The 71,576-nt window shown below is 40.0% G+C and overlaps 4 protein-coding genes across 5 annotated transcripts in view; 3 read left to right on the plus strand and 1 right to left on the minus strand.

Moving 5' to 3' along the window:
• The first annotated feature begins 3,274 nt into the window (after positions 1 to 3,274).
• LOC126498755 (membrane-spanning 4-domains subfamily A member 4A-like) lies at positions 3,275 to 23,033 on the plus strand. 2 transcript variants are annotated; one of them, XM_050137655.1, is made up of 7 exons: positions 3,275 to 3,445; positions 8,926 to 9,088; positions 14,991 to 15,119; positions 16,940 to 16,996; positions 18,367 to 18,525; positions 20,809 to 20,910; positions 22,703 to 23,033. In XM_050137655.1, exons 2-7 carry the CDS (start codon positions 8,942 to 8,944, stop codon positions 22,763 to 22,765), a joined length of 657 nt encoding a protein of 218 aa, XP_049993612.1. In that variant the 5' UTR covers positions 3,275 to 3,445; positions 8,926 to 8,941; the 3' UTR covers positions 22,766 to 23,033. The 2 variants fall into 2 exon arrangements, with proteins under 2 accessions (XP_049993612.1, XP_049993613.1); XM_050137656.1 differs by lacking the exon at positions 3,275 to 3,445 and adding an exon at positions 6,838 to 6,905.
• Positions 23,034 to 26,561: 3,528 nt separating this feature from the next.
• LOC126498933 (membrane-spanning 4-domains subfamily A member 4D-like) lies at positions 26,562 to 39,729 on the plus strand. Its single transcript, XM_050137934.1, has 7 exons — positions 26,562 to 26,682; positions 28,852 to 29,011; positions 30,786 to 30,908; positions 32,894 to 32,950; positions 35,580 to 35,696; positions 37,633 to 37,734; positions 39,372 to 39,729. The coding sequence occupies exons 2-7, from the start codon at positions 28,868 to 28,870 to the stop codon at positions 39,498 to 39,500; spliced, it is 672 nt and encodes a 223-aa protein (XP_049993891.1). The 5' UTR covers positions 26,562 to 26,682; positions 28,852 to 28,867; the 3' UTR covers positions 39,501 to 39,729.
• A 6,604-nt stretch (positions 39,730 to 46,333) lies between these two features.
• On the plus strand, positions 46,334 to 56,767 carry LOC126498795 (membrane-spanning 4-domains subfamily A member 6B-like). Its single transcript, XM_050137694.1, has 7 exons — positions 46,334 to 46,514; positions 48,461 to 48,623; positions 49,778 to 49,912; positions 51,700 to 51,756; positions 54,113 to 54,313; positions 55,209 to 55,310; positions 56,127 to 56,767. Exons 2-7 carry the CDS (start codon positions 48,477 to 48,479, stop codon positions 56,220 to 56,222), a joined length of 738 nt encoding a protein of 245 aa, XP_049993651.1. The 5' UTR covers positions 46,334 to 46,514; positions 48,461 to 48,476; the 3' UTR covers positions 56,223 to 56,767.
• Positions 56,768 to 64,905: 8,138 nt separating this feature from the next.
• The window catches only part of LOC126498850 (membrane-spanning 4-domains subfamily A member 6B-like), an 11,131-nt gene continuing 4,460 nt past the window's right edge, over positions 64,906 to 71,576 (minus strand). Inside the window, exons 4-7 of the mRNA XM_050137783.1 lie at positions 71,063 to 71,119; positions 68,192 to 68,392; positions 66,300 to 66,401; positions 64,906 to 65,441 (exon numbers count right to left, since the gene is read on the minus strand). Coding sequence (XP_049993740.1) covers positions 65,358 to 65,441; positions 66,300 to 66,401; positions 68,192 to 68,392; positions 71,063 to 71,119 — 444 coding nt within the window. The 3' untranslated portion in view covers positions 64,906 to 65,357. The remainder of the gene's footprint in view (positions 65,442 to 66,299; positions 66,402 to 68,191; positions 68,393 to 71,062; positions 71,120 to 71,576) is intronic.

Below are 71,576 nucleotides of genomic sequence, written 5' to 3' on the forward strand. Positions count from 1 at the left end.
AGGCCATGAACCTTGTAGTGAATATAAAGTAATAGAAATGGGGTAATTTAATATGTAAGAGCTGTCTAGGAACATGTTATAGTGATTGGCCAAGTAGTGATTTAAGTAATATGGTTTTTTATGTGGTTATTTCAGGTGTCTGGGCAGCCAGGAAACAAACAGGCAGCCTCTTACAACAAATTGGTGTTCCAACATGTGCTAGCTAAATCTATAAAACACCTGAGAGAGCTTGGAAAAGAATTCTAGACACTAAAAAACAAAGTTTAGCCATGATTGATTGATTGATTTTTTGCGTGGGCTCTACTTGCTGGCGGCATGCTACAGCTCCTTTAAGAGAGGCCTTCCTGATTCAGCAGTAGCAGAAAAAAGAACCCACATGGTTCTTAAAATAATATTCTCCAACAGCAAACAGCCAGCACACCTTGCCTTGCTCTAACGGGAATAGCTCCACTTTGGCTGTAGTAGTAAGCAGACATATCGCTGAATCTCTTGTTTTCTTGAACAGTGCCATAATGGTGTCATACCTGTCTTAAAAATTGGATTCCTGTGTATCATAGGTCTTGGATCCTTGCCTTGCCCCACCTTAGCAGGACTGAGAATCACCACTGAATGCTGCAATATCCTAATATGTTGCTATTGAGCCTTCATGGCTCCAGATCCAAACTGCAATTGCATCTGGATGCGCTGAGCTCAACCTTCTACTTTTCCAGAGCTGTGTGAATATTTTGACCCAGCTTCCAGAGTCATAATTATAGTTAAACTGTTTCCTGAGATTCCCAGATGCTTCAGAACCACAGATCTTAACTTTGTGTGTGGTTGATGGCCACCATGATAAGAGACTGAACATATGCTCCAGTTTCAGGTGAAAGCACAACTATCCTGAAAGAAAGGAAAATGTTTTAAAGAGACACTTTGTGCTCTTTCCTCGTCAGTTGGACATTTGAAATAGTGGTCCTCAGAATTGAAAAATTTCCCATGAATTTTCTGCTGGTCAAAAGAAGAAGTGAAGTCCTGGCACAAGCAGAAGAGGAGTCTGTCTCCTGGAAAGAGGTATCTTTCATCTCGGGCAACTTGTCAAATCACCTTGCAGGAGAGAATGGAATCAAACAGCAAGGAGTCAGGGCAGGAACCACACACCTGGGCTGGGACTGCTTAAATATGTGTTTTCCTTTATTTCAACTTAAAACTCATGTGGAGACCCTGACAAAGCACTTAGTGGCAGGGGAGCTCATCGGACCTCTTGTTTTCTCAATGCAGCTACATGGAATAAATCTCCTTCCCCAAGTTTTTACTATTAGTTGTGTCTTTAATTGGCCCACTGAAAATCAATCGTGTGTCTAGCTTATTAAGACCACATGGGCTCTAACCCTAATGACTCTAGTACTAAACAGAGTTTTACATGTCACTAAGCCCAAGGTCCAGGACCCATAGGACTCTGAGAATATCTGCTTTGTATTCTACTCCTGCTGTGACTGCATCTGGGTTGGGTCAGATTCATCCCTTAGAGAGGCCATTACAGCTTATTCTCACCAGTGTGGAGAAAATGAGAATAGAATATCTGTCCAACCACTGCTTCTAAGGAAACCTTTGTTCCCCTGCCCCAAACCTTGCCAGTTGCAGCGGTCGGATTAATAAATCACCAGTAATAGATATTTGAACTAGTTTAATAACAAAACCAGACTCACGAAACCAAGGTTCCAGCGGAGTAGCCAGCGGAGACAGGAGAGGAAGGGGAAGGGGCGCGCAGCTTTTTCCCGCCCAATATATCAGTAAACAAACGCCTGAGGGCAGCCCGCCCCCAAGGGGAGGGCTTATCCCTACAGCCAGTAACTTCTAGAGCCTTAACTGTGGAGGTATTCTCAGCCATGGATGACATTCATCACAACTGAAGAAGCCACACCGAGCTTGCTCTCCAGCTCCAGTAGCCCTGGAACCAGAGAATCGCCACATTCTCTCCAGTCCATCTGTTAGAGTTTTGCTCAATTAAAGTTTGAAAGAACAGCTACTGAATCAGTACACAAGATTTCCCTCCATCCCCAACTCTCTTACATCTGGTTATCTCACTCAACACCTTCTGGATGTTGTTGCCTCTGGAAAGACTCCTCCGTATTTCCAAGGCTGGCGTCCTATGAGGACTCTGTTCTACATTACCTTGTGGAGACCTGATAAGCCAGGATTTTAACAAGCTTATCTGTGTGTTGATTTGTCTGAATTTTCTGGTAGCTTATAAACTCCCCAGCGGCAAAGTTTATTTATATCCTTCTACGCCATCTTATCCATGACACATTGCTAACACATGGAAAATGGTCTTTAAGAAATTTTTGAATGAGTGAATATTGGCAACCTCTTTCCTCTCCTTTCTGCTGTGATTTGGATGCATTTGCCTTTCAAAGGGTTCATGAGCTGAAACTGTGATCTTCAGTGGTGAAGTGTGGAGGGAGCGGAAGTTTTATGAGGTGTGGCCCAGAGGTGAGTCAACACATCATTATCTTTTTGGGCCATTGTCACCTCTGAGCCTTTTCCACCGTTTAACCCCATCTTTCTTGTTGTGTTGTACCCAGAGAGCCCGAACTAAAACCAGCAAGTGCCAAGCCCATGCTTCTGAGACTCCAAAACTATGAGAGAAGGAAATGCATCTGTTATATAAAGTATACAACACCAAATATTTTGTTTCAGTAATGGAAAACAGACTAATACTTCTTACATTAAGTTGAGGATTATTTTGTCAGTGGGCAATCCTAGATTCTGGAGGATGACAAGATCATGTAGCAAATTATTGCAACTGAATTTGTTGTAAACGTTTCTTTGGCTTAGAAAAGGGGTTATTTACTTAATAATTGCAAAGTGTTATTTATTTCTTCGCAACCAACATACTGCCACTTGACGGACATTTATAGTGAGTCCCAAACAGTGGAATTTCATTAAAAAAAAATCCCTCTTTCTAGGAAAAGAAAATGACATGAAAATATGCAACACTGTCATAAGCAGGCATTTGGTAGTTTTTGCTATTTTAAGAGAGGCTCTCTTTGTGGAGCTCAGGCTGGCTACAAGTCACAATCCTTCAGTCTCAGACTCCTGCGTAACAGGCATACCCCACCAGCCTTGTCTGAAATGGGTGATGACTGTGGCCTGTTTAGTACACACACTGCTGTGCTGTCGTTTTCATCCGAACGATTGTGACAGACACTTTTATTCCAGGGTATTTCAAAAAAACACCGCGCACATATCTAGGAAGCAGAGCCAGTGGCTACTTCTGCTAATAAAAGGGGAACTAGTTGAATTTTTTAGAGATCCTCCCCAGAAACCTTTAGGATTTAGAAAAAGGACTGAACTTATGGCACATGGGTTGCGGGCAAGTCATCACATCTGAACAGGGAACCCGAGTCACGAGCCTAGAGACTGCTCTTCGTCTGGCACACAGCAGACTTTGCAGCTGAGAAGAAAGGTAAGTGCACACTTGCCTTCCACAGCCATTTGTGAGGATGGTTTTCCATTTCATGTTCTAGGACACCTAGGAGTAGAATAAGGAAACAAACAGACCAAAAGGAGGTCGTGTTCTACGGCGGAAGCCGCTGTTCTGGATGAAAAGAGGAAAGAGTGCGCTTTGATATGTACTTTGGGGGCATTTGAGGAGCAATCTGTGCTGCAATGCTGGGGGGGGGCAAGAAAAAAATAAAGGCCTACTAAAAGCCAAGAGTGGGTTCTGTATGAGATTTTAGCTGCTTTTGTTCTTAAAAATAGAAAGCAGTTCCTTTGCCTCTGACCACTTCATGCATTCTGAATGTCCCTTCTTCTACCACGTTTGTTCTTTTCTCATATGAGTTATTTTTGCAGTTCATCAGTTAAGAAACTACCTGCCACATGCAGAATGTGGTGGGGATGGTGTAGGAGAAAGTCGAGACCCAAGTCGAACGTTCTTAGCCCAGTCTTGAGATAGACTGTGGCCTGATGTATGTCCCCACTAATCTCTGGCACAATTCATGCACGGGGCACTCATGGCCATAAACTTAAGCTTCCTATAAGAAATCTAGAACTGGAAGAGGCCTTGAGGATCGAGCATGTGGTTATTGGTGAAGGGTCAGAGGAAATTGAATGAAACTTTTTCTCAGATGAGATGGAGCATACCCAGAAGAAGATAATGACTAGGAACTTCCATGAGCTTGAACTACATCCCACACTTACTGAATCTTAGGCCAGGACTGTCCCAGCCCGGTCACCTTCCCACATTACCACCGCTGTCTTATACAAAGAACCATCTAGGTTCAGACATCCTGTTGAATCTCCACGCTATTGTATAATTTTATCCTAGGAGAGTCCTGGCCCTTTAGACCACATTCTTTACGATTCCTTCTAGATCATTCTGACTGATGAGAGAGATGTTCATTTAAAAGTGAGGAAGCATGACTAGTTTTGGTTCTTATCCACAAGGAGTTTGGTGTTATTAGGACTGGGGCTGCCTGTATTTCTTCATCTCTGCACCATGGATAAAATTATAAAGACACTATATTTACCAAAAATCTCATAAGTGTCATAGATAATGTAAAACATTGGCATAGCTCTCCCTGGCCTGGAGAACTACCCTTAAGTCCACGTAATATTCTTTGTTTTATATGAAAGTTGGAGCACTGAGCTCTAGGTCATAAGCATACATTTTTTGTCTTTGAGAAATGTATTTATCTTGTGTCAAAAGTATATTTTTGTGGTATGAATGTAGGGACCAGCGGCATGAATTTACTTAGACAGCTAACATCAGCCTCAAATATCCAGAACATGACCCGTTTTACCAGAGAATTATGGAAACACGATAGGGGGCACTGTTGATACAGAGTCTCTCCTGGAGAAGCTTCCAGTCTAACTAGAAAGGAAGCCAAAAACTCAGAAGACTCCCCAGGGCTGTTTGGTCCTGTTGCCATGCCTAAGTGCATTGCCAGACACTTGGAAAGGTCAGGGCTTGGAAGATCAGTTGTTAGAGCAAGAAGCAAAGACTGATTTTTGGCAGCTCAAGGAAGATGGTCACTGTTATCAACCAGGCCATCTTCTTATGGCTTGCTCACACAGACTTACACAGGGGATCTGTTTAGATATATAACATATGCGGGTGACTCTGGAGGGCTCTGCTTTGCTGATACACAGCAGCTCTTGCCTGAAGTTGTCCAACGTGCTGGGCTTTGGAAATGTAAGATATTATACTGAAGGTTAAGCGTCTATGGTCATGTCATTTTAGATTTCCCAAATAACTAGAATTATATGGTTTTGAATTATAATGAATTATTAGGGTTAAAAAAAAATCTCTCATCAAAAACTGGAAAGGTAGTAAAAGGCAGCATTACCCCAAAATCTGGGGAAGCAAAGAATTGGCAATATTCACCCGAGAGCAGCTGTTGGCTCCTTAGAGAACACCAGAAAGAGGTGGCAACTACTGCAAAGATCGTAGGAGACTAGTACTGCGCTGCTCAATGGCTTGGCCTCAAATACAGTGATTTCCAAAATCAACCTGAAGCAAATGGGCCCTACAGTATTTATTTAGTGTGTGTGGACATGTATGTGCATGCATGTGTGTATGATTGATGATGTGTATGCAGGTGAATGTGTGTATGCATAAATATGGAAGTCAGCAATCAACCTTGGGCATCATTTCTCTGGTAGGTATAATTGTTTTCTTGATACAGGGTTTTGAAAGTAGGCTAGTAGGTCAGCAAGCCCCATGATCCACCTGTCTCTGCCTTCCAAACACAGAGATTACAAACCCATGTCACATGACTTTTTAACTTTTGAGTGTGGGTGCTGGGGATCAAGTGAAGGTTCTCCTGCTTGCCAGGCAAGCATGTTATGGACGGAGCTCTCTCCCTAGACCTGCTTAGGCTTTACTGGTTACAGTTGGATAGAATCTTCATTATTTTATAACCTCCGAACATATGTCTGGAAAAATAAGCACAAAAATAATTACCAAAAGCAAATAAACCAAAGTACACATTAAATTGGGCTGAAAATAAATATCTGTTGCTTTCACAGCACCTTTGCCTTCTGTTGTTTATGAAGAAAGTCACACAGAGTTTTCAAACATGTCCATGCTCTTGTCTGAGTAACTCATGTGTGGCGGGACGTTGTCCCTGAAGGAAAGCAGGACACACGTGATACTATCAGTGCATAAGAAGAAATGAGAAGGGACTTTTGTTGTGGCAGAGCAGAAAGGGGATGTGGGAGAAAAATACTGCAAGGTGGCTGACTGTGCAGGCATAAAATTGTTGATGTAGGAAAACTGAAATATATCCAGTATATTTGAGCCTCCAAAAATCAAAAAGGGCAAAAGTAAAAATAATGTTAGAAATACAGATTGGGGTTAAAATGTGGCACACACCTTTAATCCCATCACTTGGGAGGCAGAGGCAGACAAATCTCTGAGGTTGAGGCCAGCCTGGTCTACAGAGTGAGTTCTAGGGCAACCAAAGCTGCTACACAGAGAAACTCTATCTTGAAAAAGAAAAAAAAAGGAAGGGGGATAAAATATGAGTTTCTCTTTATAAGAAATTAAATTTAATTTTCGTATTTTAGAATGACCAATGTGGTTATTAAGTGGGGTGAGATTAAATTTACAAGGGTCAAATTGACTCAAGGGAATGCTTACAAGTTATCATATAGGATGACAAATTTCTCTGCTAAAGTAGAAGAAATGTAAATTTGGGAACAATGATTTATTGAACATAAAAAAAATCAGTTTTCTAACATGGTTGACTGAGTTAATTGTTGGGCATTCCATGAAGGAAGGACATGTATATAGATTGCCACAGCACTTTTAGGGTTCTTGATACCTCTGTCTCTTGTTACTTTATTTTTGAGGACACTGCAAATACAGTGGTTTCCAAAATCAACCTGAAGCAAGTGAAACTAGCAGATTTATTTAAAGTGTGAGTATGCAAATTGTGTGCATGTGCATGAATGATTGCATGCATATGAGTGAAGTTGTCTGAGTTTTATTAGGATTTAAATTAATGCCACAGATGTTAAATTTTCACAAGCAAAAAACCCCCAATGCTGTATGTTAGATTTTAGACTATTCAAACTTTTATAATTTAGAATTTATGTTCTGCTCAGGGGATGATAAAGTTTATAGATAGGCTGAAATATCCCTATTCAATAATATATAATAAGACACCACTTCACAACCCCACAGTTCCAACAGCCTCCACCAGATACACAGACACAAATGTAAGGATGTTAGAGAAACTGAGAATCAAGAAAATATGAGTCCACCAAGAGCGTACATTTATTCTTCAATAACAGACTCTACAGGACTAGAAATACATGAATTGCTTAACAATGAATTCATACCATGTTGAGGTTCACCAATCAGCCCCACATTGGGCGTCACTATGTTATGGTCCTGGGCCAGCCCAGACCTAAATTATTTATGAAACCAGAGGGGAGGTGTGGGAATAAAGACACAACTCACATGACTTTATCGAGAGGGAGTTTTCAGGGATCCCTCATGAAATCCTGAAAATTCCTCACATTTATTCTCCACACAGCTTTTATACCAAAACATAAGCTGAAAGAGAAATTCATTAGCATTCTGTTTCCTAGGTAGTGGGGAGAATGACTGTGGTCATGTCCACACCTTTCTATGTTCATTTTGTCACATCTTCCTATCTATCTTCCTGCTCTGTACACATGCTCTGTCATGTAGACTGAATCAATGCCTCTTTCCCAGGTGATCTCCCAAATTACAAAGAAGAAGCAGAACAACACTAGCATATCCTGACTCTTTGTTTTGGATGGTATCAGTTTGTTTGTAAAGGCTAGGTGACCATCTTCTGTGTGGCAGGTGAAAATTGTGGCTTGAAATTCTGGCCACCATACAATGTAGAAATATGGGCCTATATTATATGGCCCTACAATACCATATTATCCCAATGAATTCAGTAAAATACAAAAGAGCACAGTTGTACAATTCAATGCAACAAGAAAATTCGTGATAAGAATAAAATGTTTGACAAAGATATATATCACAAAAAACAAAGTTTGAATACTTCATTAAATAGAACTAAGATACAATAGCTTCAACAGCAGACTACATCGAGGAGAAATTTTAAAAAAATCTGAGAACTTAAAAAATGATTCTTTTGAAATTTTCTATAGCAGAAAAAAAAAGTAAGAAAGGAATTTGAAAAGTGTGAAAAGACCCTAAGATGCTCGTAGCATGTCAATAACAAATAAATTTTCTTATTATAAAACTAGAGGGAGAAATGGTTTAAAAAGTAAGAATGGAAGGTTTATTTAGTAAAACAGTTGGTGAGAACCAGGAGGGAAGATGTGAAAATCTAGGTCTTATAAGCACAAGCGTTCCAAATGTATTTTCTCCTACTATAATGTAATTGTAGACAAAATCAGAGACAAGAGAACTCTCAAACCATCAAGAGAAAAACATCTCACATACAAGGGAATCACGATCAGTCACGATCAGTTTTGCAGTGGATTTTTGTTTTCTAGCAAATTACGCTGTGGTCCAGGAGACACTAAGTTGATATACTCAAAGTGCGGAAAGAAAGAGCACCTGACTATGTGTCTTTCAGAATATAGGAAAAGTAAAATGATTTCGCCAGACAAACACAACCTAAAAAAGGAAAAGGCCTATGACTATGGACTAACTTTACTGAAAATATTAGATGGAGATATCCTGGCATAAATTAAGTAATAATAATTATGAGGAATATAAATGCAAGAATTCACAAGTAGATGTAAGTATTCGTAACCAATATAGAAAACAGAGTGTACATTAATATGGCATTATAGAATGGTAGCATGGAATTTTGTTAATTTTTATGTCCTGGCATATTTGACCCATTTGGTAGATATGTGTCATATGGTAATTAGACTTGCTGTTTGTGGTTTCCAGGGAGTCACCCTAAGTTACATTTCTTCTTCTAGTACTGTTTCTGCCACCATGATAACCATACAAGGAATAGGACAGACTGCATCGGGAGCTGCCTATGATGCACAGCATCTGGGACAACAGTCTTTACATGTGAATTCACATGCGTGGAAAAGGATGACAGAGAAGTTCTTAAAGGGCGAACCCAAAATCCTTGGGGTATGTGATTTTGAGGGAACAGCTGTGCTATAAATCCTCAGATGATCAATGTGATACCAACCACTGTGTCCTGCTAGCCTTTTAATGCATCAGATGGAGTTATTGGTGTTTAATTTGTAGAACTTAGCTTCTCAAAAAATAACATTATATTTCATTAACTTATATTCTCATTGTAAATCTGTCCAAAAGTCAGCAAGCAATATCCATGTCATATTCTGAATGTATGTTGTCTTTTCTATGCCAAGTTAATTGCCCTATTGCTTTTGTATCTAGCCTCATTCAAAATCTTAGAACATAGAGAAATTGTAGATACATTTCCCCCCAACATATAGCACACGTGGCTTCTATGTTCCTATCAGAACCATCAGTTAGGTTTGCTGTACATAGTGCTTTAGGCTTTCAAAACTTTTCCAAATTTCTCCTATAAGCCAGTTCCATGGGAAAGTACTACCATGGCCAGGTTTAATCACTTCTCTGGTATCAATTTTGTGCATGACTTTTGCATCACGATGGCATGTGTCACTAGAAAAAGCAACGTCAAGGGTAAAAGATTTGCTTTGATCATGGTTCCTGAGCCTCAGTCCATGATTGTGACACTCCACCTGCTTGACTCAAACATCATGGCAGCAGGAGCATATGACAGAAGAGCTGGTTTGCCTAATGGTGTACAAGAATATTACAGACACAGGTAAGTGCAAAGGAGGATTTCTACCCTCAACCAATTAGACCACCCATCAGTGAGTGAGCCACTTTCCCAAGTAAGCCTCCCCTATAAAAATTCCAGAACTTCCCACAACAGTACACTCCCAATCTGGGGAATTCAACACACAAGCTTGTGGGAAACATTTCATTTCCAATCCATAGTTCCAGCACTAATATCCTCGTTGCTGTCCTAGCCAGGGTTTCTATTGCTGCAGCAAAGCACCATGACCAAAAAGCAAGTTGGGGAGGTTTATTTGGCTTTACACTTCCACAATGTAGTCTGTCACTAAAGGAAGCCAGGACAGGAACACAAACAGGGCAGGAACCCAAAGGTAGGAGCTGATGCAGAGGCCATGGAGGAGTGCTACTTACTGGCTTGTTCCCCATGGCTAGCTTAGCCTGCTTTCTTATAGAACCCAGTATATCCATCTCAGGGATGATACTACCACAATGATCTGGGACCTCCCCCATCAATCACTAATTAAGAAAATGCTCTGCATGTTTGTCTACAATCCAATTTTATGGAGGTATTTCCTCAGTTGAGTTTTCCTTCCTTCCTTCCTTCCTTCCTTCCTTCCTTCCTTCCTTCCTTCCTTCCTTCCTTCCTTCTTTGATGGAGGAAGATCATTGGTTAATTATAATAAAGAAACTGCTTGGCCCTCATAGGTTAAAACATAGGTGGGAGGAGTAAACAGAACAGAATGCTGGGAGGAAGAGGAAGTGAGCTCAGAGGCCATGCTCCCCTCTCCCGGGCAGACGGGATGGATGAAGCTCCGACACAGGATGGACCTAGAATCTTCCTGGTAAGCGCACCTAGGGGTGCTACACACATTATTAGAAATGGGATAGTCCAGGTGCGAGAATTAGCCGAGAAGAGGCTAGATATAATGGGCCAAGCAGTGTTTAAAAGAATACAGTGTCTGTGTAATTATTTCGGATAAAGCTAGCCAGTGGCGGGAGCTGGGTAGCAGAATGCAACCTGCAGCTCCCACAACCCTTCCTTCCTTCCTTCCTTCCTTCCTTCCTTCCTTCCTTCCTTCCTTTCTTTCTTTTGTTTGTTTTTTTTTTTTTTGAGACAGAGTTTCTCTGTCGCTTTGGAGGCTGTCCTGGAATTAGCTCTTGTAGACCAGGTTGGCCTTGAACTCACAGAGATCCACTTGCCTCTGCCTCCCTCCTGAGTGCTGGAATTAAAGGCATGTGTCCCTCAATTGAGGTTTTCTTCTCTCTGATATCTATAGTTTGTGTCAAGATGACATAAATCTAGCCACCACACTTGCCTTTAAACTTTTCACTTCCTCTCATTGCCATGCTAGGGAGAGGGGGTGTAAGCTTCCTGTGGCTGAACCTCTGTGTTACTAACTTAATCTGAACCCTGGCATTTTGCAAAACTTGGTTTCCAAAGGAGATGCCTGATTGCTTACCCTGCATGTGATTGTGCCATCTTGAGTATTTCAAACAGAAGTGCTGAGAGTTACTGTGGCTCCACAACTGCCATGGACCCCATGCTGACCTGGAACTCACTATGTAGTAGCCCATGCTGAGTACCTGTTTTAGAGACCTATAACACAAATTACTGGAGTTTTGAGCTTCATTAAATTTGTATGTGAAGATGAGGAGAACTGTTATTGCTTTTTTATAATATTGTCTTTTTATCCATTAACATTCTCACTGTTTGCAAACTTAGGTCATCAGAGGTTTACAATTTTCTGTATAGATTTGTCTATATACTTTGTTAGATTTACACTTAACAAATACGAAATAATAATACTTAAGTTTGTGAGTCTGTATTTTTTGTCATTTGACATCTTTTACATTTATATGATAAATATTAGCCATTTTCATGTTTCCTTTATTTTTTAAGATTATAATTACATCATTCTCCTTCCCTTTCCCCGCCCAAACCCTCCCATATACCCCTCCTTGCTCTTTTCCAAATTCATGACCTCTTTTTCACTGATTGTTGTTACATACATGTATGTATATAAATATGTGTTCCTAATGTATAAGCTGCTAAATCTGAATGCTTACATGTATGTTCTCAGGGTTGACCATTTGGTATTAGATAACCAATTAGTGTATTCTTCCCTGGGGAAGACAATTTTTCTTTTTATATCAATTGATTCTGTAATAACAATCCTTCAACAATCCCACCCCCACATTTTTATTTTTTTAGTTTATTTTTTTAATTCAAACATTTTTTTTGCTTTATAAATAATACCATTCAAAATTTTCACCTCCTCCCCTCTTCCCATTGCCCTCCCACTTCCCCACTCACCCTCCCCTCTCACCCTTCAGTCCTAAGAGAAGGCAGGGTACCCTGCCCTGTGGAAAGTCCAAGGTCCTCCTCCCTCCATCCAGGCCTAGGAAGGTGAGCATGCATCCAAATAGACTAGGATCCCAAAAAGCTAGTACATGCAGTAGAGACAGATCCCAGTGCCATTATTATTGGCTTCTCAGTCAACCCCTATTGTCAGCCACATTCAGAGAGTCCGGTTTGATCACATGCTCGTTCAGTCCCAGCCAGCTGGCCTTGGTGAGCTCCCATTAGATCAATCACACCATCTCAGTGGGTGGACGAACCCCTTGCGATCCTGACTTCCTTGCTCATCTTCTCCCTCTTTCTGCTCCTTAACTGGACCTTAGGAGCTCAGTCCAGGGCTCCAATGTGGGTCACTGTCTCTATCTCCATCCATTGCCGGACAGAGGTTCTATGGTGATATTCAAGATATTCATCAGTGTGGCTATGGGACAAGGTCAGTTCAGGCACCCTCTCCTCTACTGCCCAAGGACCTAGCTGGGGACATCCCCTTGGACACCTGGGAACCCCTCTAGAGCCAAGTCTCTTGCCAACCCTAAAATGGCTCCCTTAATTAAGATATCTTCTTCCCTGCTCCCATATCCACCCTTTCTACATCTCAACCACCCCACTCCCCCAAGCTCTCCCCAATCCTCCCCTTCTGCCTTCTCTCTCCCCCTTTCCCCTTCCCCCACCCCTCCCCACCCCCATGATCCCAACTTTTGCCCATCAATTTTGTCTGCTTCCAATTTTCAGGAGGATCTATATATGTTTTCCTTTGGGTTCACCTTATTATGTAGCTTCTCTAGGATCACGAACTATAGGCTCAATGTCCTTTGTTTATGGCTAGAATCCACTAATGAATGAGTACATATCATATTCATCTTTTGGGGTCTGGGTTCTCTCACTCAGTATAGTGTTTTCTATTTCCATCTATTTGCATGCAAAATTCAAGATGTCATTGTTTTTTACCGCTGAGTAGTACTCTAATGTGTATATGTGTCACACTTTCTTTATCCATTCTTCCATTGAGGGACACCTAGGTTGTTTCCAGGTTCTGGCTATTACAAATAGTGCTGCTATGAACATAGTTGAACAAATGCTTTTGTAGTATGATTGGACATCTCTTGATTATTTTGTTATTTAACAGTTTTATACAAATCTCTTTCCCACTATTTCCCCTTCCCCTTTTCCTTTCAACTCCATCTCCCATTTTACCAATCTAATCCGCTTCTCAGGGTTGTGTCTTTTGGTACCCATTCTGTTTAAGCAGGGTCATCTGACTTACACATATGGCCTGATATTACTAATGGGTGATCTCAGTCTTTTTTTTCTTACCTAGTCTGGTTAACAGATAACAGATTTATTGTATTTCTTCAGTGAAAAACATAACTATAGATTTTGTTTTAGTTCATTGGTTTCTTATGATTACTTCCCAAGTCTGTAAAGTAGGTAATAGAGATGAAGTAATAGCTCTTTGAAAACACTATTTGCCAAAACTCAAAACCAAAAAAAAAATCCTAGAAAATATAAAGGGGCAGATGTCATCAGATAAAATAAATTAAAAATTGGTAATATTCTATGTTGTAATAGGCCGCTTATTGGTCCCCTGCTGCTGTACTATGAAATAATCACACAAAAATTGTATTAATTAAACCATTCCTTGGCCCATTAGCTCTAGTTTCTTATTGGCTAACTCTTACATCTAAATTTAACCCATTTCTAGTAATTTGTGTATCACCATATGGCTGTGGCTTACTGGGTAAAGTTCCATTCAGCTCTTGGGGGTGGGAGGCTCCATGGCTTCTCTCTGACACTACCTTCTTCCTCCCAGCATTCAGTTTACTTTTCCCTGCCTACCTTTATTCCCTGTGCAAGCCCAAGACAGTCTTTTATTAACCAATGGTATTCACAGCATACAGAGGGCAATCCCACATTAATTCTAAACTAGAAAATGGTGAATGCAGAATATATCTGAAGTGAATTCTATCAAATGCCTGATTTCCATTCTAAAATTCATTTTTCCTTTTTGATTCATTTTTTTCTTGAGTTTGCAAATATGAACACTTAGGTAGTTAACGTTAGATCTGTCATCTTATAAAAGCACATGTATTATGGAAATATATTCTCACTACTATACATTTTCTTTCTTGCATCTTCCAAGTTTTTATAATATTCCATTTATTTTGTATCCTAGTATATTTGTAATATAATACCCATACTTTTAAAATAGATTTATTTATTTTGTAAGTGTATGTGTGTGTGTGTTGCTTGTGGAATTCAGAAGAGAACATTATGTTCCCATGAACTAGAGTTACTGAAAGTTACAAACCTTCAGATATAGGTGCTGGGAACAGAACTCTGGTTCTCTGCAAGAGCAGTGTGTACACTTACCTGCTGAGCCAACTCTCCAGGCCTGTATTCCTCCATTTTCAGGACTCTTTATTAATATTTTTCCCCACGGTCCCAGATCTTAAGACAATGTTCTATTTACTCTTCTTTTTTCTTCACACAATCGCTAGCTGTGCTTCTTCAAGTTACATGCTCTTCTTAAAGTAATTATTTACTAATTCCTGGGCCACTCTTGTCTGAGCACATGACTAAGGAGAGCAACTGTGGAAGCGGCATCTTGAGTATTAGAAAATGCATCTTGGAAAAGGCTTTGGAACATTCCCTCTAGCTTCAAAATTACTAGCATAGTGATGGACTTTCTCTGGGGCAATTTTGATACGTTACTATGTCCACAGCTCCATGGACAAAGGAAACCAAGAGAAGACTATGTAGAACTTTATCTTAGTGTATCAAAGATGAAGAGTGAGAGTGACTTGGTGATTGTATGAGTGGTGACATGGGCGCATATTTGTGGTAAGTGATCTGTTCTCATTTCTTTACTGTCACATCTAGGTTGTGCAGATTGTGATTGCCCTCGTGAACCTCACCATAGGAATTATGATGATAAGTGCCACTGTGACATCCAGTGAAATGCCCCCTGTTTCAGTGTACATAGGGTACCCAGTTTGGGGGTCTCTCATGGTAGGTTGGATATCTTATGTTATACATGGGTCTCTAGCATAAGACTGTTTTTAAGATTCTGGATTTATTTATTAATTTATTATTGGGCTCTTATTTCTTTTTATTTATTTCTTTTAATTATTTTTTAAAAATAGTTGATAAAATATTTGTATGTTGTACACTATACTTATATCTGCCCTCTGACTACCCTCTCTCCTTCCTCTCCCATCACTACCAACCACCGTCCCCTAACTATTCTTCCTCCCACCTTATGTCCTCTGTCTCACTCTTCCTCCCTCCCTTTCTTCCTTCTTTCTAGGGCCTGTGTAGGATCTCACAGCTTCCGTGTCTTCATGGTTGCAATGTCTATGCTGTATCCAGAAGACTATCCCCATCACATTCCTTCCCATCCATTAGCTCCTGCAGTCCTTCCATTCAGTCTTCTGTGGTGTTCACTGGGCTCTTGCTTGCTGCCTCCCCCTCCGTGTCCTTGACTCTTTCTCTGTCTCTATGTGTGTGTGCGTGTGCGCATGTATATATCACATAGTTGTCCATTTTGGGAACCCAGCATTAAACAGTCAATTGTTCTCAGCATTTTGGTCAGTTCGAGTACTTTCCTTGACTGTTCTGCACTGGGGAAAGAAGTTTCTATGATCAGGGATGAGAACTTTAACAGATTGTTTACTCTGACATTGCATCTATAATGTGTGGTGTCTTTGACAATAGACTCTTACTGTTTAATTCTGGTGGGTATCCAAAAGCAATGACTATAGCCTGCATTACTTTGGAAGCTTCTGTGGGCTCCTCGGCCAACAACCCATGGAATCCTGTCCTATCTACTATTTCTGCAACTCTGAGAAAAAAAGTGAAAGTAGGTGAGTCCAAATGTGTTGACAGTGGCCATTTCAGGCAAACTGAAACACTTGCCAAGTTGAAAGAACCCAATGAGCCCAAAATAGGCTCATCATCATCCCCAAAACAGTTATTTTTTCCTCTGCCGCCTTTTTGTTTATAGTATTTAGGAACTATTCTGCATTATATTTTTGAAACTCAAGGACGATTTTAGCAGTTTAGAAGAATAACCCCAGGAAAGGCAAGCTGTAGATCCCAGAAGTTGCTGAGCGGAAAACAGAGGAGGCAATAACAACCCATGCCGCTCAAGTTAAGTTAGCATGAGTGTCAGCCATGTAGTGCCAAGCAGCCACCTGGGGAGGGATGTTTTAGAGAAAAAGCAATGAAGCTCAATGTACCAAATTAAAAAAAAAAGTAATGGTTAAGTTTTTTCTAAGTCAGGACACAGACAGGTGGACAGACCTAGCTGAACTATATGCTGGTCCCTAGGAAGAGCACCTGAAGGGTCAGGATTCTGGGAAGGAAAAGCACAGTATGTCATTAAAGGGATAGCTCTTTCTTCTCCCTCTTTAGCATGATTCAAGTTGAGTCTAGACTCCTGAGAGGTGTTCCTCTTGCTAGATGACAGACCAAGCCAACTGGATTAAAGTAGCTATTTAAAATGAGAATAACATTTAGTTTCTTCCTTGATTTAATAAATCCCTAAATTTTGCCTCCATTGTAAACAATAATTCACTTTAGAAATTTATGTCCCAGAGCTCTAAAAGAATCTTAATAGCAATTTTGGGGTATGTGTGTGTATGTGTGTGTGTGTGTGTGTGTGTTTATAGTTGAAAAGGGGGGAAACTTTCTTAACTTTTGTGGTTCTTTTAAGATAGTCGATCTGTTTCACATATATTATCAAATTTAGGAATAGGTGTCAATATGTTGTAATTTCCAATAATGTATAAAGTATTTTATTTAACCTGGATTTTATCTCTTATTTCTAGTTTATTATTTCAGGCTCATTCTCAATTGTAGCAGCAAGAAGAACTACAAAAGGCTTGGTGAGGGTTTTCTTGTGTATGTATGTGTATGTGTGTGTGTGTATGTGTATGCGTACGTGTGTGTTATTGGTGTCGAAAGAGGAGGGATATAATTCAAGTATCTGTTCTGCCAAGATGTAAAAAAAAAAAAGTAATCTTAACCTCTAAGAAACAAAGGAATGGAGTTTGTATTTCATCTCATTCCTGACATAGGGTTGAATAATGTGGCAGTGATTTTCAGAGAGAATCTTGGTGCAGATGTGGAGAATTCAGGAGAAGAAAAGTCAAGGGTGATGAATCAAATCTACCTTGAACTTTGCTATCCACATTCATGACCAGAGCACTAAGCACTTGAGTGACATAGCATTCACTGACTGTTTGATTGAAATGTGTTTTAATTGTATCCAGAAAAGATTTTGAGTAGTCAATAGAACAAATTCACAATGAGTTATTTCTCAGGAACAGACAAGTATAAAACGAAATGTGCTAGGATATCTGTCACAAAGCCAAGAGAAAGGCCCCAAACCAAGATCTCAACAAACTTGACACTGTCTGGGACAATATTTACATTATCCTTACTCAAAAGAGACAACATGTTTAGTACGACATTTCCAAATCTGTGCCCCAGCATGGCCCCTAGCTGGGACTGTTAGTGTTTACCGACCATGCTACATCCTTACCAAATCACACAGACCTTTCTGGCTTCTTATAAAAAGCTGATATACTTTCGATACTAGAAAAGAACTGCAGGAAGTAGAGAAGGAAATGTGCAAAGGGAGCGGGGTGATGAGAGGCCAGCAGCATTTATCCAAGCAGAAGAAGTCAGGGAATCTTGAGCCGGTAATGGTAAGAGACCAGCACATAGAGAGCTTCTGCTTCTGCTGGAGTATAATGGAAAGTCGAGGGAGATGACTCAGCAGGTGAAGATGTCAATCCCGACAACCTGAGTTTGAGCCTCAGGACACACAGGAGGCCAGCTGGGCTCTGCAGCTTCAGAAATAAGAAAAGACATCCTACCCCAACATGGAGGGAGGAGAGAGCTAGCTCCCAAAAGTTCTGTGAGCCCTACAGGCACACACATCAAGATAAATAAATAAACTTATTTTAAAAGTATAATAGTTTTGAAATTCCCAATAGGAGAAATTTGGAGTATGTGTCATGTATCTATAGAGATAATATGAAAGATTTAATTGTGGAAATGACATTTACATTTTTTTGAGAAGAGCTTTGAGTTGCAAACAATGGTAGAGACAAATTGGGATATTTCTGAGTTAGTCAAAACAAAGAGGCTGAAATATATAAGGGGATAATTGAAGAGTTTGAGGTGATGGGTGGAGATAGACTTGAGGATATTGAAGAATATTGGATTAATCAATTTTACTCCTTTCTAGGTTCGAAGTAGCCTAGGCTTGAACATCACCAGCTCTGTGTTTGCCTTCACGGGGATCATAATCCACTCACTGAGCCCGAGCATTTATTCTTACCATTTATATTACTGTACATATAGAGACTATTCAGAAAGCTGTCACATGACCATATCCATTTTAATGGTGAGTGGTTTCTGTTTTCAAGGAATTATGGTTGGGGCAAGGCTGGGGCAAACTGACTCAATAAAACCAAGAGTAACACTCCTCAACTGTAGACTTACCTTGAGAGGTTAGAAGCCATGAAGAAATAGACCAAGCCTTTAGTTAGGAATGAAAGTTATATCTCACATTCCTGGATACGATGAGACCAAAAGAGAAGAAAATACAGGTAAATATAGGTAATCAAGATTCTCACTCCTTATGCAGAATAAACTGCATTGTCTTTATTTCATTCTAAGTTAAAGCTCATGAATATTGGACCCTGTTTATTTACATCAAAACAATTGCATGAGGGGCATTGATAGCAAACTATCTCCTCTTGAATATTCTGTAAGTCTTTATAGTAAGCCATTCAATTTCTAGGCACTCAACCAAAAATGAGATACAAATGATTAGTGGATGGAACAGTTTTCCAAAGTCACTCAGAACTTGGCAAAGATAAGTTCTGGAGTTTCCTGTAATTTACCTATTCTGTGTAGTTTTCCTGATTAAGGACCTTGCTTGGTATTTCTGATGGCCTGTTACCTCGTAGCTATCCAGGGTGCAATGATAGGAGCACATCTGTAGAAATGAAAGCTGTGTCAGGCAGCTTTCTTGGCCATGGGGCCTGTGACCTCACACAATGCTTCAGGCTTAAAAGAGCTCTGTGTTTGCTGTGAGCTCTGCAGCTGCTCTCTTCACTGTATATGATGGAATCATTCATTCATCTCAATCAGCCCTCTCTTTGTTAAGTTCACAAAGTCTTCTGAATTGTGTGAGTCTTTTTTGTTATTCCTACTTCATCTTATGTCAGAGGACCTCTATTAGGAAGGGCCTCATTCAGCTTGAAGTGTCCAGTATGTTCGTATCTAGGAACCAGTGACATTATTTCACAGACCTTGAAGCACACACACACTTCCCCCCCCCCATGTTTGTGTTTTGTGTGCTGTGCTTGAAAATATGTGTGCATGTTCTCACAAGTGTCTCTGCATGCATCAGTGTGGGGGGTAGGGGGGCATCTGTGTATAGGCTAAAGGTCGTCCTTAGGTGTCTTTCTTGATAGCTCTCCACTTTGAGTCAGGATCTTTCACTTTAACCCACAGCTCTCAGATTCAACTCATCTAGCTATGCATTTTGTTTCAAGGAATCCCTGGATGGATGTGTGGATTGAATGCAGGCCATCATGCCTGACCGGCATTTATGGGGTGCTCTGGATCTGGCCTCTGGTCATCATGTTTGCATAGAAAGTGTTTTAACAGCTAAGCCATCTCCCAAGTCTCTGGAGCACACAGTTTATGAAAGATCTCAGGATGAGTACTAGGATATTTAAGAAATAGCTCTCTTAGTTCAAGAAGCTCTCATCTTCTTGGGGGGGGGATACATTATGACACATGGAATTATAAACCAAGAAGCCAGATAAAGCAAGTTCTTTGTAAGAGAAGAACAGGTAGAGATCTACTGTGTGAAATAACTGGATTGTACCACATGAAATTCACAAGAATCAGTTACATGTGTCCTTGAAAGGCCATAGTTTCATAGTGTTTAAACTAATATATGTGCTTCAAAAATGACAGAATATACAACATTTAGAACTGGCTAAGGGTCAGGCTGTACCAGGAGCCATTTTCCTAACCTCTTGGCCAATGCCTCCACTCTTTCAGTGTAGTGGTGCGGGAGAATTGTCTGTATTCTGTCAATCATGTTTTAAATAAATGCTGACAGGAAGTAGACAGGAAGTATAGGCAGGAAAACCAGACAGGAAGTAGAAATGATGCAATGAGAACAGGAGAATTCTGGGAAGGAGGAAGTTGATTCCTCCCAGTCCTGCACAGACCACCAAGGAAGCAGGATGTGACCTGCTAGCTGAAAAAGGTACCAAGCCATATGGCAAAAATAGATCAGAATAATGGGTCAGGCTGTACCAGGAGCCATGTTTCTAACCTCTTGGCCAATGTCTCCGCTCTTTCAGTGTAGTGGTGTGGGAGAATTGTCTGTATTCTGTCAATCATGTTTTAAATAAATGCTGACAGGAAGTAGACAGGAAGTATAGGCAGGAAAACCTACAAGAGCTAATAAGTAGCCTGAGCTAATGGGCCAATCAGCTTTATAACTTATAGAGATCTCTGTGTGATTTTCTTTGGGGCTTGCCAGCTGTGGGGTACCAGGCAGGACAGAAACCCCAACTAGCAGGTCCTCTTGTGTTACATAGAAGTATTTGGAATGTGTGACTCCCACTCCTCACATGTTTGTATTATGATTTGTTGACAGGGTCTGGATATTGTGTTAGTCATTTTAAGTGCGCTGGAGTTCTGCATTGGCGTCTCTCTCTCTGCCTTTGGATGCAGAGTGATGTGTTGTAACCCTGGTGGGGTAAGTTTCGGTTTTCATTTGAGCATGTCTTTCCATGTTTTCTGTCACTCTGTAATAAGTCACACAAACCCAGAAACTGAACACAGTTCTCACTCATCACCTCTTAGCTCCCACGGGTGAAGTATGAGTATAGCTTCTTATACTCTGTTCAACGATTCACAAGATCATGTTTGTGCAATTGGATCATCTGTGGAACCAGTAAAAGCTTCAATCTTATCTTACATAGTCATGTGGCACAATTCATATCATCTTTAGTACAGAAATTAGGACACTTCTTTGAAGATACCAGGAGAACTGATGTCTTGAGTTCTTTTGGTTTACACAAGTTGAACAGATTCATCTAGAATATTGCCAATTGACTCAAAGTCAACTGACCTATGGCCTACTCACAGGAATGCGATGCTATTCTGTTCTCATGTCTCATCTACTCACAAGGAGAGGGTCACCGAGAGACATCCAGGATTTCTGTTTTTATTATGGTCAAAGTAATAAAGTCTTACCACTCTTTTTCTTGCAAGTGACACCCCCTTAGAGTCCAGACCAGAGAACAGTTCACATCTTAGAAGTCCACAGAGGGCACCAGATTTACTCCACTCTCTGATCATAGCAGCCTTCCCTGGCTATAGAGAAACACTGAGAATAAGACCTCTCTGTCACTGTACCCACTTGGGCATTGTCTTACCCTAATACTTACAGCAGAGCCTTCTGGCTTCTGTTCAGAAAGATGATCTCACAGAGTGGGGAATGGGAATGGAGACAGAAGTAGGCAAGGCCAAGAGTATGATCATTGTGTTCTTTAAGTATTGAGGGCTCTAGATTGGGCTAATAGCTAGTAAAATCCCACAACTGCTATAGTTTCATTGCCTATGGGACCAGTGATGGACAGGACTCACAGCCAATAATAAAGTGATAATAAAATGATGAGATCACTAAGTGTTCATTTATATCCTTCTGTTGCTCTTTCTGGGAGCTCCCAGGAAACACCACATTAACACCACAGGCTCAACCTAAAGAAGAGCATTGGACTACTTCACAGCAAAGCTTATCATGGGTTTGTAATTTTGTAATTAAAGGCTCTAGAGTTGGAAGTTTATTGGGTATCACTGAAGTTTTTGTGGTTTCACCGAATGATGAAGCATTTTGGGATAGGTGAATTCCTTCAAGCCTTTCAGACCTTAGTGCTTACCAAATGAAAATCAGTGTTTCTTGTAAACTCTAGAATACTAGTAAATCTGAGAAGTGTTGCCTCCAATGCTCTGAGTCCAGAGTTGCTATGGGACATGTCATACAATGCAAGGCTAATAATCTCCAGGATCTTCAGCTATTCCTGTCAAACTCTATGTCACATGACTTTTCAGAACAAGGATGAGAATGGTTCATGCTTTCAGGGTGCTTCCTGCCACTCTGGGACAGTCCGATTATCATAGTGTTTTACTTATGACAACTAAGTCATGATTTGTGTATCCTGCTGCCACCAGCCCTAGCAAATTAGTTTGGGAAAAGAGCTCTGTATTTTCTATGAAACATCACTCTAGGCAAACTCGTGGGTACTCTCATTCACACACACCTCATACTGTTCAACTCCAAGACTCAACAGCAGCCAGAAGGGTAAAATTCTACAACTGAATGTGTGTTCTAGGTATAGCCTGATCTAAGGGATGTCCTAGATATAGCCTGACCTAAGTGGCACCTTAGAAGTCCATCAGATTGATGTGCTGGTGGCAATATGTGAGTAAAGAAAAGAATCCCTGAGGGTCTGTAAAAATATAACAACATCTGATTGACTTTACAGGTCGTAATAATTATGCCATCAAGTCCTCCCACGAAAGAAACAACATATCCTATATCACTTTAAGAAGGTTTGGTACCACCAGCTCACCAAGAGAAAAATGTACCAGGAAATCTGCATTGATTTTTTACTCAAGAACCATACATGGAGAAGCACAAGACTCCAGCTCTGATGTCAATGCCATACTTGTGCGTGCATGCATGCATGAGTGTGTGTGCATGCATGTTTGTTCTAATGACATTCTCAGGTTTCCTCAGGAATTTGGCAAATCATTCCACTGACTCTTCATAAGATTATCAGAATGGAATAAATAAACCATCCATTTACTAGCTAAGTATCATTTGAACATAGTTTGTTCATACTTTAGATAATCTAAAAGTGTTTTAAAGAAGCAAAGTATGCTTAAAAGTCAATGGGTGAGAAGATTTTAATCACATGGTATTTTCACAGTGACTACATAGTTCTACTACTTTGTCTAATGTTTTTCTTGACCATCTAACTTTGTTTTTTTTTTTTTGTTTTTAAAGAAAGAAACAATATTGAGGGTGTATTATTTTTCCTTAAAGAAGTGCAAAAACACTTTTGCTTTTTCTTTTTGACCTACTTCCTTTGTAAACCACTAAAAATGTTCCACAGAATAGCACAGTCAATGTATCTCATGTCCAAGTGAGTGTCTGACCAGACATATGAATAAGATTCAACTGATTTTTATCCCCCCCCTCCCTCCTCTTCCTGCTAAGCAGGACGGTACCTAATTAAACTCCTATCTGGTGTCAGGTATGTCAGGATATGACTAGGTATATTTATTAGGTATGCAGTAAACGTGTTTTATTCTTGATTGCAGAACAAACAAGTTAGAAAGCCTTGCATCCATGTGCCACCTACTACATTCACATGTGCTATTGAAGAAAACAATCTAATCTAAAAAGCTAGGAAATATAGAAAAATGGGATACAATGGGGGATTTCTGGTACATCACACCAAGAGTTTTCATCTTGAGAGCCTCCTCTTTCTCACTTCTACCCTGAAAACCCCAGAAATACAGCAAAAATCTTCCTGTAGCTCACATTTCTTCAGGAGATAACTAAGAACCTAACCCACTCACCTGTAGTAATTATTTGGTAGAAAGCAGGTAAAATAGCTTGTGCACTGGCTGTCACATACTGTGACTCAAAGGTTTATTTTATGCATTTTAACAGTTAGCATACAAGGTAATAGGCTTTGTGTGGCACTTTCGTACATACTTGGCTCCTATTCATCTTTCTCCCCACTCCCCTCCCTTTCCCTGATCCTCCCCTTCCCTCGTTTTCTCCCTCAGTAGCTCCTATTCTGCTTTGGTATCACATCTCTTCTATTACCCTCTCCCCATCTTTGTGCAGTGGATGGTGATTACTATGGAGACTCCCAACTGGTCAAAGTGCATAAAACAAATGTCTCGGTCATAAATAGAACATCTGTATCACACTCCTTTACACCAAGGCTCAGGAAACACCATGGAAGTAGGAGCAGGAGACTATGAGGGCCAGAAGTCTTGAAGGACTGAGGCAAAATAGAGTCTTCTAGATATGGCCAGGCTGTAGCACTCATGAGCTCACAAGAACTAAGAGTGCCTGCTGAAGACCTGCATGAGATCAAGCCTGTCAGCACTCCAGCACATATTGGGAAAGGGCACTCAATCCACCACCCATAACAAAGCTCTTGCTAGAAACTCATGACTGACTACAGAGGGAGAATTATTTTCCCCCAGGGATGAGTCTCTAATTGGCTATCCAATACTAAGGGGTCAACTCTGAAATCATATACATACAAGCAACACTAAATGGAGTTGACACATTATGTTTATGTATTTATGCTATATTGTTACAAAAACAATTATCAAAGAAAAAGAAACCATGAATTAGAGATAGGATGAGGGGAGCAGCAAGAGGATTGGAGAGAGGGAACATTCGAGGGGTTAGGAGGAGAGAAGGAAAAAATAATGTAATTATATTTTGATTACAATATACATACAAATGAGTAAATAATATTCTCTGATGTGGGAAATCAAATCAGGAACAAAAACCATATATCTTGCCAGGAGGTGGTGGTGCACATCTTTAATCCCATCACTCAGGAAGCAGAGACAGGATAATCTCTGTGAGTTTGAAACCAACCTGGTCTACAGAGCAAGTTCTAGGGCAACACAGAAAATTTCTGCCTCAAACAAGCAAACAAGCAAGCAAACAAAAAGTATATATTCTGCACAAAGAAGGAAGGAAGGAAGGAAGGAAGGAAGGAAGGAAGGAAGGAAGGAAGGAAGGAAGGAAGAGTGAAGAGTGCTTTGGTGAAAATTGAAGACATCTATACTAGTTACTCTCTTATATGCCCTAGCAGATAAACAACTATATAAGTATCTGACTTGAAGTGCCAGATCTAAGTGAGAAACCCTCACTATGAACTGAGTAGAATATATATATATTCTCTATACACATATACATTCACATTATATGTGCCTTTGGATATATAACTGTGTTTTCACCCTCCTCGACCAGCAAGGAAGACGCAACACTGGAGCTCTTCTTGCAAGCAGTTTATTCAGGACCTTGTTCACAGCAATCTTTCTCCTTCTCTTTCTCTTTCTCTCTCTCCGGGCAAACCTCTCCCAGCCCTTAAAAAGGCACAGGCCGCCAACCTCGGATTGCCAGGTGGGCACTGCCCACAGGTCTACGCATATGCAAGCCTCTGACAATCATTGCATGATAATAGCATGAGTCAGGCCTTAGCCATAATAGAAGTTGATTATCACAGAGAGCACCCGCTTTCGGGATCGCGGAGGGCAGAAGCCAGCACCATCAGGTGCGGCTCCACGCAGCTCTCTACACATCGCCATCAGGTGCGGCTCCAGGCAGCTCTCTACATTTCACAATAATTAAAGAAGTCACAATTTGATTGGGCATGGCAGGGACATGAGAGGACTGGGAAAAGGGGGAAATAATGTAAATGCAGTACTGATGTATGAAGTGAGAAGAATAAATGTGGATGAAAAAACAAAACAGTCAAAAATGGTCATGGAATCCTTGACAATCTGATTGTAGTAGTAGAACACTCATAAAGATATAATATTAGGGATTGCCATGTGAGCTGAGATTGCAAATTTGTGTTCGTAATACCTGCGTTATTATTTAGCTAAGAGAAAAAATATCCAGATGTTCTGTCATCCCTACAGAGGACATATCTTTGGCAATATACCTATATATCAGATCTACTTTGAAATATCTTTATTTGACAATGGAAGTGGAGTTTCATGCACACTTAGCGTATTTAGATGCTGTACACACAGCTCTCTAGAACAACACAGTAACAGCAATGCGTAAATTTTTGCAAATAGATTTTTGAAAAGTCATCTAACGTACATTAGTCCATGCATGCTAAGTCTTTAAAATTGTATATTTGCTATATTGTTGTATTTCTTCTTTACTTAGTTTTGATTTTGCTCTTTATTAATTTAAATACACAACATAATGGGTGATACAAAATTTTCATATATCATAGCATTTTGCTTATATTCCTTTGGCAAAGTTTTACAAACAGTAAATCTTTACTTATCACCACAATAAACATTCTTTTTTTCTTGTGGAAAAACCCTGTAAGTCATTCTTTTTGAGTGTATTTTGTAATAAATATACACACTCTAGCTGAGAAATCAAAACTCAGTTAACAGTTTGTATAGAAAAAGAGGAAGCTGATATATTAAGAAATTCATACCACACCCTTTATGTTCTAGAAAGGTGATAGAAGAAACAGGCAAATTTCAACTGATTGCAGAGTGGGTGTGGGGTGGGCCCTGGGTCTGAACAGACTGAGACTGGGTGTGGGTTTGGTCCTGGGTCTGGACAGACTGAGTCTGAGTGTGTGGTGGGTCCCGGGTCTGGACAGACTGAGGTGCTCTCCCAGAGCCTGGCCTTCATCAGACACAGACAGCAGGCATTGCAGGCTGGAAGAAGGTAGGTGCAGACATTTGTCTTCTCAGGTTTTGGGCATGATGGCTTTTAATGTACTGGATGAATATAGGTCATCTAGATGGAAAGATGAGATCACTCCACACACTAGTATTTTGAACTTGAGTTGAGTGCACATCTAAATGCACCTTGGGAGGCAGTTTTTGATACAAAGAATAAGTACAATGAAAAGACAAATGCTTGGTAAATTGGCAGCAATATTTTCTCCTCCAGGGTCTATGACCTCACCAGGCAGGTGACTAGGTTTATAGTAGCAGACATTAATTTCCTCCTATTGAATATTCTGTAAGGCCATTTACACAGTGCTTGGCTACCCCCAAGATATAAGTGCCACTTTTGTACCCTTGGGGATATTTTGCCATATTCACCCCTAGATGAAGAACTATAGACAATTACTGACTGTTAAGAGAAGCAGAATCAGTCTTCTCTAACAGTGAACTCCCAGATGGGTTATCCAATCCCAGGAGGTTATCCCTAAACAATATACATATGAGAAACACTAAATGGACCTCACAGGTTGTATGTTTATATATATTATATATGAATATATATTCATATTGTATATTGATATATTAATATAATCACATGCATATATAACAATAATAAAGAAGAAGAGATCATAAATATTTCTATTTGGTTTTTCGAGACATGATTTCTCTGTAGCTTTGGAGCCTGTCCTGGAAGTAGCCCTTGTAGACCAGGCTGGCCTCAAATTCACAAAGATATACCTGCCTCTGCCTCCAAGTGCTGGGATTAAAGGTGTGCGTCACCACCTCCCTGCAAGATCATAAATATTTAAGACTGTGGGGAACATGGGAAAAAGTTGAATAGTAGAGAGGGTGGGGTGTAAATGATGTAAATACAATACTCAGTTATGACATTCTCAAAAATAAAATAACATTTAAAAAGGAATATAAAAGAAAGACAAAGGCCACACCTTAAATTGTTGACTGAGAATTTTGCACACGTTTAATAATCTACCATTATATTCATCTCTGTCTCCTAAATATTATCTCGATAATCCAACAGTTAACAATATCTATTCCATGCAGACTTAGTGGAGATGCAGAGAATGATGGAGCCTGAGCTACCAACCAGATATGCTTAGTCTGCTCCCGAGATGGACTGTGACATGAACTAGGTCTCCAAGCATCTCTGGCTTCATTTAGGGGTCACATAGGCCATGAGCTGAAGTTGTTGATGCGATGTTTATCAATAGAAGACACAGGGCAAACGTTTAGCAGTATAAAGATCAGAAAGAAGCTTGGACCAATTGTGCCCTATGCGCTCTTTACAGGAGCAGTCACAGTAACCCAGAGACAGTAGCCAGAAATTCACATCTTAATGAAGAGCTAAAAGTAGACTTCAGATTATCGGGTCTTAGACCAGGCTTTTCCCTGCTCATATTTCATTTCTTGACCACCATCAATTACCAACAAACTTGAGATTTAGGCTGTGTCTGTGTGTGTTTTCTATTTGACAAAAGAGAGGCTCATCCTTTGGGTTCCTCTATTCTTCCTCGTTAGTAATTGACTCATGAGGAGAATATTAACGGACATCCAAGAACTCAGCACACCGCAGAGGTCTGAAGATATTTCTGAGAGGCACAGAAGAGGCCCTTTGTAAACAGAGAATAAACTGTGCATTGGAGAGGACTACTCTACAGTTTAGGTTTCCTTAGGAACACCTTTGCCTTCTGGAGCACGAAAAGGAAGTACCAAAGGCAGCTTGAATCCTCTCTTGCATTGCGGGGTGAGTAGTATACAGCAGCAGGGAGTTGTATCTGATGAAAGCCGGAGACCATGTGAGAAGAGTGATGGGTTTCTTTGCTGAGGTGGAGCAGATAGTGAGTTGGGGGAAATGAAGTCAATGGAAATAAATTCAGCTTGTACAAAGGCTCCAATAATCTATTTGAAAATGATGTCCAAAATACCCATGACTATTTAAAAAATTTTATGAGCACTGAAAAATAAGGCTAAGAAAATAGAAACAGAAGAGCTTCTCTTACCAAGAGATTAAAGCTATTTTTGTAGTTTATCTATGCTAAACTTTTTGTGTTAACATGGGAGGATTTAGTTCAGAATTTACCCATAAGCAGGAACCTGGCATTGAGTCATTTCCAGGGGTTCATCCAGAATTTCAATTTTATTTCAGCACTGTTTCTGTTGCCATGGCAACCATGCAAGGACTACAACAGACCACCATAGAGGTGGCCCCTGGAGGTGCTCTGCCTTCAGAGAGGCCTGTTGTAAAGTCACAACTGTGGAAAGAGAATGCAGAGAAATTCTTGAAGGGGGAACCCAAAGACCTTGGGGTAAGACATTTCTGGATCTGAGGGGAGAATGATTTTGTAAATATCTAAAGGATTAACAAATAAAAAAAATCTAACGCAAGTACTCTGTCCCACTAACCTCATGGTCTCTCAACACTTCCCATGGTCACTAGCATTTGATTTTCAAATCTATCATTTGAAAACGGATATGTTATTCTGCCACATCAGATTTTCAATTTAATTATGTTTAAAATAGAGAAACTTCAGGTACATTCTAGGTTGTGTGTTATCCAAGATGACCCCATCCATTTCAGTGCAGACAGAAACCTAGGCAAACTGCTGCTGCTGCGCTCCAGTCCCAGGCCTGCCCAGCGGCGGGGAAACCCATACTATTCTTAGATGTTTCTAGTGTTTTTCCTTCCCCTGCTGGTCAGATGATGAGAAATCCCCTGTTTTCTGCATTCTTCTGTCTGCAGAAGACTGTGCCGAAAAAAAAAAAAATTAGGGAATTTCAAGGAATTACATGCTAAGCAGGTTAAAGGTCACTAAATGCAAAAGGTATTCACTGGCCCAACCTTCCAACCCCCCCCCCCGCAGTTGCCGCAGGCAGTTTCTTTTCTACTTCACTGTTCTAGTTCTTATAAATATTGAAAAATGATCATTTTTTTCATGACATATCTTTAATGTTCATGTGTAATTTGTATATCTTAAATATGTCAAGATTCTTTTTGCTGCTGAAGTACTATTTATTATGAGACCCTCTGCTTGCTAACTAGGCTCCAAATCACGACTAGCTGAAGAAGCCCAAGAATCCATAGAAATAAGATCAAACTAAAGCAACACAGATCAGCCAGAAGCTGGCATTTCTAATTTTTAATTACATTTCAGAATATCACACAATTTTGGCGAATACTAATGTTTTTCTTTCACACGCTCTCCAAATATTTAATTATGGTATATTAAAAAATGTATCACTTTAAGAGAGTCCAAGTTTTGAATGAGACTAGTATACCAATGATTAAGACACAAAATTAAATTTAAAAAGTGTTGAGTTTTATTCTGTTTGGGGCTTTTCAGATTTCCAGTGATCACATTGTTCCTATCTTCCACAACACCTCCATAATCCTACCTCCTCTGAGAGCTTAGCCCAGAGCTCAGTGGTTCTCAACCTTCCTAATGCTGTGGCCCTTTAATTCACTTCCTCGTGTTGTGGTGATCCCAACCATAAAAGTATCTGGTTGCTACTTCATACCTGTGACTTTGCTACTATTATAAATTATAATGTCAATGTCTTATATTTCCAGTGGTCTTAGGTAATCCCTGTGAAAGGGTCATTGAACCCCCAAAGTAATTAAGACCCACAGGTTGAGAACCACAGCCTTAGGTCCCCAGCTTTGGCTCTGGGAATAAATCATGCTTTAATGTGAGCAGTTTGATGATACAGGCTTGTAGATTATTGTCTTGTACTCCTATGCACCTTCCCAATGATTCCCTGCCCTTAACTCAAATATCCCCTTAGTCTAACTGATTACAAGACGAGTACCTACCTCCTTAAATTCCCTCTAAATTTGAAGTTACTGATACAAATAAATGTGTGTGTGTGTGTGTGTGTGTGTGAGAGAGAGAGAGAGAGAGAGAGAGAGAGAGAGAGAGAGAGAGATATTACCCCGTCTGTATATGAAAACTATTGTCAGAATAATATTTCAAAATTCATTTGGGTATATTAAACATGTGGATGAAGGCAACTTAGTGGTTTGATAGCACTTAGTGCAGACATCTTTTTTGTGGTGATAATGTTTCACTTTTCTGTGTCTAGGTTGTCCAAGTTCTGATTGCTCTCATAAACCTCATTTTGGGTATAATAATCATGACAGAAATAACAGATGTGACCTCAGCATTTTCAGCGTTCGTATATGCCCCAATTTGGGGTTCAATCATGGTGAGTAGCATACCATCTTATGTAACTGGAGATAATAATACTCTGTTGTGACTCCACTAACCTTCGGGGGAATCCTCTCTATACTCTTTCAAGTAGTCCATAAGTTTGAGAACAGTATATCTGTTTTTTTCAGTTTTTTCCTTGTTCATGTTGCAATACCAATATACCCTTCACATAAACTAGGTGGGTTGTTTATTTAATATGGCATTTAGGATACTGTGTCAGCATGCACTCATGTACTCCCACAAGGGTTACTTAAGCATTGTCAAAACTAATTTCCTCAGGAGTCCAGAGGCTAGTCATTCCTAGTGGTGGTTATTCGGTGGTACAAAATGTCATCACATCTTGATGAAAGAGTAATCTGACATAGTGATGGAGCTCTTTCACTGTTCACAAAGAGTTTACCAGTCTATTCTTCAGCCAAGGAAAATGAGCTTGCATCTTTAGCTTGTGGAAATTGAGAATCACGTCTCCAGCTGGGAAGGGATCCCTGAACTCTGAAGCTCATGAAAGAATGAAGGAAAGGAGGGACTTGTTAGCAATGCAGAGGAGGCAAAGCTGAGCAGGTGGTTAGCAGTGCCTGCTAATCAACTCAGTCAATGCTTAAGAGAATAGAAAACCTAAGTAAATTCTGTTCCAAATTTTAAAGAAATTAACTAATAAAAATTTGAAAAAGAAATTTTAAAAATTAAAAAATTTCCTCTATAATAAAATTTAAGAAAGTTTTGTAGAGAAAAGAGTGTCAATTAAGTATAAAATATCAAACATTTTCTTACCTATATATTATGAGCTGACAAGTGGAAAGTAAAATGCAAAAACTTGGTTATTTTACAAGTGAGAATTCCATTAAAAAATGAGGGCTCCATTTATTGATAAACTTGACAATGAGAAAGTTTAGTGATGTTGTAGACCTGGTACCTTAATTTTCCCTTCCTATTTACAATAGATGTTTAAGATTTGAGAAATGCCACAGGCCCCAATACTTTTCAAAGTTACATGACATTTGACATATAAAAAAATAGTATCAATGATTATGATAATTGTAGTAATAGCACCAATAACTCCAGTAATAGTTTTCATTGCATGTAACCTAGGAATATTGCTAACTGTTTTGTATCACCACAACTTCTGAGAGATTTGCTTTCATTGTCATTGTATAAGTGAAGAAAACAAGACTAGGAAAGGTTAACATACCCAAGATGTACTCAGCCCACGAACGAGGACTCAGAATCTCTCATATCCCCACCACTGCTTCCTTCTTCCATCTTTATTTTCTATTAAGTACTATCTTGGAAACCAACTCCTATAGTTCTTGATGGAGAATTGAACCTAAGGGCTCAGCCCTGCATGGGAAGCAATTGGCTGAGAGCTATCTCCCCAAACTTATATATATATATATATGTTGATTTTCATTTCAATGTTGTGATAGTGCTGATGCTGCTATTAACTTTTAAATCTTCTAAGCCAAGTTTGGAAAGCAAATGCAGACATCCGTATAATAGTTTAAAGTCACTTGAGTCAGGTTGACAGCAGTCATTTAGAAGAAATTGAAAATAATTGCCAAATTGCAGGTCTCAAATGAGCTACAGCATTCTAGTATAATTTTTGTCATTATTTTAGTTACAGCTTTTAATATATCTTCAACAAGAATAATTTCTGGTCTGATTTTGTGCGGCTATCTTCTTCAGTTTCAGGCCATGCGTGCAAAAATCTAATTATAAGGATTGGGGAGTTTTATCCTTCGTTGATCTTAAACAATTTTGTTGGGATGACAGTTACATAATTTTAAAAAACCTTGATGATTCTTCCACTGACTCACGTTACCCCCTGTTCTTCTGGTAGGGGAGGTACTGTGACAACTGCACTGCTTTGAAGATCATTAGCCACTTTAGTAGACCCAGCTGACATAGAAGTGAGTTTTAGTATGCTATGATTTATAGAAGCTATTTAAAAATTGTTAACTTGAATTTTCCTCTTATTATCAGTTCATAATCTCAGGATCCTTGTCAATTGCAGCAGGAATGAGAACTACAGAGGTCCTGGTAACTATTTTCTTTTATTTTGCCATAAAATAGAATGACTACATTAAGTATGCACTCTGGTAATACGTAAAAAAGGTTGGTTCTATTTTCCTAAGGCCAAGGCTCTGCATTTTAAAAAGATCTGACTTTCAAAGGTGTAGCTGAGCTACTTGTTCGTAATAGGTCTCATCATATCTGAGTTGATGGTGTGTCCAGGCAGTTGCAGAGAGAATCTTGGTCCTGGTGAAACTAGAGAAGTGAAGTTAGACACGTGAACCTTGAAGCTTCAGATCGTGCCCATGACAAAGACACCAAATATTCTCAGTGGCAATAACATCATTAACTGACAGGTTAAAATGGTTTCTACAAATGTATCTAAAATAGCATTTTAAAAAAAATATCATAGAGGCCATAGAGATATCTACGTGATTAAGAGCGTTTATTGCTCTTGCAGAGGACCCAGATTTGATTCAGAGTTTCTTATAATGACTCTCAGTTATTCAATTCCAAGGAATATAGAGCCTTCTTCTGACTTTTGTGGGCACCAGGCATGTACATACATGTAGACAAAACACATGTACACATAAAATAATAAATGATTTTAAAAAGACGGTTACAATGAGATTTCTGTCAAAAACTGATAAAAGGCAACAACCAAGAGTTCAGCAATTATTTCACTCACTTGCTAAAAGCTGCAGTTGAATTTCCCTTCCTGCAGCAGATAAACATCAACTTCTGGACCATGACCAAGTGACCCTTCTATACCTGTGCTCTTGTCTACCTCCTTAGCATCTTTAACCAGCTTTGGCCACTAACATGTACCTCATGTCATGAGATCTGCAAGGTTACACAGCAGATCAGATGATATTTAGAAGACAGCCCCACCAGAGATTTACACATTGAATGAAGGTTAAATTCATACAGGCATGGCCTGTGAAAAATATTACCTTTGAGTAGCTGCTGTCTCTAATTGCAGATTCTCTTGTGTGATAAGACGCTCCCTTCTAACTCAGCTTTGGGCCTCTCAAGCAGTGCACGCCTCATATGTTGGGCGCAATCTTCCTGTGTTGTTAGTAGGATGACTGTTCCCCCAAACTGTAATTCTGGCAAATAAAATATGACAGTCAAACCTTTTGTCCCACACTGCTATTAAAAAAATAGAAGCCTGTTCTTTGTAATTAACTCCCTGACAGTATGATTTGGCCAGATGGAAGTCCTTGTGGGGTAATCACAAGAGGAACTTTTACAGAACAGATTTGTAGGTGTCTGGTCTTGATAGAGCATAGTCCTTTAAAGATTTATGACGAATTAGGTTGGTATTGCAGATGTCTGACCCTGTTATATCATAGTCCTTTGAGAGAGCAATAGGACCTATGTGGTCCGAAGTTCTCTTACCAGCATCTCTCTGCTGTCATTCACAATAGCAATTAACACTTTGTACTAGCTTTCGATGCAATAGAATAACTGGTTCTGTTTACGTCTTAAGATTTAGGTAAATAAAAATGCTGGTTATTGACTAACAATGAACAAATATTATTAATCACACTTGAGAAATGTAAAATAATGCATGTATTCTTTGCCTTTTCCTTAGATCCCACAGTGGTTTAGTTTTCTGCATTTTGTAAGCTGTAGCAGCCTTAATAAGAGAGGGCTGGAACCTCCTCATAGCTGCAGCTGTGGTCAGCTACAAACTAGATAAGTTTTGCTGCATATCTTCAAAGAATGCCTCTGTCCCTGAGAATATTCCTTGCAGTATTTTTATTACTAACAAGTTGTTAATGAATGAATTTATATATGGTTGGGATTTTGTGATGGCAAGGAACAAAGAGCATGACTCAGACAGCACGTGTGTGAGTTCATCCCCTTACCTCTCAGACTAACAATTGTCTAAGTCCCTCTCACTATACTGAGACATCCTACCAAACCCCATGAAAAAGCCTGCAGATCTGGACTCTGTTCTCTTTCGATTCTCATGTTAGAGACACAGCACAGTTTCAGTTTTCTGAGTAGTTTTACTTCTCATAATAAAGTTTGTTTTATTGAACCATGAGAAAAGAAGTGTGAAATCGGCCGGGCAATGGTGGCGCACGCCTTTAATCCCAGCACTCGTGAGGCAGAGGCAGGTGGATTTCTGTGTGTTCGAGACCAGCCTGGTCTACAGAGCTAGTTCCAAGACAGGCTCCAAAGCCACAGAGAACCCTGTCTCGAAAAACCAAAAAAAAAAAAAAAAAAAAAAAAAGAAGTGTGAAACCAAATCTACAGCCTAGGGAAAATATGCCAGAGAACCATGCCGTGAGTGATTATCAACATTTACACAAGGAAAACAGTCAAACGTTTGAAGAATGTGGTGGGTAATGACAGGCAGGGCCTTCCAGATAATGTGTCAAGAGCACTGTTTTCACTACAAAATTTGAAGAGCATGTTGTGGCCTTGAGTGTCATCTCAGGGGGAGAGGGGATTTCATCTTAGGAAAACAGCATAATGCTTTTACTTTGTCAAAGGATTGGAAGTAAAGATACCTTAAGGAAAGACACATCTACTTTTGGCAGAAATAGGATGAATTGTATTAATAAAATCATGCTTCATTTCAAATATTGGTGGCGCTACACCAAAGATGCTATTGAATTAACTGGTTCCCATTTATTTCTAGGTCACCATCAGTCTAAGTTTTAACACCATTAGCTCTGTGGTGGCGGCAGCAACAAGTATAATCAGTATATTAAGTGTGGTTATAAGTGCAATCGAATTTAAACATAGAATTATTGTGGTGAGTATTTCCTTTGATAGTGGGCTTCCACTGTGGAGACAAGGGCTTTTTTACTCTTGAAAAGGTAACAATCAACGCTGTAAAATATAACTGTCAAATCTCTTTAGGGAGCCGTGAATGACTGGGAAGTAGAACGGTTATCTATTTAAGGGTCAGGTTACAGTGGATTACTTCCCTTCTGTCTATAACCAAGTTAAAAAAAAAAAACCACTGATGTGGCTAGTGCAGAGAGCAGAGACCTAGGGCCCATATGTCCTGTCATCTTGAGTTGGCATCCCAGATAGGCCCAAAATAAAACCAAGTTCCTAAGAGTGGGAGGTTCCAAACCTCTAAGGAGAAAAGATATATTGTTTAGCTTATGATTTTACAAAACAGGTTTAAAAGAGTGAGTTCTTTGTACAAAAGAAAAAGCCATATGGAATTATCAGTGACCATCCAAGGTGATCTAAAAAAAAAAATTCCTACAGCTTAAAGTTCTATATTACAAACTTACATACATGTGCTCCTTCTGTTGAAAGTCTTCCTTTTGTCTTGTTTATGTTGCTGTTTTCAGTCTGTGTGTTTGTTTGATATTTCTGGAGATGTGAATATTGCTATATAACCCGGGATTCCCACAGATTAAAAAACACCATATCTTCTCAGTGTTGGGAGATAGTTGTGAGCTACCAGGCCCAGGCTCTACTTGTTTATGTAAATTAAATTATGTTATGTGAAACTGTTTATAAATTGTATGAAAGTGATTAAATTGTAAGGAAGGGTATGAGGCATATGGACAGGACTTTGGTACTCTCTGATGCTCAAAGAAACTCTTATCTAGATGGTCACATTTCTGAGGACAAGGCTACCATCTCTTCTACTTGTTATTCTCCACTGTGCCTGTCACAGTGCCTGAGACACAGAGGCTACTGGATCTGTTGAGGCAGGAGCAAGGAGTATCTCATCACAAAACATGCAAATCTTCTCAGAGCCTGCTGAATCAGATAGTATCTCTCACATGCCAAGGTTCTGATCTGTTGACTAATCTACAGTAGAGGGAGCATATCTCATCAGTGAGAGAAAGAGACAGAATATTCAAACCCAACAATTCCAGGCAAGAGAAATTCAAAACCAGTTCAAGGCAAGAGAATTCAGAACAAATGTGTTGCTGCCTTTTTCCTCCATTTTGATCCTGTGGCTTGGTGAAGAATCAGACAAAGCCAAGTGCACTGAATACTAACAAATGTGGTATTTAACACTCCAGTCATTTACCATACTTGTGACAATTGCTACCAAATTAGCACATAATACAGATGTATTACAGGATGACAGAAGTTCAAAATGAATCTCAATTGCATACAATCAAAATGTTGACAGGGCTGTTGTCCTTCCTGGGAGACATAGGGAAAGGTAATTTCTTGCCTTTTATGTTTCCACCTTCTGTCTGCATCCCTTGGTTCATCATTCTGTCCTCTGTTTTCAAGGCAAGTACCACATTCTCTTAGACTTTAATTCTTTTGCATCTTGCTTCTACTTGTGAAGACGCTATGGTAACTTGGACAGCCCGCAGAGGCCAGGATAGTCAGCCTATATTATCTAATAAACAACCTCTGTTCCCAATGCAAACTCAAATCTCGCCATTCCAGAGTTCAGTTCGAAAGCCAACCTGCAAGCCTCTTCTCTTCAAAAGTAAAATAATATTGTTTTCTCTGTGTAAAATTTCTAGCACAGAATTTAGAAGCCTCTGGGGTTTCTGATAATTATTATTAGTAAAAAGATGAGAGAAGAAATGATATTCAAGAGGCCAGAATATTGTCTAAGGGTTGGGCCATATCAAAAGCTAGATTTCCAAAACCCTGGCCAGGGACTTTCCTTTTTTGGTATGGTAGTGGGGGGGGCATATTTCACACTTATAATCTCTACTCACTATTCACATTACTTCATATAAATCTTTTTTTAGGGTATAGATGCTTTGATACTCATTTTAAATGTGCTAGAATTCTGCATTGCTGTGTCCAACTCTGCCTTTGGATGTAAAGCAACCTGTTGTAACACCAGTGAGGTGAGTAGCAGTCCTTGTTGGATGGTGTTTAGTAGGTCTCTATCGCTCAAGTAATCAGTCTCACAAATCTAATAGCTTACAAAGACACATCTTCATTGCTCTTAGCTCCCGCAAGTCCAGACCATCCACAGGTCAGTTAGGTCCTAGCTCAGACTTAAAAGACTGTTTTACCAGGGACTGAGGCAGCCTATGGGGTTCTTAGTTTCATTAATAAAAGAGTTTAAACCTAGACTTGGAAGGAAGCTTAAGAGCACTTTCATGACAGTTTGAGGGACAGACAAGGTGGAAATTCCTACAGCCTTCAGAGAGAGGGAGATAGAGAGAAAGACTGAAAAATCAGGGAGTCAGGGAAAACATGTTTAGTATTGCCAAGCCACAGATCTGAGTTCAGAGGTTACCCAATTCCAAATCTTTGTTTTACAAAGAAAAGGACTGTTCCAGGGATTCATGCTTAGAAACTGAAATACAGTCCATTTACAAAAAAAAAAAAAAGCATTTTTAAGGATGGAAGTGCGTTTGTGAGCTGTAGAAAGAACCTGAAAGGTATCCAGCCACAGAATGTGGCATCCTTTACAGGACTGTTTTAGACCCTGCCTTTTTGTTTGTATCCCATTAATCTATTGCCAATCAGTCCCACCTAGAATGCTCTGTTCCTAAGATGAAACCCAGCTGAAGAAGAGTTTCTAGTCTTCTTCTGTGTTCAGACTTCTTTCACATGCAAATGTTTTTTTATTGTTTCAAAATACCATAACTGCATCTTGTATGCTTTGATCAAATCCAGCCCCATTTTCTCCACTCTGATTCCTCCTCTCCAGGCCCCATTGTCCTGCATAATATGTGCTCAGGGAGCTGACCAGGTTGTTGTTTATCAGAAATTCCAGCTTGTGCACTACTGGCCATTGTCTATCCCCAAGGACTGCTGCAGATGTTATTGAGGACTGGGGAGGAAGAAGGTCACATAGGGATAAGAAAGTGACAGACTTAGGAGGAAAAAAAAAGACCAGAAGTAGACCATGATGATGATATGCCAGGAGTGTCCTCAAAGACTGAAATTTTCAAGTAGAGAAACTAGCCAGTGAAACCCAGCAATTGCTCCCTAGAGCCGAGCAATTCCTGATTTTTTTTCCTGTTAATCCACCCCAGTCGTGGCCTAGGGCATGTGATGCTTAAGTAGCACATCTTCTTCATGCTGCCACTGCCCCACATCACTTGAGCTTGTGAAGGACAGAATTTTCCCAAGTCTCATGATGCTTCTGCCATTCTGGGCCACTGTCATGTGTACAGGACTTTGTTCACAGCTGTCACACCAAAGTCTGGATGTGATGCTGTCAGTGGAAGAACGCCATTCTCATTTTCCATAACACTTTGTTTCGTTAAGCCATATAAAATGGAATGGAAAATCGATGCCCCAAGATGCAGCTGCAAATATCAAGTTCTCTGGTCCACCTCTGCAATAGAATGAGTGTCCTATGTGTACAACACTTGATCCAAATGGTACCTAAGACACCAAGCAGGGTGAGGTGTGATTCAATTCAGTAGTAACAATGTAGATACTGGTAAGGGGGACATTATGGGGTGAGGAATAGGAAGCTCTGGGTATACTGGATGACTCAATGACATTTTGATTCATTTCACAGGTTGTTGTAATTCTACCACCAAATCCTGCTGTGTCTGCAGCGGCAATTCCCATGTTACCTCAATCATCGGCACCACCAGTATACCAAGAAAGAAATGTTCCAGAAAATATATATAAGAATTACAATTGAGAAAGAGTATAGTTTTGACTGTGTGTGTGTGTCTGAGAGAGAGAGAGAGAGAGAGAGAGAGAGACAGACAGACAGACAGACAGACAGACAGACCGACCGCACAGGCTCCTGCATGTATGTGATTTCAAAATCAAATTCTCATTGTTTGTTTCCCTATGAATTTAACAATTCATTGTACTGGATGTTGGAATATCAGACCTGCTATAAATAAATAAACCCAAGCATTTGCTAGGCTAACAATACCTGAATATCTTTCATTCATTGTAGGTACAAGGGTATTGAATTGGCAAAGAAGTTTTCAATGTGGATTGAAAAAATTTTGTTAGTGAAATGAAATCTCCAAGAAGTGAAGGATACAGTCCACATTTTATTTGGGGTTTTTGCTAAATAAGTAGATTTGACTACGCATGATCATGTAAAGATACATGAAGTATGCAAGACAGCATGTGCATTAAATCACTAATTGTAGCAATCAGAAATCAATTTTAATCTCTATGTGCATGTGGATCACATAATACCAGAGAGTATAGTGAAAAATTACAGTGAAAACAAGTAACTGAAATCAGAATACCTGCTCCCTAATGATGAATTAGGAGCGGCGGGGCTGTGTCCCTGGCACCCGGCCACCCGCATGGCTAGCTTATGCCCAGAAATAATTACACAGAAACTGTATTCTTTTAAACACTGCCTGGCCCTGCTAGTTCTAGCTTCTTATTGGCTAGCTCTTACATATTGTTCTAACCCATTTCTAATATTCTGTGTAGCCCACGAGGTGGCTTACCAGAGAAGATCTTAACCTGCGTCTGTCCCAATATGAGGTCAAACTTGTGAAAGTAAGTCACTGAAGGTTAACTCTAAAGGTAACACTTATCACTTCCTGAGGGGGGCAGCCTCCAGACAGCACAGGGCTCGAAAGAAATCCACAATATCAACATATACTAGATTTTTCTACCTGATTTACACTCTTTCTTAATGGTATCCTTCTTCTTTTATTCCTCAGTGTACTTGTATACTTCTTTCTAGAGCTTATATATCCCAATGAAGTTTTTCAGGCAATGTATGAATCATAGTGTGTTTACACCATATTTTTAGAAGAATTATTATAATGAACACTGGTAAAAATGGGTTTCTCATCTCCTTTATATGATTAAAACAAAGTCACTCCAACAACCCATATACATTTACTTCTAAGCAACTTGTTATAGATTAACAGATCATGAGCAAGCAGAAAAGTATTTTTTTCACAGCCAAACTCTTTTGTTGGCAGGCTGCTTATTGTGGTTACAAAGGAAGAATTAATCATTTTAGTATTCATCTTGACAGTTAATCTTATAAGGAATCTTAAAGGAATCACAAACCTCATCTTTTACACATGAAAACCAACCAGTCAGCTGTACTTTAAGTCTTTAGGGTGTATACTCACCCATTGATAGTTTCTTATATCAGGAGATTGAGGGCAGGAATGAGCACAAGGAATTAATCATCACCTCTGATCACCAACCAAACCTACCCAGGAAAGTATGATCAGTTAGCAACAGTTGGGTTGAGTTGCATTTTTGATCCTAACTTAATGAATCTTTAACTCGGCTCTGTGTCCTTGTGAACTTTAGATTGTTTCCTGGGCTTCTTCATCTCAAAACTATTATCAAAGCATCTGATCTAATTTGAAATTATTTTAAAGTTTTGTTTCAAGGAATGATGCACATAGATACCTGTGACTGTATCTTTCAAGATTAAGACTTAAGGAATTTGAGCCGGTCTGGTCCAGGGACTCAAATGTTTCTCTTAATCATTAACTTGAGCTACATCTATGTGGTCTTTAAGTGATATTCATAGGGCCTAGCTGTTTAACATTTTTTGTATTTGTTTTTACTCATCAATACTCTGTAAAAACCAACACATCTATTATCAAATAGTACAACTTGGGGAGGAATTAATCTTCCTAATAATCTACAGATTAAAAGGCAGTTGTCTGTACATTAAAAGAACATTCTTGTTGTACATGAGACTGAGTCAGTGTCTTGATTCTGAAGTCCCAGCCTCCAGAATCGTGAGAAAGATAAGTTCCATGTAAGAAAAGTGTTGTCTACTGGCTGCCGTCATTATAAAGATGTATTTTCACATGCATTGCTGAGAAGGTACTAGTAGACATAGTCTTTGGGTCGAGGTGAATATTATGTTCCCCAACAAGTTTTACTGAATGGTGTTAGCATCCTTAAGAATTTCTAAGGCATTCTTAGTTCAGTTAATATTTGTTGAATCATCGTGTTATCTTTCTGGTTAGAAGCACAGTACAAAGTCTCTGCTATCAAGCTAAATTTCCAAGAAAGAGATAGTGTAAGTAAATTCTTGGACAAACTGATTCTAAGTATGTATCAATATTTACTGTTCATTTTGGAATAGTGTAGATTCTGTGTAAGTTTGACATAGCATGACTTAAATGGCTTGCATATTTCCAAACAGCCAGGATACAAACCTCAGGTACTGATGTTTTCCAGGATCCAATACCTTATCCAACCACAAACCTGTTGCTATTTCTTTACTTACAACCTTAAATTAACTTTTAGTAAAGATACATCAAGACAATTCTCAGGAAAACACACTAAAAACATAGGGATTGGAGAGACAGTTCAGCAGTTAGGAGATCTTTTTCTTCTTGGAGAGGACATGCTTTCAGTTCTCAGCACCCACGTAGTTGTTCACAAACATTGTAACTCAGGTTCCAGGGGATCCAATGCCCTCTTCTGACTTTGGCAGGCACCAGGAACATATGTGGTACACATACACACACCACACAAAAACATAAAGAATTAACTAAATAGATCTATAAAAAATAATATGTGGGACCAGATGGTGGTGGCACACGCCTTTAATCCCATTAATCAGGAGAGGCAGAGGCAGGTGGATCTCTGTGAATTTGAGGCCAGTCTGGTCTATAAGAGCTAGTTCCAGGACAGGTTCCAAAGATACAGAGAAACCCTGTCTCGAAAAAAAAAAAAGTATGCGGGACAAAAATGCAAAGCAATTGATTCAAGACGAGTACCTATTAGAAAATGTATGATCTGAAGTTGTTTCAAGTAAGAAAAATGAGACCTTTCCTGTACTTGGTTTGCTCAAATGCAGAGAGTCAGACAAAACTGCAGATATGTTTCTGAACCATAATGTGTCACACTCATGAAGAATCCCAGCTTTGCTCAGGTCTGTTTCCTGTCAAGTGTTTCTTGGTTTTTTTTTTTGTGTGTGTGTGTGTGTGTGTGTGTGTGTGTGTGTGTGTCAATTCCTTGTTCTTCCCATTCTGGGAAGTCAGTGTGTTTGGAGAACACACAATTCTAAGCTTCTCTCTTAAAAGGACAAAAGAGTGGCCCATAATTAGGTGATCTACAGGACTGTTTTCTGTCTCGTCTGACACAGAAAGATGACAGGAGACAGAGAACACAGCTTCCATCTCGTGTTGGAATCCTACTGTTTCCTTACTGGTGCGACAACAGTTCTACAGCGACCAGGGCTGAAGAGATGCTGAATTTTAAAGGATAAACAGTGAACTGGTTTAACTTGGAAGTTACACACACAAGCCCAGAGAGGAGACATCTCAAAAATGCTTCTGAATAGTTCCAGAATTCACTCCCATTTTCTTGTTTTGGGTCAGTCTCACATATATTCCTTCTGGAAAGACATTGAGGAATAATTTAGCATTATTGTATGTCTACAACCATGAACAAAAGGAAAATGAGAAAGTCGCCTGGGAATTTAACCAACCTTAATCAGGCAATACTTGGCTCATAGTTCTTTTTAGAACTTTCAACAGCTATAGTTGGGCATTATATACTCCACCAAATCCACCTATCTCTATACACACATTTTAACATGATATATAATTGTCTATATTTCTATATGGGAATATTTTGCATCCTAATGATAATGGTTTTTCAAAGGCAAAGTTTAAAAAAAGGTGCATATTGTTTGATTCATCAATACATTCACTAACACAGTTATTGCTCAATGATGCTCACCAATTGGTGAGTAGTAGGTAATAGGTAATGCAGTCTAGTGAAATGCATGGGTTAAACCAGGGGCACGATGAGTGCATGTAGTTCAGTAAGGCATGTGTGATGAACGAATAATAAATTGATGGTGAATGAACTGATAAAGATGAGTAGAAAGGTAGCCAATGGAAATGACAAGAAACGATCATGTATAACACATGTAGATAAATATCTACCAAAAATTTTCTAAATCTAGGCATGCAGACCTAGAATCCCGACACAAGGTTAGCCTTCATTACACAGTGGATTAGAAGCCAACCTGAGTTTACACAAGATCTTACATCAAAGAACCAAAGAAGAAATAAGTTCAAGCTGTTAACACCTTTAAAAATATTAAACATACAACAGTTGGCTGATATATTAAGTGTTTGAGTCTTTAAGAAAACAGGACATTGATAACCTTGTGGGAGAGGGAAAAATAATATAGAAATCTGAGTGGTGGAAGAGTAGCAGAGACTAAATATATAAGCTTTACATTCTGAGAAAGTTATAAGAGTGATCATTATTAAATGAAGAAGATCAAGATGCTAGGAAAATAATTTTGAAGTAGAATTAAGGCAGGTTAAACTCCATATGCCTATATTTAGAAGGAGAAAGTAAAGATTAAATCCAGAATGCATAACAATTAGTCAAATAAAAAGCACATTACAAAAGATCATACAACAAGTAGGATACAGTAGAGAAAACTAAGCAAAGAGAAACTAATTAATCACCAAAACAAAGAAGGTACATTTGACTTGGGGGAAAAGGGGGGAAAACAGCAATCCTAAATGAGTGCAAACTATGAAGAGGCATTTCCCATGGGGCTGGGCAGAGGGGCAGAGCATTTGCGAAGGTGCTTAGAGAGAACAGGAGATTGTGAGCAGAGGGTCTGAGGTGAAAAACAGAGTGTGTTATTGTTAATAATCTTTTGTCTCCTGGTACAGGCACTGACTCAAACTCTGAAACAACTGAGGGTGAAAAGGCAGATGGAACTACGCTGAGACTAGGAAGAGCAGTGTTTTGCTTGGAGTGCAGAAGTCCCCTCTCCAAACAAAGCACACAAACCCAAGGTTGGGGAGAAGAGAAGGTTGATGGTGGGAATAGATGGATGGGGAAGAGATGGGGTAGTGCGACAAAAATACCACTCTTAGGTCACTATGGGGGCCTTTGTGATGGTGATCTTACAGGCATTATCTCAAGTACTCTATTAATGTCTTTAAGTACATTTAAAATTGTGAGAGTTTGCAGATGAAAAACAGACTGGAGAGGGAATCTGGGGTAGACAGATTTAACTTGCTTATTAGCACATTTTCCTGGAGTCAAAAGTGGGTGTGGTTGCCTTCAAGAGGCCACACTTCTGCTTTGTCAAAACTCAGAAGAATAGCTGTACCTTGATGTGGGATTCCCCTCTGTATGCTGTGAATACCATTTTTAATAAAGGACTGCTGTGGACCTGTGCAGGGCAGAGTATAGGTCGGTGAGGAAAAACTAAGCTGAATTCTAGGGGGAAGGAAGGTGGAGTCGAAGAGAAACTATGGAGCCACCACTGGACACAGACGTGCTGAAAGTTTGCTGGTAGGCTACCACCTTGTGGTGATGCACAGATTAATGGAGATGGGTTAAATTAAGATGTAAGAGTTAGCCAATAAGAAGCTGAAATAATGGGCCAAGCAGTGCTTTAAATAATATGGTGTCTGTGTGATTATGTCAAGGCTAAGAGGCGGGCAAAAATCTAGCGGCTTTCATGCTACAGCAAGTCACTAATTCATTGGTTTCTAGGACAGTGATGAGTCCACAGGACATGATGGGAAAAGGACAGTGATGAGTCCACAGGACATGATGGGAAAAGGAGAGTGACAATAGGCATCCCGGGAAAGGAAAACGAACTCCAGATCAGGAGAGACCCTTTCTTGGATTTCTTAGAATCTAGAATTGAAGCAGGACTCTACTAATTTTTCCTTCTAACCTACATCTAGACCTTTCAAGCAAAGGAAGAAGGAAGTTTCCAGAGTGTGGATGGCAGTTGCTGCATCTGGTTCTGGTTCCCCTGTGCTATTAATTATCATCAAAATCAACTTCTGAACTGTGAACTGAAAGCCACAAGGACATCTGTCTTCATGACAGCATCCCGAGTGAGCGACTGCCAAAGTCATTCCCGGTGTGTTGAAACTTCCCCACTTCTTCCTCTGCTGTAGGTGACTTTCCTAGTAGTGTCCAGTCATTCTCAGGGCACCTCTGTTGTTGAGAAGCCCAGGGGTCTGGACGTAGGTTAGAAGGAGAACATTAGAAGAGTTCTAAAGTTGTAGCAATGAATCAATGGGTATGAACGGCTGCTTGCAGCCTTTTCAGAGGCTGTGAAATTAGTTTAAAAAAAGTATAAATAAACAAATTCTATAAGTATTGTAATATGTTCAATTATTACAATTTATTATATATTATTAAATAGTCCCTCAAAACGTAAAGTTATGATTACTATTATCATCATACTTTTTTATATATGGTGAAATGTTTTAGCATCAATATTACTATGACTGGAAATACCACTAGCAATCAAGATAGTTCATTAAATACTACTTAAAATCAAAACAGGCCTGGCAAAGTCACTTTCTCTCATCTTCACGGGCTTCCCCAGCTTGTTGCTGTTCTCTGTCTAACACTTTGACAAGTAAGGTTCCAGAACATAGACTTGGGCATTACTTGGAGCTGGTGGGTGTTGGTGATCACACCCCACAGGCTCCCAGCACTGGTTCTAGTCATGATTTTTCTGAGTTTCTGGAAGTTACTGAAATAGGAAGTATGGCTGCATTGACATGGTCAGAGTGTGTACTCATTCCATCCTGCGTGGCAGTGAACACTGAAAGAGGAAGAAGGGCTGGGGACAGTCAGAAGTTCACCAACAGGAACAAGATTCAGACCGAGAGAATCCAGCATTAAAAGCTCTTCGGATCCTGAGGGCCCAGCTTGGGAGGACTGGGAGGCACACGCACAGGTAGGCAATCCCGAAGAGGTTTCTGCCTGTGCAGTACTCTCTTTCTCTTTCTCTTTCTGGGACTTTGATAAGGGGAACTGCTAATGCTCATAGAAGCTCTGGAGACACTGGGGCACTTCAGACATAAATGGGAGAAGGGAAGAGGCATCTGGCTTACCTCTGTCCCTGTTCTTTCTAGCTGCATGATCTTGGTGGTCACCAACCTATGGCCAAGTGACTATTGGGAGCAGAACTCTTGCACCTGCAAAGGCTCTCAGGCCAGTCACTAACTGGGCAGCCTAAGGGCTGAGAACAGCATAGGGAAAAGAGAGCCAAGCTGATGTTTTCCTCTTGGCTTAGCTGCTACTCATTAATCTATTGATATTTTAATTATCATCTGCCACCCCACAAGCCCTCAGTCAGCACTCTGCTGACCACTCAGGCCATTACCTGTCAGGGCTTCCAGTTCCACAGCCAGGCTCTGCCACTTCCACATTGGTTTGAATTAAGTATCTCTGTCATTCTGTTAACCAATGAGATTCAGAAGTCAGAGACTGGGGTGAAAACTAGCTAGCACACAGAGGCCGAGTAGCAGCTAGCTGACCTTACTTTTTGGTCAGAAACACTGCAAGAGACCAGTCCCTTCCCTCCTGGCAGAACCAAGTTCACACCCTTTCCTTCCTGTGTGTCTTCTCTATCCAAGTTGCGGGCTTCTTTATGGCCAATTCCAGCCGACTAGTCATTGACTGCTCACAGATTCAAGGCATAACTTTATTGGGCAGAATTGGGAGTGTCAGAGTGCGATCAAACTATTGTACAACGTCAACCTGAGCTCAAAAACCAATTCCACAGACAACTTGGTCCTTCCAACTAACAAGGACATGGTTCTGACCTTGAACCTCTGGACAAGACTTCAGGACTTCTCACACCGCTGCATTTCAGCTGCTTCTCCATGCTGAAGAGACTCAGACCCAGGCTGCCATTGGCAGAGGGGGAAACAGGGAGAGCCAGAGAGAGCTGGGGTGCAGTACCCAGCTGTGTATAGGCAACTGATTAACAATAAGTACTTTAAATATTATTTAACATTGATCTTATGCCACTGAACAGAGCGTGGATTACTTCCACATGTACATCTAACTTTGACTCTGGATTTTCTTTCTGATTATGATTTTATTAATTAGCAGAAAGGATTTTTTTCAAGGATTAAAAACACTACACGATCACTTCTACTAAAATATGACAAAATATAAAAGGCTAATTCTATACGTGGTACTATTAGACTCACAATACCAACAAATGGGATTAAGTATTTTGAATGGTATGTAGCAAGAATTGGAAAACTATGAAGGCTGAATTTTAATATCTCATGACCAGAGAGTAACGTGAGGATGATAGTCAGCCGATAAAGAAAATGCACTTAAACTAGGCAGAACTGAGCTCCATTTTACAGATGTTGTGTGAATTTTAGGTGTGGACATAGGAACTCCTGAGGATTCATGCTGTCTCTCCATATGATGTGTTTATTATCAAAATTTTGTGGGTGGGCCTAACATCATGGGTAAAGACCTCAGGAATCGATGTGTTTTGTCTTTTATTTCTTGGAAACACCAGTTTTGTCTAGCAGAAGACAGGCCAAGAATACAGGAAGGTTTACAGTCTGGAGGTGGCAACAGACCCTGGGAGCATAGATTGGTTTGTTTGTTTGTTTGGATTTTATTGTATTCAAAGTAAAGCATTTAGTTTTTAATTAAAAATTCATACAATATAGTCTAATCGTCCCTTCCCATTCAACTTTATAACTTCTCTCTCTCTCTCTCTGTCTCTCTCTCTCTCTCTCTCTAGAAAGCAAATACAAACAACCAAAAATAAATCAAAACCAGTCAAACAAACAAACAAATCAACAATGACAACAAAACAGTACAATGAGCACAATTCTTTTTAAGAGCAAAGCACATTTTCTCTTCCAGCCCTGGAAGCTCCATCATGATCCCACAAGTAGTGACCAATGAGACTGTCACAGTGATTTCACCAAATGGAGTTAACTTTCCCCAAACAGACAAACCCCAGCCAACCCACCAGATGCAAGACAACCTGAAGAAATATCTAAAGGCAGAGATCAAAGTGATTGCGGTAAATCCAACTCAGAACACTTGGAGTGGGTGGAGGGCAGAGAAGGAAACACTGTGTCTTAGGATTAAAAAATAGATTTTGAGAATGAAAAGCCTTCAGTTTTCACAAAATGATCACAAGAGTAGTCTGTAGACCAGTAGAAAACCCTTGGCAAGATGTATATATCTCTAAGACTTTCCACAAATTAACAAGTATTTTTCCTTATTGCAAATATGAGTTACTGAGATGCTGTTGTTTAATTTATTTTTTTTCATTTTTAGAGTGTACTTGCTAGTATTTTATTTTTTAAAATATTGTAGATACATCCTTGGTGCTCACTGAGTATAAAATACCTTTCTCCCCTTTAGGGAGAGGAAGCAGCACAAAAAGACCCCTGGATTTCCTCTGTGTGTTCTACCCAGATTTATTAAAGGCACTCTTTGGGGGGAAAGGAAGAGTATGAGAAAGAACATATATTTGTGCTGTGAGGAAAGATAAGGCTGTTTCTCAGTGTCGTCTGTTCTAACACTATCTGCAAGGGTCTCTGAGTTACCCAGTTTCCGAACTGTTGGCCTTGCCTTGGGCATACCATCATCTGGATTCCTTTGAACTACATGCAACAAAAATTTAAAAGTTGCTTGACAAAGTGTACAAGAACCGTGAGTCTGTGAGGTGAAGGAGGTCAGGAAGACAAAAGTGTCCTTCTCCTACAGAGGCTAGGGATCCCTAGAAGGGACACCTGGGCGGAAGCGGTTGTAGAGCTGGGCAGAGAGGCTGGCTCAGTGTGGTGTTCTGTGGGTTCTGGGAGATGTGGCACCCAGAGGTTTCCATTAGAATGTGCTCAGAGTGGAAGGAATTTCAGATTACTCTTCTCCCCACAAGAAGGAGCAGGAGACTTGTTAACTAAGGGCTCACAACTTAGCACCAGCCAGGAGATTCTGGGAAATTTCTTGAGCATGCCAGGGGTTCATGAACAAAAGTAGTTGAAGATGGCCTGAGGCTGTGGCAGGGCCACATCTCCTCCAGAAGGAACTTCCCTCACCTCAGAGCTATTGCAGTGTCTGTGTGCTTACAGTGACAGTGTAGAAGGTGACAATTCATGAGCACCATGGGAGGAGTGGAGAGGTCCCATTGTCATTGCTGGTTTTAATCTCCCATCTCCTTTCTTTCAACAGGCAATCCAGATCATGTGTGGTGTGATGGTGCTGAGTCTGGGCATCATCTTGGCATCTGCTCCACACACCGCACACTTTAACGCAGTGATTTCTGTCCTGTTAAAATCTTCCTATCCATTTGTAGGAGCTGCGTGTGTAAGTAGAGTTCTGTGGGCACAAGAACAGAGGATGCAGGCAGCAAGGCTTCCACTCTTAGGCTCTGGCTTGTTGAAGGCACTAAGGGTGATAGACTGGAAATTCCTCAGAAGCTGCTCCATGTCTGGGGTCAGGAGGACATGAAGGTCCTTCTCTCAGAGCACAGCTCCCCTCTAGATAGGTAGAGTAGTCTCGTGCACAGGTGAGGTTTCCTATCCCTATGATTTCCTGTCTGCCTACTACAGCTCAGTAACAATCTTTCCTTTCCTGCATTTTATTTTCCTATGCATCCACAGCTCCACCTTTTCCTCATTTTGTTCCAGTGACTTCTGCTTTAGCCATCTCACACCAAGACACTGTCTGATTTCACCAGTTTTCCATGAGTGTCCTTTGTCCTGGGTTTCATTCAAAGACCCTGCATTCCACCAGCTGTTCTCTCTCCAGAGCCTCCACTAGACTTCCTCATTTGGATTGTCCCAGACCTTTCTTGTCTTTGGTAACTTTGATGGTTTCTCAATAAGCCTGGTCAGGATTTTTTTTATGAAAAATCTTAAATTTCAATTTGTCAATATTTTCTTAATCTTTTACTGAGCACCAAATGGTTCAGGTGACAGCAGTGTCTTGCCAGACTCTCAGGGTCCTTGAAGGTCCATACTATTTCCATCACTTCATGGCTGACTGAACCCCTTACCAGGGGCTGATGTGGTCAGGGCTGTGACTTTATTTTTCTCTTCTTTCCATATTGTGTTCTTTCCATATCACTAAGCATCCCTTGCATTAGAAGAGACTCTTAGTGCTTTTCTCGGCAGTCAACTGCATGCATGGGATGCAAGGCCCTAGGAGCACAGAGATGAAGACCCGGCATTTATTCATGTGAATAGGCTGCTTAACTTTCGAGAACAGAAATTACAAAATCTCTACCCTTCTTAAATTTCTAAAGCATGTTTGCTTCTTCAGTTTCTTTGATTTATTGGATGAGATAAAGTAATTTTGATCTTATGAACCATGGTAAGCGCTTCTCACCATCCAACTTTATGCTTCCTCTGTTCTCATTTACCTTGTTACTCTGTAGGACCAGCCACTGAGAGTGCTATTTCTTGTCTTCTGTGTTTGTTAATATCTTTCCTTATTTAAAGAATTAAAACAAGTGCAATTTTCTCTCAAAGTATTACAAAAACCTGAGAGAAAGAAATTCATGTAGTACACCAGCATCACCTAGACACCAGGATGATGGTATGATGTCAGGCAGGAGCATGACAAGATATGGAAAGTATGGACCAACATCCTAACGGAAGGTAGCTCAAAAACTCCTCCCTAAGATTCTGGCAGACTGAAAATTGCACATTAAAAAGATACTTTAATATGTTCAAGTGAGAGTCACTGAGAGAAGACTGCAGGGTTTAAATAAGAAAACCAGAGTGGCACAGCAAATGAAAGAGGGGACAAACCCCATGGCTATTTTCCTGTCTCTCCCTGGAGAGCAATGCTTCAGGATCTAAATATCATCTAATTCCAAAATGTCCCTTTCCAATCAATGAAATATGTTTTTATTTCCTCTTAAGTCTTTATTTATTTTAATGGTATATAATTCTACTCTTATCTACCTTTCTTGTGTTTTCTAAACAGTATGTGAGCAAAGGGACTCCTCTGAGAGCCCAAGTGTAACATTGGTCATTTGTTCCTTGAGGCTTTTCCCATGGAGGTTTGTCATGAACCCCAGAGAGTGACACTTTCGTCACTTTGTACATATAAATTGACCTGACAGCATTTTCCTCTTATCTGAGCAGTTTATCATCTCTGGAATTCTGTCAGTCAGTGGGGAGACAAAGTCAACGAAGCTTTTGGTGAGTACAAGAGCTTTAATCCTGACCTGGTGAGGTTGAACTCAGGGAGCACCCATCAGGGCCCTGCTTTTCACACTGAAGTTACAAATAAGATCTTGCTCTATTTGTGAGCTGATTCTGGGTTCTCCATATCCTTATATAGAGCACATTCTTCCTATTACAGTGACCAAACTTACAGTGTGCTTTATGTCTGAGACCACGGCCAACAAAGATCATGTAAAACTAAGTTCTTATGATCCCATTGAGTAGGCAACAGGCTACAATGATTAATCTTGATCACCAACTTGACATGCCAGGAAGCACCTTGGAGATTAAAATGCACACCTCTGAGGTTCTTCTATAGGGTCATCCATTAGGATAAAGATTCAGGTGGAAAAGACGGGAGAAGGTAAAATGTGCTTAGCACAGATGTCCTCTCATTCTGCTTCCATGACCACCAGGACCACCTTGCCGTGAGCTGCTCTGCTCTGCCACACCAGCCCACTCTTGTGGGATGAGACACTGAATCCGTGAAATACATTGTGTTGCTTAAGTTGTTTATGTGTGAAGTATTTTATCATCACAATGAAAAGTCTAACACAAAAACTTTAAAATTTTTCTCTTCGGTAGTTAAGTTATGGTCCTTATTTTTAAAATAAGCATTTGCTGTGGGTATACTATATAATCTCACCATTTTAAATGCGTGGAAAACCTCAGACAAAATGTTCACATGAGAATCATCTTTTATCTAGATCTCCATAAAGGTAATGCTTTTGCTGGGCTTGAGTAAGCATTTTTGACCCGAAAAGCAGAATATTTGAATCATGAAAGTCTCAATAGTTATTTGTTTTGGCTAAGAATTCAACTTTACCTACTTTTAACTAATTCTAGTGGAATACTGAAGTCACTGGGAGAAGAAAGATGGACTATAGGAAGAAACTTTTGAGATTTATAAAGATTCACCTAGCCATCAGTCAACTCACGTTCCTCAAGGAGTTGACTCAGGAAGCCATGGGACAGAATGCCATGTGATGCAATCAACAGCTTAGGGACTTATTAGTTAAGATCTGACTAAACCAATCTCTACAATACACAGAGTATTGATTACTTTTCTGTTGCCATGGTCAAATTCCAGGAGTAAAAGCAACCAAGGACATAGGTAGTCTCTAGACAAAATAAGAATGAAAGACACTTACCTATGCTCAAGAATGATCTTGTCATCCTGTGTGTGGAGCCTAAAGAAGATGGCCAACTAGAATAAACCTAGTCTGTTCTAGAACACACGACCAACATTCTGATTGCAGCTGTTGTTAGAGGATTCCAAGAATTAGACTTTAGTCACTGTTTGTGTGAAGTAGCACCCAAAAATGCCAAATTCTGAATGGTTTATATTATTGGCCTAAAATATAAGTGTGCTGAAATTAAGTCACACTCCAGTGTAAGACATTGGGGCACACCCTGGAAATTCTTACCTATAATCATATCCTTTAGACAAGTCTTAGCTCAATTTTCACTTTCCTATGTTGAGGAAGAAAAGAAGTCATTATTGAGAAAAGTTTATTAATTTTGCTGACACTATAAATGTAGAGATGAATCCAAAGTGAGCATTGGAACTGAGTACTCAAGAACAATGAAAGTAAAGGAACTCTGGCACCATGGCCTCAGTTTACCAACTTCTAGTTTCATCCTGCTTCTCTCTGCCCCACTGTTTCTACAAGTGACAACATCCTTTGTCACATGTCTAGATTTCTGCCTACAGCCATCACAATGAGGCCCCAGTTACAGCCAATCCTAAGCCTTTTCAGACTGCAAAGTCTACCTGACACTGAGAAAGAGTCCCCACAATCACCTTTCTTAGAGGTTCTGAGATCTCACAGCGTCCTCTGCCTGGGGATCAGGTCTTTTATATGTGGGTCTTAGGCCACATCAAATCCAAACTACAGTGCTGACAATGTTGAGGGACAAGGAACACACTGGTGTCCGCACCTCATTCTTTGTTCCCACTGTCTTGAGAACTTTCCAGTTTTGCATTATGGTGTAATGGGTGATTTTGCCAGGGGAATATTTTATTTCTTTTCATTGTAATCCTATTTATGCACACAATTACCACTTACATTTTGTGTTTTATGTATTGGCAGAGCCAATACACATGATAGAGGCTGGTTAAAGTGATCTGATCAAATATCATCTAGGAAATGGAGCCTAGGAAAAATAAGGAAGGAAAACTACGGCCTCTCCTCTTTCTAGTGAAAACAACTATGAGTTAGGGAGATGGAGAAACAAATTATAAATCCCTCAAGGCTAAGGAAGACAAATTAAGAGAACAGGCGCAACTTTGTGGGAAAGACGAATGAATGAAACATGTTGCTCATTTCAGGTAAAGGGCAGCCTGATTACGAACATCCTGAGTATTTTATTTGCTTTCATGGGCATCGTTATCATCTCTGTCAACCTGGCTGGTTTGCATCCTGCCTCAGAGCAGTGTGAGCAGAGCAAACTTCTTAGACCAACCGAGCCGTATCACTACAACCATCCCCTCGACAACAATGACTGCCCTAGCATCAAGAATGTTCTGACTGTGAGTATTCCTCAAGGCTCACGTAGCTTTTGGAAAAGAGTGGTCTTCCCATAGCTTTTGAAATCCTCTCACCCTATCTGGTTTGAGACCTTAGGGGAAAGGTCAGGGCTGAATAAAATAAATGTATAAATAAACAAAGAGAGGGTTGAATATATTTTCTGGGACAGTGTCAAGATAGTGGAGGCGTGCGCTAACACATCTCAACCTGTGTGTGAACAATGGAAAAGTTTACAGCATGGCATTTTTTCCTATCAAGCAGCCTTCATGAACCTTAGGACAAAAGTCATGGGCTGTGTGTTATTAACCTAGGCCCTTCTTCGTAATGGTTTGTGATGTTACAGACTGTAGAAACTGGACTGTTTCTCTGCCTTTTACCATCACGCAAAAGGCCAAGGAAACACACTCTGAGGAAGAAGGTTCTATCAATGCTGACTTTTAAAAAGATGCTGCACTGTCAGAACCTCACTAACCCTCACAAGTCTCTGTGGAGGAATTATGACACACGTTTGAGAAGTGAGCAGACAGAAGTCAGAGAAGCAGAGACGTGCCCAACCTAGGAGAGCCAAGAGCAGGAGCCCCTGACTCTGTCCTGGCTCTCACTACTCACTTCTGCCCCCTCACTGAGTGAACAGTGTAGTCAGGGACCCAGCACATGTCCCAGGAGAGAAACAGTGGCTTGAAACAGCTTTGGTTTAGTTTGGCTTCCATCCACTTCCCCTCAGGGAATGAAGGGCTCAGGCCTTGATCTAAGCCTGGGTTTGGAGGGATCCATTTCCCTTCTTCATGGTGTCCTTTCTTCACTCTCTGACGGTGGAGATGGTTTCCTCTCTATAGTCACTTCCCACCAAGGCTTCTGCTGGTTCAGTCACCCCAACTTCTCCTCTCCTGAATTTAGGGAGTCATTTCACTGATGCTGATCTTCAGTGTGTTGGAGCTTGGCCTGGCAATGCTCGCTGCCATGCTGTGGTGGAAAGAGGGTCACTCTGACTTCTCTCGGGTGAGTATGCTAGAGGCCTCTGGGAATCTTGTCTTTGTTCCTCTAGGATGTGCTGCCCTATGCTGCCATGAATGACACAGGAAAATCAGTCACCATGACGTTAATGTCAGGGCGTTTGGACAGTGACATAGGGCAGTAAATGAAGGGGTAGAAGGCGATTGAGTAGCTGACAAGGATTATCTGGTCATGAAAACAGGTGACCCTAACACATCACCTGCTTCTTTCCTTCCCATTTGCAAACAAAGGAACTGAGGCTCTGAGAAGTTAAATGTATTTCCTGAAATTATGCTGAGTTTGCCTGTGTTCAGGATGCTGGAGCCTGGCTACCTCCCTTCTAAATAGGGCTACTTTCTCCTACAAAGACTAGTCTCATTACAAGCCTTGACTTGGTAAAGATCAATGACACACTTGAATGGATTCAGTCAGCATCTTAGGTTCTACTTCCTTCCTTCTGATATTAAATTTTTCTTGCATCCAAGATGTTAAGCCAATGATGTTTAATAATTGCATGTAACCCTTCTCAGCCAGCTCTGAATGCATGTCTTCAGTAATGGAGCCAATAGCTGTGCTCTGACCAAATCCTTAGTTAGAATGTTATAATGAAGATGAGATGATATACATCAAATATGTGCATAACTTAATAATGTGCTACTCTCATCTTGGAACAGCTATAAGTTCTATGTATCTATAAAATTGTTTTATATGTAAATGCATCTATGTATCTACCTTCCTATGTGCATATGTATATAAATGCTTGTGTGTGTGTAACATATATATTCATTTGTAGTCTGAAACTGAATGTTTTCTTTATTCTAGAATGTGATTTTCCTCTCTCGTAATGCAAATAATGAATCCGGCATGGAATCAAAGTCACTTTGTAACCCTGCATATGAGCAAAGATTAGTTTCTTAAGAATAAAAACAAAGTTAGAAATACAAAGCAGAGAGTTGATCTTCAAGATAATGCAGAAAATTAAACCATCACAAAGCAGCAATGCTTAAGCTTCCTAAATATAGTTGCTTAAAAATTGATTATCAATAATGTGTTGAATAGGTGTATTCAGTGACATGCTTGATTTTCATGACTTTGGCTTCAGCCAAAACTCAGACCTACAAAGAGTGGCCAAAGAGCCCCAGATATTTCTTGGAAAATTAACAGAATGTTTTAGGAGATCTGGCGGAGCAAAGGGGAAACATTTTCTTGTTCCCTTCAATTAACTATAATAGCTACCATATGATCTTTGCATTCAGAATTCCTGAGCTGGCATGGGTCTTTCATCATAAAAATTTTATTCATTAGTACATAGAATCAAGTGACCTGCAATGAAGTCTCAAGAACTGTACATGTTATTTCTTTCTAAATGAAACATTTTTCTGATTTCGTGATCTATTTGTAAGGTTTTTTTTCTTTAAGCACAGATCAAGACCCCTGTGATACATAAACACATTATTTTGATATTCCTTTGTTACCTTTCAATCAAAAAAAAAGGCATGGGAAAGGCAACTAGAAATAAACCTCTGGGGTGTGTGTGTGTGTGTGTGTGTGTGTGTGTGTGTGTGTATTTAACTGAATGTGAATGAATATTCAAGTTCAGCGATTTATTTTTGAGGTGACAGATAACATACTTATTTCTAGGATTACCAAGGCAAGTAAGAGACATTTCTTCACTTCTTATAGGAGGCTTGACAGATGCCTGAGAGTTTAAGTGTATTGATTAGTCATGTAGAAGACCTGAGTTCCATTCCAAACACCCACATGTCAGCTCAGAAACATATGTAGCTTAAGGTTCAGGAGATTTGACACCCTCTTCTGACATTTGTGGGCACTAGACATGCATGTGGTGCACAAACATACATCCATGTAAAATATGCATGCAACATAAAAACTTATTAAAAAAGAAGTTTGTAGTAAAATACAAAAAGTGAAGAATGAGAATAAAGTGAGGATCATATTGTCTAAGCCTTCCAGGTCTATTTGAGTCCACACTAAAAATTAGTTAATCTTACTTTCTCCCTAAAAGCATTTGTAGAAGAAGACTGCCTTTCTTTGAGACATGTCCCCCAGCCCTGGCCTCCTGCCAGTCATGTGACTCATCTTGCTTCAGGAAAGGAAGGAAGGATGACCACCTAGAAATCAAAGTTGGTGTTTTCAGCATTGCATCATTGCATAGCTCAGTTGTCACTGTTAGCATCAAAACTTCCAAACCTCTTCTGAACAAGGAAAAATCATTACCAATTCTGCAGAAACTAAGAGGACTTAAGGTCACATAGAGAACACAGTTGTGCAAACACTTTATACAAATAAATGAAATGAGAACAAATGGTAGTAAGATAAAAATAATGAAAGCAACCAAAATAATTACCACAAAAGAAATTAAAATATGGATGCTCACGTAAGAAGTGAAGGATGGGACAGAGTCACCAGAGAAACTCAGGCCCAGAGCGCTTCACGGGTGGATTAATTTCCATATTTAAGAAGAAATAAACCAATCATGTGCAAATGAATTTTAAAAGAGAGTATAGGGTATTTCCATATTATTCTTTGGCTTTAGTGTTCTGACATCAAAGGCAGAAACATTAGGTGAAATGATAGATATGGAAGAATTCACTTCTAGTCTTCAATCCATTCTGTGGCCCACTCTTGTCACAGTGTCAGTCACAACCCGGGCACAGGTCTCACCGTGCGGGACCTCCTCTCTGCCTTCTCACAGCCGGCCCACACTGGCATCGGCCGCATTCCTGTGGCATCAGTAGGCTTTGAGCATCACAGTCTGTGTCTTTAAATGACTACCTCTTTCATAGCGCTGTCAATAATTTCGTAAGTTAGTGTTGGTTTAACTAAATTTTCTCGTTCATAAATAGTCTCATGTTTAAGCCAAGCTGTAAAGATTTTTATACAAATTAAAATTTAAACATTTTCCTTCAAGTATTGTGCTTTGCCTTTTCTGTAAAATTAAATTTTATTCTGCTGTCATATTGTCTATACTTGTGTCTAATTTATGTATTTAAAGAGTTTACACATTAGTAAATATCTGTGTATATATATATATGTATATATGTAAAATATATACTCATTACTTGGGGTTTTCTTTTAAAACTATGAGACTTCAACTCAGGTACACAAATGAATACAATACTAGGAATCTGAGAAATCATATAAAAATCCCTCCAGTACAAGGAAAAAACAGTAGCTTCTTTTTTCTTTCTTTCTTTTTTAAAATTCTTCTTAGAAATGTGCCAAAAAATTTTATTTTTTGAGCAGAGAACATATTTGTTTGACTATATTTTGTGTGTGTGTGTGTGTTTACCCAGACTTGCATGTGTTCTAAGATGTACTCCACCACAGGACAATGTGTGTCCCCAAGATACTATGGGTGTTAAATGAGTTCTTAGGACAGATGTGATGCGATGTGGTCGTGGTGCTGGTGTGTGTGTATGTGTGTGTGTGTGTGTGTGTGTGTGTGTGTGTGTGTGTGTACGTGCCCACGCACACATGGACCCCATTTGGAATTTTACCAAGGTCCCTTAAAATGACTGAACAAGTCAAGCTTGACAAGTACTTGAATGTATGAGGTGTGCATTCACTAGAAGTCTGCAACACCTCATTTACTAAGCTGTTATTTCAGATGACGCTAAGAATGCAGTAAAATTAATGCAAACCTTAATATAGAGTGACACCTAGTGTCAAAAGGGCAGAAGTGTCCATATCTAACACAAAGTGTACAGAGAAATAGGCTTGGGGACAACTAACATGCTTTACAGACTGAGCAGTGAAGTTATACTGCTGGGTTTGCCATCTGAAAACAAATTGGTTCTGATGGACCTCACAGACAGATACGGAGAAAAACACACTTACCTTATCAGTTGCTACATGCAGTACCAGGAGATAAATAACCTGGAAGAAAATACAAAAGAAATCACACTGTACACCAGAAGCAGCAATGTAACCCACCCACCACGGAATGAGACGTAACTGTCATTGCTCTAAGGGCTGTCTGTCCTCTGCACAAGTCAAACAGGAAAGACAAAGAGGTGTGGTTGAAACAATCACCCCACATCTTTCACATTATTGGTGTTCTCTTTCCGTAACTATTCCAAGGATATGATTACTGACATCAACTCACGAGTTTCCCAAGGAAACACACATAAAATAGCTTCCACTGGCCCTCTAACCACGATATACCTCACTCCACAGGTCGGGGAACTAATGTGGAGATCCTACCAACTCCTTAGACTATTTATTCCAATTATGCATAGCAACTGAGGAAATAACCACCGGGTTCATTTACAGACACACTCACGACTCTAGAAACAAAGCCAGGTTGTGGACGATCAGCATTGTCTTGCTTAGATCTCCTTCAGGAACATTTACTGTTACTTCTGCAAACAATGGTTGTCTAATTCTTTAACTGGTGTGTGAGGTCCTTCTGTCTATGTTTTGCTTTTATTGGTTAATTAATAAAGAACTGCTTTGAGCCTATGGCAGGGAAGAACAGAACTAGGCAGAGAAAGCTAGGCTGTATGCTGGGAGAAAGAAGGGTAGAGTCAGAGAAATGCCATGGAGCCTCCACCAGAGTCAGACATACTGAAACTTTGCCAGTAAGCCACTGTCAATTGGCAATACACAGATTAATGGAGATGGGTTAAATTAATATGTAAAAGTTAGCCAATATGAAGCTTGAGCTAATGAGCCAAGCAGTGATTTATTAATACAGTTTCTGTGTGATTATTTCGGGGCTAAGCTAACTGGGCAGGTGGGAACCAACAAATAGGCTCCCTTCTCCAATATTAACACAGGGGTAGAGGGCACAGTAGGACTCCAGTCAGGCTGGGAATGCATCTGCCACTAACGGTGAAAAGGCGATTCCTCAGGCAGAACAGATCCATCAGAATCTGAGAGTTCAATGTCCTAAGTGAGTCGCATCATTTCATCAGGACCCTCTCAAGTATTTCTGTACCAATTTATGGGATATCACCCTTTTTCAGTCAGTTCCTTCACTATGACTGCAGATACCTTTCAAGGCTGAGACACAGCCAACCATATAATAAGGGCTTATTAGGTCAGTATAGGACAAATCAGTGATGTAGAGAACTAAAATTACCTGCAACCATAGTTCGTTCAGGAAGTGCTGTGGGATAATGTTTTTTGTACACTATAAAAGTTTGTTACTCTTATTGGTTTAATAAAGCATTGATTGGCCAGTAGCCAGGCAGGAAGTATAGGCAGGGAGACCAGACCAGGAGAATTTTGGGAAGAGGAAAGGCAGAGAGAGTCCGACACAGAAGAAACAAGATGAGAATGCCTCGCTGAAAAAGGTTGACAAACCACGTGGCTAGCATAGACAAGAATTATGGGTTAATTTAAGTTGTAAGAGCTAGTTAATGAGGCTAAAGAGTTTATCGTTGTTATAAGCCTCTTTGTGGTTCTTTGGGACTGAATAACTGTGGGACCAGGGGGTATAGAAACAAGAAAGCAGTCTTTCCCCAGTCTTAGGCATTTTTCTCATGCTCACTCCCCCCCCCCCCCAGGACCTGGGTTTACCCCTTCAGAAAGATCAGCAGCTTCTTCTGCTGCTGAAAGATCAAGACCCAATCACTGGTTGGGCTAGTTGGAAATCCTTCTCACGCCTTGGGAAGTTCACAGTCAGTAGTATTTGTCTGTGTAGTCCTTGCATGTCCAGCTTCTACTTTTGTTACCAGAATAAAGCATTTGTGCATGCAAACTACTTTCAAATCTCTTTTACCATCAATACTAATATCAAGTCACAAGGAAGTCAAGGTTTCTGAGATTAGATAAAATCATATCTAATTTCTGCCTGTGTTAACTAAGATGTGCTGTAGTACTCCTTAGTGTCCAATTCCCTTGCTCTTCCAATAAATCAGCTCAAATTAATCATGAGTGATTATATGTGTGACCTTGGCAATATGAACAGTGTAATGATGCTAAAGCAATGATTCTCAACCTAAAAAAAGTGGGTGATTTCCTCTCAGATTAAAAAGAAAAATGCTAATTGCTAACTCACAGCAAGACTCTAGGTCTGGTGTTTCCCACTCCTTCCTTTCCTTGAGTTTTATGAACACCGACCTTCCTATAGCCCAGGCACTCTTCCCCACTGGGCTCCTTCTCAGAGACAAAAGAAGAAGCTAGGATGCGGGACAGTGTCTTCTTACCTTTGCATGTTTTTAGAAAGCAATAGGTACTGTCCTTTCTGCTATAGACTCAAAAAGTCTGAGTTGCAGTCTGAGGAGAAAGACCGTGGACATATCCAGACACTGTATGTTGTCTAGGAGTGCCCTGTTGTTGTTTGTTAACTCAAGCTAGAGATATCTGGCAAGAGAAACCTCAACTGAGAAAATGTCCCTATTAGACTGGACCGTGGGCGAGCCTGTGGAGCATGCTCTTGATCAACAGTTGACGTAGAAGGGCCTATGTCACCGTGGGCAGTGCCACCCTTGGACGGGTAGGCCTGGATAGAATAAGAAAGCAGGTTGAGCAAGTCGTGGGGAACAAACCAGCAAGCTGCCTTCCCCCATGGCCTCCGCTTCAGTTTCTGTTTTATTTTCCCACCTTGACTTAACTTCAGGGTGGACCACAACTGTACGTTAAAATAAACGCTTTGCTCCTCGAGATGCTTCCGGTAATGATACCACAGCAACAGAAACATAAGCAGGACACTATCAATCCACACTTCTGTCCTCATTTCTCTTTCCCCAAGCCTCCTCATTCCCAGTCTCTAATTGTTTCACCCCATTTCGTATCCTTGGGTCCTTTTTTGAAACATAATTATTTTATAGATTCTTTGGGAATTTCACATCATGCACCCTAATCCCACTAATTTCCCAATCCCATATCTGCTCTTCACCTTTGTAGTGCTCCTCCAAATGAAAACTAAAAAAGAGATAATAAAAAATAGGATAAAATAATAATATTAATTAAGGAACAAACAAAACAAAATTAAAACAAATAATTCACAAAACAAAAAAGCAAGCAAACAAACAAAAACCTACTTTGCTCCTCCGTCTTTCCGCTTCTCCATTGTGTCCCCATTCATTTCAGTGGCTCTGGGAGCCTCTGTGTATCATGCAGTAGATGCAGTAGACCCTTTTGTCCGAACAGCTTTACCTGCCAGTGTTCATTATACAATGTCTTGTTGGGCAGGTTCAAGGCACACCATCAGTACTGGACGCTCACTGAAACTCCTCTCAAATGTCCTGCTGTTGCCCTGGTCATGGAGATTCTGAGACTGGTCCCTCCACATAATCCAGCAGGTCACAGATGGGGTAAATGATGGGGTGGGCCAACTCGAAGCCCTAAATGTGTGTCTGGGTGGTAGCTGACTGGGAGCTGGGATCACACCCCTCAGGGGAAGGGGCAAAGCCAGCTCACTCACACTTCTGGTGACAGCATGGAGGGGAGGCAGATCTATTAAGGGTAAGATGAGCTCTCCAGTGCCAGGATCCTTGAGTTCCATTATCTCAGGGCCAGCGAGGAGCAGGGTCAGCTGTCTCCAACACAGACCTCAGCTATGGCAGGATCACATATCCCAACATGGCCATCAACAGCTTGGACCCAGATATATATCCTTAATTCCTTACCTATTCACTAGTTGATGAGCTTTGGGGCTGAGTTAAGGTTATTAGCATTGAAGAAACTAGGCAGAGATTAGTGTGTTACAAATAGAGAACTATGATTGCAACCTCACAGACACACACACACACATCACACCACATCACATCTGTCCGAATACATAAATTAGAACACAAGAATAGACAATATGATAGCAGAATAAAATTTAATTTTATAGAAAAGGCAAAGCACAATACTTGAAGGAAAACGTTTAAATTTTAATTTGTATAAAAATCTTTACAGCTTGGCTTAAACATGAGACTATTTATGAACGAGAAAAGTTAGTTAAACCAACACTAACTTACGAAATTATTGCAGTGCTATGAAAGAGGTAGTCATTTAAAGACACAGACTGTGATGCTCAAAGCCTGCTGATGCCATAGGAATGTGGCCGATGCCAGTGTGGGCCGGCTGTGAGAAGGCAGAGAGGAGGTCCCGCACGGTGAGACCTGTGCCCGGGTTGTGACTGACACTGTGACAGGAGTGGGCCACAGAATGGATGGAAGACTAGAAGTGAATTCTTCCATATCTATCATTTCACCTAATGTTTCTGCCTTTGGTATCAGAACACTAAAGCCAAAGAATAATATGGAAATACCCTATACTCTCTTTTAAAATTCATTTGCACATGTTTGGTTTATTTCTCCTTAAATATGGAAATTAATCCACCTGTGACACACTCTGGGCCTGAGTTTCTCTGGTGACTCTTGCCCCATCCTTCACTTCTTACGTGAGCATTCATATTTTAATTTCTTTTGTGGTAATTATTTTGGTTGCTTTCATTATTTTTTTTAATATTTATTTATTTATTATGTATACAATATTCTGTCTGTATGCCTGAAGGCCAGAAGAGGGCGCCAGACCTCGTTACAGATGGTTGTGAGCCACCATGTGGTTGCTGGGAATTGAACTCAGGACCTTTGGAAGAGCAGGCAATGCTCTTAACCACTGAGCCATCTCTCCAGCCCGCTTTCATTATTTTTATCTTACTACTATTTGTTCTCATTTCATTTATTTGTATAAAGTGTTTGCACAACTGTGTTCTCTATGTGACCTAAAGTCCTTTTAGTTTCTGCAGAGTTGGTAATGATTTTTCCTTGTTCAGAAGAGGTTTGGAAATTTTGATGCTAACAGTGACGACTGAGCTATGCAATGATGCAATGCTGAAAACACCAACTTTGATTTCTAGGTGGTCGTCCTTCCTTCCTTTCCTGAAGCAAGATGAGTCACATGACTGGCAGGAGGCCAGGGCTGGGGGACATGTCTCAAAGAAAGACAGTTTTCTTCTACAAATGCTTTTAGGCAGAAAATAAAATTAAGTAATTTTTAGTGTGGACTCAAATAGACCTTGAAGGCTTATACAATATGATCCTCATTTTATTCTCATTCTCCACTTTTCATATTTTACCATAAATTTCTTTTTTAATAAGTTTTTATGTTGCATGCATATTTTATGTGGATGTATATCTGTGCACCACATGCGTGTCTAGTGCCCACAAATGTCAGAAGAGGGTGTCAAATCACCTGAACCTTAAGCTACATATGTTTCTGAGCTGACACGTGGGTGTTGGGAGTGGAACTCAGGTCTTCTACATGACTAATCAATACACTTAAACTCTCAGGCATCTGTCAAGCCTCCTATAAGAAGTGAAGAAATGTCTCTTACTTGCCTTGGTAATCCTAAATTATCTGTCACCTCAAAATAAATCGCTGAACTTGAATATTCATTCACATTCAGTTAAATACACACACACATGCACACACACACATGCACACAGGCACGCACACACATACACACACACACTCTAGAGATTTATTTCTAGTTTCCTATCCCATGTCGGTTTTTGATTGACAGACAGCAAAGGAATATAAAAATCATGTGTTTGTGTCACAGGGGTCTTGATCTGTGCTTAAAGACAAAACAACAAAAAGCCTTAAAACAACAGTCATAAAAAATTGGAAAAAAAATGCTTTATTTTGAAAGAAATAACATGTACAGTTCTTCAGACTTCATTGCAGGTCACTTGACTCTACGTACTAATGAATAAAATGTTTATGATGGAAGACCCATGTCAGCACAGGGCTTCTTAACACAAGGATCAAATGATTCCTATTTTTGTTAATTAAAGGGGCAAGAAAATGTTGCCCCTTTGCTCTGCCAGATCTCCTGAAACAATCTGTTAATTTTCCAAGAAATATCTGGGGTTTTTGGGCCACTATTTGTAGGTCTGAGCTTTAGCTGAAGCCAAAGTTATGAAAATCAAGACGGTGTCACTGAATATACCTATTCAACACATTACTAATATCCAATTTTTAAGCAAATATATTTTAAAAACCATAAGCACTGCTGCCCTCTGACAGTTTGATTTTCTGCTTATCTTGCTGCTGTATATTTCCAAATTTGTTTTTATTCTCAAGAAACTATTTCTCATATACAGGGTTACAAAGTGACTTTGATTCCATGCCGGATTCATTATTTGAGTTACGAGACAGGAAAATCACATTCTAGAATAAAGAAAATATTCAGTTTCAGAACACAAATAATTATATATACACACACATATATATACACATGCATAAGCATTTATATACATATGCACATAGGAAGGTAGATACATAGACACATGTGTATATATGTGTGTGTATGTATGTATACATATATGACAGAATTTCATTCATACATAAAACTTATAGATGTTCCAGGATGATAATAGCACATTATTAAGTTATGCACATATTTTATGTATATTATCTAACCTTCATTTTAACATTCTAACTAAGGATTTGGTCAGAGCACAGCTTTTGGTTCCATTACTGAAGACATGCATTCAGAGCTGGCTGAAAAGGATTACATGCAATTATTAAACATCATTGGCTTAACATCTTTGATGCAAGAAAAAATTTAAGATCAGAAGAAAGGAAGTAGAGCCTAAGATGCTGACTGAATCCATTCAAGTGTGTCATTGGTCTTTACCAAGTCAAGGCTTGTAATGAGACTAGTCTTTGTAGGAAAAAGTAGCCCTACTTAGAAGGGAGGTAGCCAGGCTCCAGCATCCTGAACACAGGCAAACTCAGCATAATTTCAGGAAATACATTTAACTTCTCAGAGCCTCAGTTCCTTTGTTTGCAAATGGGAAGGAAAGAAGCAGGTGATGTGTTAGGGTCACCTGTTTTCATGTCCAGATAATCCTCGTCAGCTACTCAATCGCCTTCTACCCCTTCATTTACTGCCCTATCTCACTGTCCAAAAGCCTTGACGTTAACGTCATGGTGACTGATTTTCCTGTGTCATTCATGGCAGCATAGGGCAGCACATCCTAGAGGAACAAAGACAAGATTCCCAGAGGCCTCTAGCATACTCACCCGAGAGAAGTCAGAGTGACCCTCTTTCCACCACAGCATGGCAGCGAGCATGGCCAGGCCAAGCTCCAACACACTGAAGATCAGCATCAGTGAAAGGACTCCCTAAATTCAGGAGAGGAGAAGTTGGGGTGACTGAACCAGCAGAAGCCTTGGTGGGAAGTGACTATAGAGAGGAAACCATCTCCACCGTCAGAGAGTGAAGAAAGGACACCATGAAGAAGGGAAATGGATCCCTCCAAACCCAGGCTTAGATCAAGGCCTGAGCCCTTCATTCCCTGAGGGGAAGTGGATGGAAGCCAAACTAAACCAAAGCTGTTTCAAGCCACTGTTTCTCTCCTGACATGGGCAGGGTCCCTGACTACACGGTTCACTCAGTGAGGGGGCAGAAGTGAGTAGTGAGAGCCAGGACAGAGTCAGGGGCTCCTGCTCTTGGCTCTCCTAGGTTGGGCACGTCTCTGCTTCTCTGACTTCTGTCTGCTCCCTTCTGAAATGCGTGTCATAATTCCTCCACAGAGACTTGTGAGGGTTAGTGAGGTTCTGACAGTGCAACACCTTTGTAAAAGTCAGCATCGATAGAACCTTCTTCCTCAGAGTGTGTTTCCTTGGCCTTTTGCGTGATGGTAAAAGGCAGAGAAACAGTCCAGTTTCTACAGTCTGTAACATCACAAACCAATTCGAAGAAGGGCCTATGTTGATAACACACAGCCCATGACATCTGTCCTGAGGTGTTCTTAATGAAGACTGCTTGACTGTAAGGAAGATGACTGCCATTCTGTAAACTTTTCCTTTGTCCATACACAAGTATGTGTTGGAGCATGTCTCCATTATAGACACTGGCCCAGCAAATATATTCAACCCATTCTCTGTATTACAGTGTAAAACTGTCAACTCATGCCCTCGTACTTTGTAGTCCATGCAGATTCCTCTTCAGTGCTTCAGGTTTCTAAGTCAGGCTTAGTTGCTCCAGATATTAATTTACTCCCATTGTTCTGCATTTTATTTGCATACACCTTTTCTTCTTGTGGTTTCTTAATTAGGGAAGATACACTGAACCCAGCTCAATAAGGGTCAGAGACTCTCTGGTCATTTTCCAGTTGTTTCTATCTTATTTTTATTGTCATAAGGAAATGAATATTTTTCAGTATCTGACTCTATTTTCTCTCTATGCGTTGAGGGTCAAATGTATGTCCTTGGATGTTCGAACTACAGGCATGTTATTCCTGTTATTATACTGCATTCTTTACCCAGTGAAATGGAGTTCCCTCACATCTCTGTCAGTCACTCTTCTCCTTTTCTCTGAATTTCTTTTATCCTCATCTAGTAATCTCATCTCTTTAAACTGTACTGAAAGCAGCAATGAGCTTGCCTCCACACAAGCGTGACCCTGGTTACTGTGATCACAGGTTGGAGTAGAGGCCCTGACATATGCCTCCTGCGCTTCCCACACTCCATCTCTCAGTTCTTGGCTGAAGTTTGCTCAGCCCACTTCACCCCTGTATCACACACATGTACCAGGTTTCCTCGTTTGTGTCTCCACACCACCTGAGCCTTTCAGGTATATTTTGCTATCTAAATTCACCAATCTGTGGGTCAAGGCTCTTGGTCTCTCATAGTTTATGCTTTTAAATTTGAAACTTTTTTTTCAATTCTTAAGAAACTCTAATAACAATATTTACAGTCTCATCACCTATATTATTTGGTAATTTTCCTTTGATTCCTTGCTTTTACTATGTAACTCTTATTCTAGATTTTGAATTCCATGCTTATTACTTTGGTTATTTATACGTTTATTTTATTCCCTAAGATGTAAACCAGACAGAGTGAAAGGATTTCAAAAGCTAGGGGAAGACCACTCTTTTCCAAGAGCTACGTGAGCCTTGAGGAATACTCACAGTCAGAACATTCTTGGTGCTAGAGCAGTCGTTGTTGTTGAGGGGACGGTGGTAGAAATAATGCTCAGTTGGTCTAAGAAGTTTGCTCTGCTCACACTGCTCTGAGGCAGGATGCAAACCAGCCAGGCTGACAGAGATGATAATGATGCCCATGAAAGCAAATAAAATACTCAGGATGTTCGTAATCAGGCTGCCCTCTACCTGAAATGAGCAACATGTTTCATTCATTCGTCTTTCCCACAAAGTTGAGCCAATTCTCTTTGTCTTCCTTAGCAGCTGAAAGATTAATTATTTGTTTCTCCGTCTCCCTAACTCATAGTTGTTTTCACTAGAAAGAGGAGAGGCCGTAGTTTTCCTTCCTTATTTTTCCTAGGCCCATTTCCTAGATGATATTTGATCAGATCACTTTAAACAACCTCTATCATGTGTATTGGCCCTACAGAATGTCTAGAAACACACAAACCAAAATGTAAATGGTAATTGTGTGGATAAATAAAATTACAATGAAAAGAAATAAAATATTCCCCTGGCAAAATCACCCATCACCCATGACTTTTAATGGAACCCCATAATGCAAAGCTTGAAAATTCTCAAGACAGTGTAAGCAAAGGAGGAGGTGCAGACAACAGCTGTGTTCCCTGTCCCTCAACATTGTCAGTGCTGTAGTCTGGATTTGATGTGGCCTAAGACCCACATATTAAAGGCCTGATCCCCAGGCAGATGATGCTGTGAGATCTCAGAACCTCTAGGAAGTGCTTCCTGATCAAAGTTCAGTCCTCAGAGAAGAGTCTGCAAAAGGGGTATTTCAGAAATGGTACCTTCATCTTTTTCTTTTTTTTCCTTGCTGACTGACATGTGGCACACGCCTTTGCTCACTTGACATGAGACACTCCCTGCCTATTCGTAAACTCAGAGCAAATAGATCCACCTAAAGCCTGCACTACGAACACTCCAAAATATGAGCCCAAATAAAACATTCTTCTTTTAAGTAGAGTCTTCCCAAGTGATAAACATGGACACACCTAATACTGCCTAATATCCACAGAATAACACTCTCTCTCCACACCTGACATATGGATGCACCAACCACACAGGAAAGCCAGATGAGCAGGTCATTTCTTACATACTACCTCCCAACTCATATGATCAAAGGTGATTGTGAAAACTCTTTCTCAGTGTCAGGTAGACTTTGCAGTCTGAAAAGGCTTAGGATTGGCTGTAACTGAGGCCACGTTGGGATGGCTGTAGGCAGAAATCTAGACGTGTGACAAAGGATGTTGACACTTGTGTAAACAGTGGAGCAGAGAGAAGCAGGAGGAAACTAGATGTTGGTAAACTGAGGCCATGGTGCCAGAGTTCCTTTACTTTCATTGTTCTTGAGTACTCAGTTCCAACGCTCACTTTGCATTTCATCTCTACATTTATAGTGTCAGCAAAATAAATAAACTTTTCTCAATAATGACTTCTTTTCTTCCTCAACATAGAGAAAGTGAAAATTGAGCTAAGACTTGTCTAAAGGATATGATTATAGGCAAGAATTTCCAGGGCGTGCCCTAATGTCTTACACTGAAGTGTGACTTAATTTCAGCACACATATTTTAGGCCAATAATATAAACCATTCAGAATTTGGCATTTTTGGGTGCTACTTCACACAAACAGTGACTAAAGTCTAATTCTTGGAATCCTCTAACAACAGCTGCAATCAGAATGTTGGTCGTGTGTTCTAGAACAGACTAGGTTTATTCTAGTTGGCCATCCTCTTTAGGCTCCAAACACAGGATGACAAGATCATTCTTGAGCATAGGTAAGTGTCTTTCATTCTTATTCTATCTAGAGACTACCTATGTCCTTGGTTGCTTCTACCCCTGGAATTTGACCATGGCAACAGAGAAGTAATCAATACTCTGTGTATTGGAGAGATTGGTTTAGTCAGATCTTAACTAATAAGTCCCTAAGCTGTTGATTGCATCACATGGCATTCTGTCCCATGACTTCCTGAGTCAACTCCTTGAGGAACGTGAGTTGACTGATGGCTAGGTGAATCTTTACAAATCACAAAAGTTTCTTCCTATAGTCCATCTTTCTTCTCCCAGTGACTTCAGTATTCCTTGGGAATAAGTTAAAAGTAGATAACTGAATTCTTAGCCAAAACAAATAAATATTGATACTTTCATGATTCAAATATTCTGCTTCTTGGTTAAAAAATATTTACTCAAGCCCAGCAAAAGCATTAACTTTATGGAGATAGAAATGAAAGATGATTCTCATGTGAACATTTTTTCTGAGGTTTTTCACGCATTTGAAGTAGTGAGATTATATAGTATATCCACAACAAATACAACTTTTTAAAATAAGGACCATAACTTAACTACTGAAGAGTAAAATTTAAAAGTTTTTGTGTTAGACTTGTTATTGTTATGACAAAATACTTCATATAAATAACTTAAGCAACAAAATGTACTTCACAGATTCAGTATCTCGGCCCTTCTGAGTCTTTATCCTAAGGGATGACCCTATCACATTTTGGAAATAGAACAACCTCAGAGGTGTGCTTTTTAATCTCCAAGGTGCTTCCTGGCATGTCAAGTTGGTGATCAAGATTAATCATTGTAGCCTGTTGCCTACTCAATGGGATCATAAGAACTTAGTTTTACATGATCTTTGTTGGCCGTGGTCTCAGACATAAAGCACACTGTAAGTTTGGTCACTGTAATAGGAAGAATGTGCTCTATATAAGGATATGGAGAACCCAGAATCAGCTCACAAATAGAGCAAGATCTTATTTGTAACTTCAGTGTGAAAAGCAGGGCCCTGATGGGTGCTCCCTGAGTTCAACCTCACCAGGTCAGGATTAAAGCTCTTGTACTCACCAAAAGCTTCGTTGACTTTGTCTCCCCACTGACTGACAGAATTCCAGAGATGATAAACTGCTCAGATAAGAGGAAAATGCTGTCAGGTCAATTTATATGTACAAAGTGACGAAAGTGTCACTCTCTGGGGTTCATGACAAACCTCCATGGGAAAAGCCTCAAGGAACAAATGACCAATGTTACACTTGGGCTCTCAGAGGAGTCCCTTTGCTCACATACTGTTTAGAAAACACAAGAAAGGTAGATAAGAGTAGAATTATATACCATTAAAATAAATAAAGACTTAAGAGGAAATAAAAACATATTTCATTGATTGGAAAGGGACATTTTGGAATTAGATGATATTTAGATCCTGAAGCATTGCTCTCCAGGGAGAGACAGGAAAATAGCCATGGGGTTTGTCCCCTCTTTCATTTGCTGTGCCACTCTGGTTTTCTTATTTAAACCCTGCAGTCTTCTCTCAGTGACTCTCACTTGAACATATTAAAGTAGCTTTTTAACGTGCAATTTTCAG

Source organism: Alexandromys fortis, unplaced genomic scaffold (assembly GCF_014885135.2).
Source record: "Alexandromys fortis isolate MF-2015 unplaced genomic scaffold, M_Fortis_MF-2015_v1.1 scaffold_3, whole genome shotgun sequence".
In the NCBI taxonomy this organism is placed as follows: Eukaryota; Metazoa; Chordata; class Mammalia; order Rodentia; family Cricetidae; genus Alexandromys; species Alexandromys fortis.

Bases quoted from the DNA above. Each gene is read 5' to 3' on its own strand.
- LOC126498755 (XM_050137655.1), top strand. From the start codon at position 8,942: ATGATAACCATACAAGGAATAGGACAGACTGCATCGGGAGCTGCCTAT. The intron at 15,120-16,939 runs GTAGGTTGGATA...TCTTATTTCTAG, and splicing joins CAGTTTGGGGGTCTCTCATG to TTTATTATTTCAGGCTCATT. The intron at 20,911-22,702 runs GTAAGTTTCGGT...TTGACTTTACAG, and splicing joins TGTGTTGTAACCCTGGTGGG to GTCGTAATAATTATGCCATC.
- LOC126498933 (XM_050137934.1), top strand. From the start codon at position 28,868: ATGGCAACCATGCAAGGACTACAACAGACCACCATAGAGGTGGCCCCT. The intron at 32,951-35,579 runs GTAACTATTTTC...ATTTATTTCTAG, and splicing joins TGAGAACTACAGAGGTCCTG to GTCACCATCAGTCTAAGTTT. The intron at 37,735-39,371 runs GTGAGTAGCAGT...TTCATTTCACAG, and splicing joins CCTGTTGTAACACCAGTGAG to GTTGTTGTAATTCTACCACC.
- LOC126498795 (XM_050137694.1), top strand. From the start codon at position 48,477: ATGATCCCACAAGTAGTGACCAATGAGACTGTCACAGTGATTTCACCA. The intron at 48,624-49,777 runs GTAAATCCAACT...TTCTTTCAACAG, and splicing joins CAGAGATCAAAGTGATTGCG to GCAATCCAGATCATGTGTGG. The intron at 51,757-54,112 runs GTGAGTACAAGA...TGCTCATTTCAG, and splicing joins CAAAGTCAACGAAGCTTTTG to GTAAAGGGCAGCCTGATTAC.